This window comes from Schistocerca nitens, chromosome 4, assembly GCF_023898315.1.
Source record: "Schistocerca nitens isolate TAMUIC-IGC-003100 chromosome 4, iqSchNite1.1, whole genome shotgun sequence".
NCBI classification, from domain to species: domain Eukaryota; kingdom Metazoa; phylum Arthropoda; class Insecta; order Orthoptera; family Acrididae; genus Schistocerca; species Schistocerca nitens.
The window spans coordinates 937902620-937974708 of NC_064617.1; positions in this window are offsets into that span (position 1 = coordinate 937902620).

Here is a 72089-nt window from a genome sequence, read left to right on the forward strand (position 1 = left end):
AATGTGATCCACCTGATGTGAAAACATTAAGGAATGGTATAGGAAGTTTCTGGCCACAGAAAGTGTTCTGAAACATTCTGGCGGTGCACGTTACGGAATTTCAGAAGAGACAGTGGAGGACATCAGACAAACGTTTCTCAGAAGCCCACGTTAAGTCAGTTCGTCAAGCATCTAGGCAACTTGATGTACTTCCATCAACACTGCATCGCGTAGTTCACCAGCGTCTTCGTATGTGTGCTTAAAAAGTGCAAATTCTGAAAGATCTGATGCCGAACGACAAACCACGCCGACAACAATATGCTGCGGATATGCTCAGCGTATTGATATGGATGCCAGCTTCCTGGAAAGATGTTTATTATCAGCTGAGGCAACCTTTAATCTATCAGGAAGGTTTAATAGGCATAATGTTCGGATTTGGGTTTCGCAAAATCCGCACGTTGTCATTGAACATGCTCGTGATAGCCCCAAACTAACTGGTGTGGGCTAATGCACGCCAGGATTGTAGGACCGTTCTTCTTTGCGGAGCAAATGGTGAATGGGTCAGTGTTTCTGGACATGTTGGAGCAGTTTGTGTACCCTCAGACACAAGACTTGCAACCCAACATAATTTTTCAACAAGATGGACCTCCACCGCATTGGTCAAGGCTGTTCGAAAGTTCCTGGATAGGAAATTTCCCAAGCGTTGGATCGGACGCGGATGACCCATTTCCTGGCCTCCACTTTCACCCGACATTACGCCGCTTGATTTCTTCATGTGGGGATTCGTGAAGGACCGCCGCGTGTATGCGACCAAAGTGAACGATATTCCTACGTTGCGACATCGTATCACAAATGTGATTGCAACAGTAACAGAGGAAATGTTACACAGATCTTGACAAGAAATTGAATATAGACTCGATATTCTTCGTGCTACAAATGGTTCACATGTAGCGGTGTATTGATGATAAATAAATAAATTCTTTGAGATGCTCTACAATGTGGTGCATTTTTCATTGTCGTATATGTTGTGTTTTTTTTTTTTTTTTTTTCCTGGGTCTTTGAAATCAGGGGGGTTTGAATGGGACACCTGTATATTGGCTGGTAAAAATGTGCAGATACCTTGAGAAATAAATACTTAAACATAAATGCAGATTCCAACCAACCGTGCAAGCTGCACTGTTGTATTTGACCACGAGAGGCACCTCTGGGATGTCCTCAGTACGTTAAGTATCAGTCGTAGTAAGTATAGCGTTCTGTGTAGCTGTGGGTGCATTATGTCGGAACCAAGTGACTGCGAACGCTGGCGAATTACTGGTACCCGTATGATGGTTGCTTGCGTAACTATGGGAGCCGAAGCATTTGGTATTGCAAGACGCACAGTATCGAATATTTATACCGCATACAGGGAAAGCGGGAAAACATCGTCCGTAAGTCAGAACGGGTTTTCCATGATTTCCCTACATTGCTTAAGGTAAATGCAGGTATGATTCCTTTGGAAGGACAAGGCTGATTTCCTTCCGCATCCGTCCTCAATCCGATGGGAGCGATGGTCTCGCTGTTTTGTCCTCGTCGCTAAACCAACCTACCAACCACAATGCGGACGAAAATATGTGTTGAGTGAAGAGGACTGTGACGAAAATTAAGAGGACAGCAGTTGTAAAAGTCACAGCAGACATGGATGTCGCACTAACGAACCCTCTCAGCACATCATTCATTAGTGATGCAAGTGCGTGTAACAGGAAAACGTGGCGCAGAAACCTGGACTAAGGAGGAATGAAAGAAAGTCGTTTCAGTCTTCACACTATTTCCAATTTCTGGACGAGTTTACATTCCAAAAGTGAAACTTGGCCTGGGTTCGCTGATGATTTGGGCAGCCGTATCGCGGTTTTCCCTGGGCCTCGCGGTTACTTTCCGAAGTCGCATTACTGGCAAGGATTATGTGACCGTTACTGGCTGATCGGGTCCACCCCGTGATACAATCTTTCTTTGTCTCCCAACGGTGATGCGGTGTTCTAACACGACACGACCCCTTGTAGCGACTGGTCAATCACTTCTGCGTAAATCGTATTCGTCAAAATATGGATTTTCTTAATACATCTCCATCGGATAGTAACCAAAAGGTCTCAAAATAACAGTTTTGCATCAATATATGCCATGAAAAGAAAAACAGATTGAATTATTTCAAATGGTTCAAATGGCTCTGAGCTCTATGGGACTTAACATCTGTGGTCATCAGTCCCCTAGAACTTAGAACTACGTAAACCTAACTAACCTAAGGACATCACACACATCCATGCCCGAGGCAGGATTCGAACCTGCGACCGTAGCAGCCGCGTGAATTAGTTACAAAACTTCTTTACAATATTGTTGTATAATCATTTGCTTAGGTACAATAAAGTCGGTATTTTAGTTGCCCTTCAAACTTCAGGACTTTTGGTTGTTCTCTGTTGGGAAAAAAATACAAATTAAAGTTTCAAATTTGCTCAAAAACGACACATCCGAAGATTGCGTTCTGTAGCGGGAGCCAGTTGTAGTGGTTAATAAAAAATAAAAAGAGAAGAAAACAAAAGGTTGAAAATGTGGGAAGAACTGGTGAATAAAAAGGGTTTTTAAAATCGTTAATGACTGTGAAAAAGGGAAAGAATGAAATGCAAATCGGACTTCGTATTACATAAAAGCTATCGGACTCCGTGATTCGAAAAAGCTATTGTTGGGGTTTCTGAGCAGAAGTCAAACCAATTTCTACTACGAAAATTATTTGAAAGAGAACAGAGAATAACAAAATGTGATTAACAGGGGGAAATGGCGTAGATAAGAGTTTATTCATTACCAAGTTAATACGTCTTCTCTTGTGCGGCGTCCAGGTCTCGTTCTCCAACAATCTCCTGCTTCATTTCTGCATGAAGAAGTCGTAGCTGTAAATTTCATCGTCCAGGAATTACTAATGTCTACGAATTAAAACCATCTTGATATTGAATGCAATGTATTTTACGGCTGCTTCCATCCTCCAAATTTCATTCAAGCTTCCACAATACAATATGTCTGCACATCAATAAATTTTTGCGTGTTAATCAGACTAAGACCAAAGAATGCGTTTTTACCTCTGAATCATACCAAGACTAGCGAATAATTGAAGTTAAGCTTCCGCTCTCAAGAGACAAGAGCGGGTAGAAAAAAAAAGAGTTACAATGTTTTGTACCTTCATTTTCTTATAAATTTTTTCTCTGCCGTCGAGCGCTCATACAGCTGCGACGGTATAATTTATATCTGAGGGATCGAGTGCAGCGCGGCGAAATTCAAAGTCCCGCTACAACCTCTCCACACAGCTCGCGTTCTCCAGGATTGGTTTTGGTATTATTGAGCCTCTGTGGTCTATTTTGAAAGGCAGGATCCTTGATCGTTATCCATCTCACATCATCGCTACCTGAACTTGCCACTATTTCGTTGGAACAACGATATAAAATACTTTAGAAAACCATACAGGGGCTGTATTTATCCATTCATAGACGACTGGAAGCTGTTCTGAAGGCCAAGAAGTTTCCTTCATCCCAATCATATACAACCGCTCACTTGACGAAAGGTCTGTTCCTAAAGACTGGGAAGTAGCACAGGTCACAACAATATTCAAAAAAGGAAATAGGATTAACCAATTGAATTGCAGACCCGTATCACTGACCTCAATTTGCAGTAGGATTCTGGAGCATACACTGTACTCGAACATTACGAATTACCTTGAAGAAAATGACTTATTGATACATAACCAACACGGATTCAGCAAATATCGTTCTTGTGCAACACAGCTAGCTCTTTATTCCCACGAAGTAATGAGTGCTGTCGACAAGGGATCTCAGATTGATTCCTTATTCCTAGATTTCCAGAAGGCTTTTGATACCGTTCCTCACAAGCGACTATTAATCAAATTGCATGCATATGGAGTATCGTCTCAGTTGTGTGACTGGCATCGTGATTTCCTCTCAGAGAGGTCACAGTTCGTAGTGATAGACGGTAAACCATCGAGTAGAACGGAAGTGATATCTGGCATTCCGCAAGGTAGTGTCATAGGTTCTCTGCTGTTACTGATTTACATAAATGATCTAGGTGATAATCTGAGCAGCCCCCTTCGACTGTTTGCAGATGACGCTGTAATTTACCGTCCAGTAAAATTATCAGACGATCAATTCTAATTACAAAATGATCTAGAGAGAATTTCGGTATGGTGGGAAAAGTGTCAATTGCCACTAAACAAAGAATAGCGCGAGGTCATCCACATGGGTACTAAAAGAAATCCGATAAATTTTGGGTCTACATTAAATCGCACAAATCTAAGGGCTGCCAATTCGACTAAATAACTAGGAATTACAATTACGAGCAACTTAAATTGGAAAGACCACATTGATAATATTGTGGGGAAGGCGAATCAAAGACTGCGCTTTGTTGGCAGAACACTTAGAAGTGTTGAGTGGTACTTAAGTAAATAAATTAGTGAAATCAAAGTGAACTAGAAATTAGGATATAAATGAAAAACTTGGTTTAGTTTAGAGAGTTACATACTCGCAAACAGCGGGCAGAACAGCAGAACAGAAGAGACAATGACCGTGAAGTCAGCAAGTTCCACATAAGCGGGCGCTGTCGATTCAGCCGTCAGGGCATCGCCCGACCGGCTCACGTGTTTCTCAGTTGTCGTATGTGGCCAAAGGCCCTCGCCTACATCCCAAGAGCCAATGACCGACGTTAAAAAGATTCTTCGAGAAGCTTTTCAACGTGACAGAAGAGGCAATGACCGGCTCACGTGTTTCTCAGTCGTCACATGGGATCAAAGGCCCTCGCCTACATTCCAAGAGCCAATGACCGACGTTAAGAAGATTCTTCGAGAAGCTTTTCAACGTGACAGAAGAGGCAATGACCGTGAAGTCGTTCACCTCCAGTAAATTGAAGTGAATAAATACGCGAGACGCAGTGGGCCAGACAGATGAAGACGGAGACGGAGACGGAGTCGAAGACGAAGACGGAGACGGGGACGGAGACGAAGACGAGAGACGAAGGTAGAGAAGAAGAGTAGCAGTAGTTTTCAGTCAGTTTTGGTGCTGAAGACTGTCATGCAAGAAGAGTCTGCATCATGCACAGACGAAGCAAGTCCGCCGCTGTAATGGAATAGCAAGCAGCAGCCGCGGCGCCAGAAGACAGAAGTTGAAAGGTATTTGAAGTCTGGTTTTTACATACCCGGGTGACTCGTGAGAACGGGAAGGAGACGGCCTCACATCAGTAGTCACCTGTGAGCTGGGATGAAGACCTGACAGCCGAAGACTGGCAAGCGGGAGTCCGTGGTTCGAGTCCGCCACACTGGCCTTCCCCCGCCGCGCCGCTCCGCTGGCCGACGCAGAACACACGCGGCCGCTTAGAGAAGAGAAACACTGGGACGCCACACCCAAGGTATCATCCGATGCACGATTTCGCTCGCAATAATTAAACGGGCCACCTCGCGCTGCGCGTCTCCAGTCAACTGGGCGAGACGGCGACACGAGATACACACCGCTACGCGTAATCAGACGCCGCCGCCGCCGCCGCCGCCGCCGCCGCTGCCGCAGCAGAAGACTTCACAAACGACACAGCTGCCGCTCTCCGAACCAGAACATCCCGTAAGATACAGTTGTACAAATCTTCAATAAAAGTTATCTTATGTAAAAATGATGTTTCATTCGACCTCATACTCGAGCCAAGGAAGAACCCACCCTGCTCACATGTTGTTAAGAGAGAAAAGTTAATTTATTTAATATTTTCACCCTGACAGAATGCTTTAGAATGCTCATCCTGACAATTGACTTGCATCAAAAGAGAAAACCCAGTTACATTTAGTGACAGAAGTGTCACATTTAGTAACACAACTGTTACAGAAGATGTGACAAACTCACTAAAGAGACAGCCGACATTACACTTGTCTGTCCTCTGCTGGAATATTTTTTGCTGCGCGGTGTGGCATCCTTACCATGTAAAATTGACGGAGGACATTGAAAAAGTACAAAGAAGATCAGCTCATGTCGTGTTATCTCACAATAGGGCTGAGAGTGATATGATACGCGAGTTGGGGTGACAGTCACTGAAACAAAGGCGGTTTTCATTGCGGCGAGATCTATTTACGAAATTTCAATCACCAACTTTCTCTTCCGAATGTGAAAATATTTTGTTGACACCCACCCACGTAGGGAGAAATGATCATCATAATAAAATAAGAGAAATCAGAGCTCGAACGGAAAGATTTAGGTGTTGCTTTTTCCCACGCGCCATTCGAGAGTGGAATGGTAGAGAAGTACTATGAAAATGGTTCGATGAACCCTCTGCCAGGCACTTAAGTGTGAAGTGCAGAGTAACCATGTAGATGTAGATTATGCATGGTAATATACTGTTCTTTGGGGGTTTCCGTATTTTTGCCCATACCGTGTGAATCCATTTCTAGCAAACGCGCGGCTTCTGTTAAGCTACATCGGACAGCGTTGCAAAAGCTCTAAGGTTCACAAGTATTTTAGACTTTGTAGTGCCAAAATTACGGGCTGTCAGAAAGTTTCTTCCAAGAGGACTTCGTTGACATGACATGTCCGGACATTGCTCATGTAGTAACAATATAAAAGCGTCGCAAACCACTGTCATGCCGTCAGGAGAAGAGGACCCACAACGTATACCCTACTGCATAAACGTAAGCAAATATGTAACGCAGTTTGGTTCGTGTGTTTTTCGTTAGCACTGTCAAACCAAATGCTCAAAATATTGACCTTGAGCATTGATATATATGTTATGAAGCGATTCAGAACAGACAAAAAGTGGATGTTGAATTTCGTCTGAACTTATCATAAGGCTTGTCTTAGCGCAGATAGGTAGGTGTATGTGTCATTCCATTTCTTCGGAAGGAATTGCTGTTTTAATTTTGTCCATAGATGAAAGACAAAAAGTGTTAACTCTGGTGACTGTGGTTGTCATTTTGTGATTCCCCAAACCATCATCCAGATGTTTTGTTGGCCAAATCGATAACAATGAGTGTGAAACTGATGGGACGTCCGTGATGATGCTACCGCATGAATGGCCTTATGTCAAGTCAGATGTCTTGCAAGGACTGAGGCAGTATTTCTGTTAGGATCTGTAGATACGTGTAACTATTTAGGGTCCCAACAATAAAACAGGGACTAATATTGTGATTCTTAAATAACCCACACAACAGACTGACAGGTCAAGTTCATTGTTTCTCCATTATTCTCAGCTAACGTGGATTTTCACCTGACCAGTACTACATATTTCAAGTATTTATTTGAGCGTTGTTCGTAAACTACGTCTGATCCGTAAACAAAGTACTGTATAGAAGATCAACGTCACTTTATAGTTTTTGTAGACATTGTACTGAGAAATATAACAGTTTTTAAAAATCGTTTCCATAAAGCTGTTGACGAAGCAAAATGTAAAAAGGATTAGGTGCACTGGAATGTAATATTCTCAGAACATTCCATTGATTCCATTTACACACACAAGCTGCCTCATGGTGACACGTGGATAGTGTATTACCGCTGCTAATATGTTACTTGCGTTTCTCTCATCAGTTGCTTTTCTTTTACCGTGGGGTATGTTGTTCTACACACTACCAATTTCTTAGATTTTTGTTTTGGTAGTGTTTCCAAAGACAAATCGCGGGAGCATTGCTAGATCGGAATACATTTCAGCACACACTGTGAGGATAAGAACAGTTTCACTAAGAACTAACGTGATGGCTACAACACACTTTGATGCTTACAAGATATGGCTGCTCAACACGCAGAGCTGTAATAAGAATGGAACATTTCAAGAATTTCGACTGGGCATTATAGTTGTGCTACGCATAGCCGAATACCATTTTTGGACCCAGATATGGTCGACTGATGATCGAAATTGATCGACTTCAGTAACAATAAATTTACGCTAGGTGACCAAAATTGGATCTAATTTTTTTCCAGTTAGAAGGCTTCCATATTAGTGCATTACCATATCTACCATGTTTCGCCGCCATACGAATATTGTAACACACACTGGACCTCGAGACGAAGAAAGCTGAGTGTCCAGTCTCATCTTCTATTATTTTGGCCTATCAAAATCATCTAAATATTTTCCTAAACTTCGACAGTGGCAATATGATAGTGTATCCAGTACCCAACGAGTGCATGGTAATTTCAGATCATACATAAGTTTAGTCTCATTGAATTTCATTGCTCGTTACATACAATTTGCTAATAAAGTTGCAATGATCCAATTAGTTAACTCAGAAACTTTGTTAATTATGAAATATTGTTAATTGAGAAGGTTCATGCAATACGGCCTTACACACTTGTGAGCGGTAGGAAACATATTTTGGCATATTAACACCTATCATCTGAAAGTACATAACTCCAACTTTTGCGTAAAATATCTAAAACTGTTTGAAAATAATTATCTTCCGAATTAACATTCAAGCTTTACACCACTGCTAAATTCAGTTACAAATTATGTCAAAATTACTGTTAGATTCTGAACTTCAGCATTATAATTTTATTGATGTATTTTTTTGTGTTCCATTTGATGTGAAGCATTTGTTAATTAACTCACTAATTAGATAATGCAATGTTTTGAAGGTCATAAAATACTTTATTTAAGATGGCTGCCGTCAATAATGAGTAGTGTGAAACACACTGTTAACAGGCGAAACTATATGTAGATGTAGCACATCTAGCACATCTGCGCCTGAGAGTAAAGTGAGCAACACCATGTCTCTTGTCATGAACAGTGTCTTGCAGTCCGATAACTAATAGTGTGAAATACTCGCATGTATTGCGTGCAGTTTGTTTTCCTCACTCGTGGGTTTAATTCAAGTAATTACTAATTAATTCGGAGAGAGTACTTACTAGAGGAACACGGTGATTACCGACTCCTCTGAACAATGAGTGATTAGCAGAACAGTGTTGACGGACTTACTGATTATTGTTGTGCACTTAATTGTTTCGAGTTCCTGAAATGTGTATGAGGACAGTGATATGGTGAACTCAGGTTACCTGCCATTCGGAAAGTGGGTGCACTCAGCGACTCTTATGTGGCTTATAAATGATAGAGTGCAGCAATCATTCCTCCTTTTTTAGATTTTATTACGCAAATCCAGATTTCGGCTAGTGGCTAGCCATTCTCACTGCACTATTTTCTGTTCTCGATGCATGTAAGTCCCTGTTGTTCGGGGTCAGTCACATTTCTTTGAATACTCAATATGCCCGGAGAAAAGGGACTTACGAGTACATGCATCGAGAATAGAAAATAGTGCACTGAGAATAGCTAGCCACTAGCCGAAATCTGGATTTGCGTAATTTATATGGTGAGCTGGTACGTTAAATTTTTCCCAGACCTGAATCGTTTTGAACAACTGGACTTTGTTACGTGATTACTGCACTGGGACAGTCTAACAATTTATGAACTAGCACTGACGGTAACAGTCTGCTTTCGTTTAATTCGAACTACATCTACAAATACATCTACATGATTACTCTGCAATTCACATTTAAGTGCTTGGCAGAGGGTTCATCGAACCACAATCATACTATCTCTCTACCATTCCACTCCCGAGCAGCGCGCGGGAAAAACGAACACCTAAACCTTTCTGTTCGAGCTCTGATTTCTCTTATTTTATTTTGATGATCATTCCTACCTATGTAGGTTGGGATCAACAAAATATTTTCGCATTCTGAAGAGAAAGTTGGTGACTGAAATTTCGTAAATAGATCTCGCCGCGACAAAAAACGTCTTTGCTTTAATGACTTTCATCCCAACTCGCGTATCATATCTGCCACACTCTCTCCCCTATTACGTGATAATACAAAACGAGCTGACCTTTTTTGCACCATTTCGATGTCCTCCGTCAATCCCACCTGGTAAGGATCCCACACCGCGCAGCAATATTCTAACAGAGGACGAACGAGTGTAGTGTAAGCTGTCTCTTTAGTGGACTTGTTGCATCTTCCAAGTGTCCTGCCAATGAAACGCAACCTTTGGCTCGCCTTCCCCACAATATTATCTATGTGGTTTTTCCAACTGAAGTTGTTCGTAATTTTTAACACCCAGGTACTTAGTTGAATTGACAGCCTTGAGAATTGTACTATTTATCGAGTAATGGAATTCCAATGGATTTCTTTTGGAACTCATGTGGATCACCTCATACTTTTCGTTATTTAGCGTCAACTGCCACCTGCCACACCATACAGCAATCTTTTCTAAATCGCTTTGCAACTGATACTGGTCTTCAGATGACCTTACTAGACGGTAAATTACAGCATCATCTGCGAACAACCTAAGAGAACTGCTCAGATACCCGAAACTGGCCATATCACTGAATACTTTACACCAAGAGTGTAATTAAAGTCTTTTAAAACTACCTCTGGTGTCGACCACAATACTGCTGTAGACTATTAGTAGAACTACCTTAGCGTGTTTCACCCAGTTTTGAAACCAGAGCAGCCACCGAGGAGAAAGGGAGAGGTTTATCAGAAGAAAGTATGTTTGTTAAAACCTCCGTGAATAGCTGCACTTTAATTACAACTTCCCGTTATAATATATAATAGGGCTGCAGACGATTTTCTGCAAAGAAAGAAACCATTAGTTACTGATTACTTTAATATTTAGAGGCTTTAATTATAACCTCTAAATATTAAAGTAATAATTAAAACTCTACTACTACCTCTAGTATTTGGGTAACAGTAAAACCTTTGGTGTGTGTTACAGTCGGGACAGTCAGCGTCCTCAAATATAAGACCGTGATACGACAAAGATGCTTATCAATCAACGAGTAAGCTGTCGTTACGTGCGTCGGCAATGTCTGCCAGGTTAGTAGAACAATCGTTTACCTTGTATTTTTACTACTCCGAGCAGCAGGTAAATTACACAATTACGCTTTCCCTTCGTTTACGGCCGCTCCGGACGGTGTGTCGACGGTATCTGACGTCGCGTCGCGGGGCTGTTAGGGGAAGTGTAGTCCATAAAGCGCGCCGGGTTAACGAGGGGCGGCCGCCCCGGGGCCGCAGCGTGGTCGTGGTCGCGGCCGTGGCCGTGGTCGTGTGGTCGTGCGACTGCCGGCGCGGGGTTGGGCACGGCTAATGAACGCCGCTGTAATAGACACCGCGCCCGGGCCGGCCGTGCAGATGCTATCGGCCGTGCGACGTCTCCATCCGCGGTCGCAACCGCCTTCCAGAGGGGCCTCTGGAATGCAGGCCTGCAGGGAGCAGGTGTTCCAGGGGACAGACCGGCGTCCCGGGAACCCGTGGCCATCAAAGTGGAGGTTTAACTGTGCTGCCTGCTGTTGACTGAGAGGAGGCTGTATGTTCACAAACCTTTCATCACTCATCATGCGGTGCGTTTGCCTCCTCGCAGTCCCGGTAGATATGCGTTCCGGACGCATTATAGACCGCCGAATCGTCTGCATGGCCCTGCGGAGGCGATGTGACACCCCGCCGGCAAATGCTTGCGTTCTTCAACAACTGATTCTTATACAGGACGATCCATATATACCTGAGCTACTTCAATGATGTAATTTCCCACCGAAAGCTCTTAGAAGCGGGAAAATTGTTTTCATGGTCTCGGCAGCTCCCAGGAGACAGGCATTTCATATGGCACTTGTCAGGGAGCTGCGAAGAAATCGGTACTGCGACCATACTGTGTGTACAAGATGCAAGCATCGCAAGAAATAGATCAGGAGAAAAGAATGTGCCACTGTTGATGGTTTCAGGGGTTTCTTATTCAATGTTCAGACATCCTCTCCATAACCTGGTTTACAGATGAGGAATGGTTCCATCTGTCACATTACACCAACACACAAAACAGCAGATACTGAGCTGGTGTAAACCTCCATATCATCCACGAAATACCATTGCACGAGGAAAAGGTTGGAGTGTAGGGTGCGATGTCAGCTTCCAGGATTGTTGGCCCCATTTTCTTCGACACAGCCGTAGACATTTCATTTATACCCGGTACCTTCAATACATTTGTGGAGCAGATGGATGACGACCGACCAGCTCACAAAAAGTTATGTCCAACGTGTCACACGCCTAACACTTCCATGCAACTTGTAACCTCAAACAATTTGTGGCTTCCCCCTAAACACCTGACCTACACCCCCGCTCGCTCGCCGCCCCCCCCCCCCTCGGATTTTTATCTCGTGGAGGTGTACAAGAATAGACCACGGACAACACTGCAGAACTCCGTGGGGCCAGAACACACGAAATAGGCAACATTGGCGAGAATACAATTCACGGAACGTTGCGGAATATGGTGAAACGAGAGCAGTCGTACGTAAGTGCTCTACACTGTCTGATCAGAAGTATCCGGACACCACGATGTTTGTGGAACCGACCTGTAGCTGTCACGAGAAACTGACCCGACAGTAGAGAGTTGGGTAATATTGTGCTGTTAGTAGAGATGCGAGATTGGTCGGTCATGAGAGCTCAGCGACTTCGAACATGGGCTAGTCATTGGATGCCTCCTGAGTAACAAATCCATCAGCGAGTCCTCAATCCTTTCGAAACCGCCCAGTTGGACTGTTGGTGAAGCGGCTGTGAAGTGGAAACGCGAAGGAATAATCTCAGACCTCATGTACTGACGAACGGGATCGTCCAAATTGTGGAAAGTGGTTCTAAAAAATAGCACGAAATCAGCGGAAGGAATCATTCGTGAGTTCTAAACTGCTACCAGCAGTCCGGATGGACTGTGTGTAGGGAATCGCAAGCCACTTCTAAGCCACACTTGAGGTGGATGACTGGCAACCGGTGTGGCCGAGCGGTTCTAGGCGCTTCAGTCTGGAGCCGCGCGACCGCTACGGTCGCAGGTTCGAATGGTTCAGATGGCTCTGAGCACTATGCGACTTAACTTCTGAGGTCATCAGTCGCCTAGAATGTAGAACTAATGAAACCTAACTAACCTAAGGACATCACACACATCCAGACAAAGCAGGATTCGAACCTGCGACCGTAGCGGTCGCTCGGTTCCAGACTGTAGCGCCTAGAACCTCACGGCCACTCCGGCCGCCCGCAGGTTCGAATCCTGCCTCGGGCATGGATGTGTGTGGTCTCCTTAGGTTAGTTAGTTTTAAGTAGTTCTAAGTTCTAGGGGACCGATGACTTCCGATATTAAGTCCCATAGTGCTCAGAGCCATTTGAACGAAACGGTGGATATGGAGTGATCAATTTCGCTATCCTCTGTGGCAATTAAACTGAAGGGTTTGGATTTCGCGAATACCTGGAGAATCTTGCATGACATCATTTGTAGTGCCAACAGTGAAGTACGTAGTAGGTGGTGTTACGGTAACGGATTGTTTTACGTGGTTGGGGTGTGGTCCCCTTATTATGCTAAGAAAACGCTAAATAAGGATGGGTGTTAACACATGGTGGGTCTACTGCTTTGTCTACTGTGTTCAATGGAGCAACAATTGGGAGACGATGATTTGTGCCAGCATGACAGTGCGCCTTGCCGTAAAGCAGCATTTGTGACGCAGTAGTATGTGGACAATTACGTTACTGAAATGGACTGCACTGCCCAGAACCTGACCTGAACCTAATGTAACATCTTTGGGATGAGTTAGAACGTTGACTTCACTCCATACCCTAATGCCTGACGTCACTACCTTCTCTGGTTTCACGGAGCGAGGTGGCACAGCGGCTAGCACACTGGACTCGCATTCGGGAGGACGACGGTTCAAATCCGCTTGCGTTCATACTGATTCAGGTTTTCCGTGATTTCCGTAAATCACTTCAGGCCAGTGCCGGGACGATTCCTTTCAAAGGGCACGGCCGATTTCCATCCCCTGCGTTCCCCAATCCGAGCTTGTGCTCCGTCTCTAATGACCTCACTGTCGACGGGACGTTAAACACTAATCTCCGCCTCCTCCTCCTTTTCTGGTTTCTGCTGTTGAGGAAGAATGGGCTGGAGTGTCCCCAGCGGAGTGCAAGCCGTCATAAAGGCGAAAAATGAACACACCTCAAATTAATACCCATTAGTACGTGCCCAGCTACTTTGAATCAGTATATATGGAAACGTAGTTGCTCTATCGCGTTTATCAAATCAATGTGAACATTTCAATAGACCTCTGCGTCTTCCATCATCGATCTCGTAGAATCAAAAATATATTTGAGGCGTGTATTTACGGATTTAGGACAGTCAACGACATGATTATTAGCAGCCTTGAAAGAGTAGTATGACACAAATATTTCTGAATGAGATAAAACCAAAAGTGTCTAAAATACAGTATTATTAAAAATACAATCAATTTTCGCCATTTTTTCCCACATTCACCTAACCAGTCACACATAATGGATAAGAATGGAAGTTATGTAACTACAACAAAGTTAAAATATGTTACTGAAAACTTAATTGCGCTACACGAAAAAATTGCAGGAATAGCTCTGTAAAGTGTGGCCTGATGATCATTTACAAGAAATCAGGGCGATCCAGTGACCGTGATAATACATTAAAATCAGTTTTGTAACGATTTGGAGGACAAATTGCACATCTCACAAAATCATAAAAACCAGCCACTCTTCTTTCCAGTACTGAATGATTCTGTATCTCAACAACGAGGATACTGCGTGTAAAAGGACACCACAGCGAGTCTTGTGAATGAGAGTATACGCTTACTTCGCTGCCACATCTGACAATTCATTCCCTTGAATTCCCTTCTGCCATGGTACCTAGTAGAATTCCACCTCCCTACTCAATCTTGGCAGGTGACAAAGAAAGTATTGTATGGTCTGGGTAACTGCATTAGTCTGCTGGGTACATTCGTTTACTATGTTTAAGGGCTTTTGGAAGGTCGGAGCAGATAAAGAACTTTACAGTACAAATACGTCCCATGTGCTTCATTGCCCTCAGGACTGCATGCCCTCTTAAGTAATACAACCCAGTACGTTGTCCTCGATGGTGAGTGTTCGTCGGAGGTGAGGGTATCATCTGGAGTGCCCCAGGGAAGTTTGGTAGGTCCGCTGATGTTTTCTATCTACATAAATGATCTTTTGGATAGGGTGGATAGCAATGTGCGGCTGTTTGCTGATGATGCTGTGGTGTACGGGAAGGTGTCGTCGTTGAGTGACTGTAGGAGAATACAAGATGACTTGGATAGGATTCGTGATTGGTGTAAAGAATGGCAGCTAACTCTAAATATAGATAAATGTAAATTAATGCAGATTAATAGGAAAAAGAATCCTGTAATGTTTGAATACTCCATTAGCAGTGTAGCGCTTGACAAAGTCACGTCGATTAAATATTTGGGCGTAACACTGCAGAGTGATATGAAGTGGGACAAGCATGTAACCGCAGTTTTGGGGAAGGCGGATAGTCGTCTTCGGTTCATTGGTAGAATTTTGGGAAGATGTGGTTCATCTGTAAAGGAGACCGCTTATAAAACACTAATACGACCTATTCTTGAGTACTGCTCGAGCGTTTGGGATCCCTATCAGGTCGGATTGAGGCAGGACACAGAAGCAATTGAGAGGCGGGCTGCTAGATTTGTTACTGGTAGGTTTGAAAATCACACGAGTGTTACGGAAATGCTTCAGGAAATCGGGTGCGAGTCTCTAGAGGAAAGGAGGCGTTCTTTTCGTGAATCGCTACTGAGGAAATTTAGAGAACCAGCATTTGAGGCTGACTGCAGTACAATTTTACTGCCGCCAACTTACTTTTCGCAGAAAGACCACAAAGATAAGATAAGAGAGATTAGGGCTCGTACAGAGGCATATAGGCAGTCATTTTTCCCTCGTTCTGTTTGGGAGTGGAACAGGAAGAGAAGATGCTAGGTGTCCGCCACGCACCGTATGGTGGATTGTGGAGTATGTATGTAGATGTAGATGTAGAATTGTGCATCATAAAGAGTAAAGTTATTTGGTAAAGGAAATTTGGTGACACGTCTAGGTGAAATCAATGGACAGCAAAGAGTATCATTGCTTAGACGCTGTCCCTTCTGTGCCGTAGAAGGGCTGTAATTATTATTGGCCTCTTTACTAGCCAAGGTAGCCGTGGGCATCATTCCTGGGCCAGTGTTGGTATTTAACCCGTACCAAATGTATCTCAGCGTTCGCCAAGTGTGCATTCGATTTAATTTTGCCTGTGAGGGTGGCCCGAGTGGTGAGAGATCGAAAATGTTGTGTTATTAATTAATGCATCTACGCACTGTAGCAAACAGTTGAGGTGGTTATAAAGGGCTAGCGAACTCGCCAACGTTTCGGAATTGATAAATACGTATGGGAATTGGATATACATCCTAAACTTCTTCCACTCTCTCTTTCTACCAATCTCTTTCTCTTCCCTCTCTTCATCCATCTCCTCCTCCTTTCGTCCCTCTCTCTGTGCATCCCCTCCTGCCCCCTCTCTCGGTCCATCTCCTTCTCCCTCCTCTTCTATTTTCTCCCTGACCCCCCACTCTGTACTCTTACACCTGTCTCTTACCTTGACTCCTGTTTATTGCAAATGAAATCTTCCCTGGGAATTGAAGTCGCTTAAAACGAGTGGATAAATCGGTTGGAGGCATTGGTATACTCGCTGTGAAAGATGTCTCTCCAGCTCTTGGATCTGTGAGGGTAGTAGCCCCATTGCAAGTATTTCGCCAAGTTTTAATCTGCAAATGGGTCGGATTAGAAAGCTTTGGACAATTCAGATTCCGTAGTAGTATTCTAATCATAAGCCGATAAACCATGAATACACCTTTGCTGTTTCCTGTAGAACCGACGGCAAGGAAGAAAATATACATGAGAAAAAATTTGTGTAATTACTTACATGCTTTGTTATCGTAGCTGAAACTGATTACAAGAGAGATAAAAAACGACACGACACATTTTCACAGCACACAATTTACTTTCTCACAGTCACTTTTAACAAACAAAACCTGTTCACTGACCTTTAAAAAAAATAGTCCATGTCCGTCGAAATGTTCATTAGAGTAACCTCCCCATTATTCACGTATTGCTTCCCCGCGCAGTGTATCCTTCATTGTGCCACACAGATGAAAAAGCGGGTGTGACATCCGGGCTGTAGGTTGTATGGGGAAGCACTGTCCATTGAAGTTTTTTGAGCTGCTCTCTGGTGCGCAGACTTCTGTGAGGCTTAGCGTTGTGAAGGGAAGGAGACGTTCGTCTGCATTTTTGTGGCGACGAACACGCTGTAGTCGCTTCTTCGATTTGCTGAAGGTAGCACAATGCACTTCAGAGTTGATCGTTGCATCGTGAGGGAGGATATCAAACAGAATAACCCCTTCATAGTCTCAGAAGAACGTCGGAATTTTATCGGCTGAGATGAGGCTTTGACGTTTTTCTTCGGAGAAGAGGTTGTGAGACGCCACTCCATGGATTGCCGTTTTGTTCCCGGTTCGAAATGTTGATGCCATGCTTCATCCCCTGTGACCATGTTCGACAAAAAATTGACACGGTCAGTCTCGTAGCGTACAAGCAATCCTGCACAGATGCTGCTTCGTTGCTCTTTATGGTCCTCTGTTAGGCGATGAGGAACCCAGAGGACGCACTCACCTTTGAGTACCCCAACTGGGGGGGGGGGGGGGGGAGGGGGCCGAGTATGTCAGCACTACCAACGGAGACGTCCAGTTGAGCAGCGAGGTGTTTCATTGCGATGCGTCGATCACCTCGAATGAATGTCCGCACGTCCCAACATTGTAGGAATCACAGCCGTGTGCGGCCGACTGGCATCTTGGAGATGAGACCGGTTTGCCGACCATGTTGCGCTCATGACAGACGCCTCGCCCAACAACTCAGAGTGCTTTTGTTCACCGCCAGGTCTCAGCAGACATTCTCCAAGCACCTATTAATATTTGCGATGCTCTGCTTAGAACGCATCTCCGTTACAGACTCCATCTATCGGAATTTCATGAAACTATAGAGGTTGGTGTGGGAATATTCCACTATGTCCGAAAACAAATCCAATTTTTTGCAACCGAGAAAAATGGGTTGCATTATTTATTGAACATCCTTTGTATTACTACACTAATACTGCTTTTTTCTCTAAATTTATCTCACTTCAGGATTGGTCCGTTATTTTTTTGCTCACGGCGTTGGAGTTTGTGTGTGGGCTCTCAAAGTGTTCCGAACAACTGTATACACCTGGCAACTATGCCAAACTAGAGTTAAGACTGACTGGAGCGTAGCTGCATTCTTGTTACTTGCGTAAGGTACTCGGTAGTGGAATAATCACTGGGCTAGTAAAGGGTCGAGAATTCGGTCAGGTAGACAGCAGAATAGCGTCGGGAACAGTGCCTAATGTAGCGACGAGTGAGTGCGGAGGTGTTGCACTCATGAATTGCTTGGAATGACACTGTTCTAGGGCCAAGTGGTGTTTGGGTTTTTACTAACGACCTCTATAGTAGGACGCGAACATACACGAGTGGCACATTGTTGTAGGTTTTGGTCACTAAACTGACCGAGGGAGATGTTCTGCAGCCATTTCCAAACTGCCAGGAGAGTGAATCAACAGCTTAAATTAGCCACAACACTCACGTTGACATTTACATGGTATGCTAAATTGAGCCGGTTGTTGTGGCCGAGCGGTTCTAGGCGCTTCAGTCCGGAACCGCGCTGCTGCTACGGTCGCAGGTTCGAATCCTGCCACGGGCATGGCTGTTTGTTATGTCCTTAGGTTAGTTAGGTTTAATTAGTTCAGAGTCTAGGGGACTGATGACCTCAGATGTTAAGTCTCATAGTGCTGAGAGCCATTTCAACCATTTGTATGCTAAATTACTAACACAATACCCTGCCCCCACACCACCCTGCAGTAGCTCTGGATTAGCAGTAAGCGAAAACGCCGAACAGCGTAATTGAACAGCAGTACAAGATCGGGGGCATCTACGAAATACCACATGTTGGGGAATATTTTCTTAGAATTTAGATATGATGGGTGTCTGGTCTCCGGTGGTACATTACTGAGTAATAATGTAAATGTGATTCATTCGGGTTATTATTATAATTAAATTTATTTTCTGTGAAAATATCTTCATAAACTTGCAAAAGCCTGAGCAACTCGCCTACATAAATACGCAAATTGGCAGTGACGCGATTGTCACCGCTGCTGGAACATCTCAGTTTAGCATTCTTGTCCCACTGCTCCATTCCATTTGATGAACCCGTACAGAAGGTACAAATCTTCAGCAGTAAACTCTGTGGCTGTTACTTTGTATCAATGTTAACGTTCAAGTAACATTGACAGTAAAATAAACCCGATCTAGAATCGAGCGCAGGGCGAGCGTCAAGTGGGGCATTATTGTCGTCAAGAGTCAGTGCTGTGAGTTAATAGAACTAATTTGTTTTCAAACAAGGCATGCGGTGGATGTGGTCATTCGCAGCGTTGAAGAGAAATTTCCAGGACAGTACTGATACAAAGACAAATGGGCGTAAGAAGTCAGACGTAATGTAAATCTCCATAACGTGCCACCGGAAACCACGTATCCCTCATACCAAAATAGAAAATATCCCTGTACAAGGTGCGAAATTTTGTCATTGGAGTTCGGAATTGGCATATACACTGACGAGCCAAAACATTATGGCCACTTTTATATGTCCATGCTTTTGACAGGAGGTCACTGGGACGACAGTCGTTTACTATCGTGATAAAATAAAAACACCTCAGCCGTCCTTATGATTTGATTTTATTTTGTCGCTACCAGTTTCAACGCTTCAGTGCGTCATCTTCAGGCTGTTTTTGATGCGGTATAGGTTGATATAATCCCCATGCATAACACATCAGTTGTCAGCATTACTGAATACGTAGATAATGTGTCAGCACTCCAACCATCAACTGCAGTTGACCACTGGTCACTGCGACGTTGGATGCCGCATGGTGGAGTTTCGGGCACGTGACGCGGTAACAGAAGTATGTAAGCGGAGCAGACGCGAACTGAGGATCAAACTAGCGAAGGTATGGGCTGAAAATGGAGAAATCCGTTGAGATAAGTGACTGTGACAAAAGGAAGATTATTATTACGCAGAGTATCTCAGGAGCGCATAGTAGCCACGTGGTCTGTGGTCTTAGGTGCTTTGCCATGGTTCGCGTGGCTCCCCCCGTCGGAGGTTCCTGGGGTGTGTGTGTGTGTATAGTCCTTAGCGTAAGTTGGTTTAAGTTAGATTAACTAGTGTGTAAGCCTAGGAACCGACGATCTCCGCAGTTTGGTCCCATAGGAACTTACCACAGAAAACGAATATCTCGAAAACGGCGAAGCTGGTCGAATGTTCACGTGCTACCGTCGTGAGCGTCTACGGAAAGAGGTACAAAGGCAGTGAAACTAACACTACGCGCTAAATGGTTGGACGTCCACGGCTGTTCACAGAACATGGAGTTCGGAGGCTTGTCTTCTCTGTGAAGTAGGGCAGATGGTGATCTCTGGCATCTCTGCCGAAAGAGCACAGTGCTGGTGTACGCACAAGTGTTTCGGAGCACACCGTTCATCATACATTGTTGACCATGGAGCTTCGCAGAAGACCACCCCTACATGTTCACATGTGGATTGAACGACATCGTCAATTACGGTTACAGGGGGTACGGGACGCCGAGCCAAGTGGACGCGCTAACGGTTGTGGCAGGAACAGCAGTTATCTAATACACAGTAATTTAATTTAGTTTCCGCTTTTTCTTTCACGTGCTTCTGCAAAGAAGTGCACTATACCTGCGTATTTTACTGTGTAGACTAGTGGTTGGCAAATTACTATAAGTTTTCGTTGTTGCGTAAATCTTGGTGCAATTTTCCCGCTGCCGGAAGTCTCCCCTGACGCCACTACGTTTAAATCTCGTACTGGTACATAACATATAGTTTATATCCGTGCATTCTAGTTTGCAAGACCGGCCCGATTGGCCGAGCGTTTCTAGGCGCTCAAGTCTGGAACCACGCGACCGTTACGGTCGCAGGTTCGAATCGTGCTTCCGGCATGGATGTGTGTGATGTCCTTAGGTTAGTTAGGTTTAAGTAGTTCTAAATTCTACGGGACTGATGACCTCAGATGTTGAGTCCCATAGTGCTCAGAGCCATTTCTAGTTTGCATGCTTATCTCGTGCAGTAGCTTTGGGTAAGCAGAGGTTCTAGTAACATACGTCCACATCAGTAGAGAAATTTATTTTTGTTAAGAAATCTGCAGAGCAGTTTTTAGGTTTCCTTTATTCTCCTCATTGTATTTTAGGTTCACTCTAAACTCGGTAGCGCAATTTCCGATCTTACATCTATTTTTTACACGCTACGAGATGGCTAGGGACTCTGCTTCTTGTGATCGGCCATGAGAAGAACTGGCTGCTGTCCGTAATCAGCTGGAGGCTGCGGTGGCTACCGTCTTCAAGCTTCTGGCTAATGCTCAAAGTTGCGGCGACGTCGGTGAGCTGCTGAAGAGTCCAGCGACACTTTTGGTGCCGTTGGTGACCGGCGTGTCGCTGCATCTCGTGATACGCAACATCTTACCGGTCCGTCCTCATTCGAGAGCGGAAGACAGTGTCGGGTCCACGTGTCATTGGACGGAAGGCGAATGGAGCAGGTCGCGCGGCTGGCTCCCTGCGCCTTAACAGGTGCTACCCAGTGTTAACAATAACTCTGAGCCAGCACGGACTGCCCGTCCAGTTGAGCCAGCAGCCGATTTTCCTGTCCAGGCGGACAAGTGCAGAGGGTGGGTATGCTTGTCACTGGGAGCTCCAATGTTAGGCGAATGATGGAGCCCCTCAGGGACATAACAGGCATGGAGGGAAAAAATGCCTGTGCGCACTCGGTATATTTGTCGTGGAGGGGGGGAGGGAGGGGGGTGCAACCGGCTGCATCTATAGTGGCACATGTCCTGCCGGTTGGGTTCTGAGGGCATCCTCGGCTCCTTTCTGAGGATGCCTGATTTGGTGAAGCCAACTAGCATCCCCACACGGGGTCCAGGCTAAGTTATCTATTTGTAACATCGTATCCTGGGTTGATAGCGGTCCTCTAGTTGAGAGCAGAGTGGAAGGTGTAAACCAGAGACTCACGCGACTCTGCTACAGTATCGGATGAGAATTTCTCGACCTCCGCTGCCGGGTACTGAATAGCAGGGCTCCGCTTAATAGGTCCGGCGTATAATGCATACAGGAAGTGGCCACTAGGGTAACGGAGTACGTGTGGCGTGCACATGGAGCTTTCTTAATTTAGAGGAATCCTCCCTTGGGATCAAAGACGATCTGCCTGATAAATTGGCAACAATGCCCTCAGAGAATGATGGTCGTCTCGTCGTAGATCAGAGACAGAAAATGTTAGTATGATTTTAGTAAACTGCAGGAGCATGCAAGCAAACGTTTCAGAACTAGAATCGCTTACTGAAGGTTAAAATATACAGTTAGTATTAGGAACAGAAATTTGGTTGACATCGGACGTAGTTGTTGTTGTTGTCTTCAGTCCTGACACTGGTTTGATGCAGCTCTCCATGCTACTCTATCCTGTGCAAGCTTCTTCATCTCCCAGTACTTACTGCAACCTACATCCTTCTGAATCTGCTTAGTGTATTCAACTCTTGTTCTCCCTCTACGATTTTTACCCTCCACGCTGCTCTCCAATACTAAATTGGTGATTCCTTGATACCTCAGAACATGTTCTATCAACCGATCCCTTCTTCTAGTCAAGTTGTGCCACAAACTCCTCTTCTCCCCAATTCTATTCAATACCTCCCCATTACTTATGTGATCTACCCATCTAATCTTCAGCATTCTTCTGTAGCACCACATTTCGAAAGCTTCTATTCTCTTCTTGTCCAAACTAGTTATCGTCCATGTTTCACTTCCATACATGGCTACGCTCCATATAAATACTTTCAGAAACGATTTCCTGACACTTAAATCTATACTCGATGTTAACAAATTTCTCTTCTTCAGAAACGCTTTCCTTGCCATTGCCAGTCTACATTTTATATCCTCTCTACTTCGACCATCATCAGTTATTTTGCTCCCCAAATAGCAAAACTCCTTTACTACTTTAAGTGTCTCATTTCCTAATCTAATTCCCTCAGCATCACCCGACTTAATTCGACTACATTCCATTACCCTTGTTTTGCTTTTGTTGATGTTCATCTTATACCCTCCTTTCAAGACACTGTCCATTCCGTTCAACTGCTCTTCCAAGTCCTTTGCTGTCTCTGAAAGAAGTACAATGTCATCGGCGAACCTCAAAGTTTTTATTTCTTCTCCATGGATTTTAATACCTACTCCGAATTTTTCTTTTGTTTCCTTTACTGCTTGCTCAATATACAAATTGAATAACATCGGGGACAGGCTACAACCCTGTCTCACTCCCTTCCCAACCGCTGCTTCCCTTTCATGCCCCTCGACTCTTATAACTGCCATCTAGTTTCTGTACAAATTGTAAATAGCCTTTCGCTCCCTGTATTTTACCCCTGCCACCTTCAGAATTTGAAAGAGAGTATTCCAGTCAACATTGTCAAAAGCTTTCTCTAAGTCTACAAATGCTAGAAACGTAGGTTTGCCTTTTCTTAATCTAGCTTCTAAAATAAGTCGTAGGGTCAGTATTGCCTCACGTGTTCCAACATTTCTGCGGAATCCAAACTGATCTTCCCCGAGGTCGGTTTCTGTCGGTTTTTCCATTCGTCTGTAAAGAATTCGTGTTAGTATTTTGCAGCTGTGACTTATTAAACTGATGGTTCGGTAATTTTCACATCTGTCAACACCTGCTTTCTTTGGGATTGGAATTATTATATTCTTCTTGAAGTCAGAGGGTATTTCGCCTGTCTCATACATCTTGCTCACCAGATGGTGTCAGGACTGGCTCTCCCAAGGCCATCAGTAGTTCTAATGGAATGTTGTCTACTCCCGGGGCCTTGTTTCGACTCAGGTCTTCCAGTGCTCTGTCAAACTCTTCACGCAGTATCGTATCCCCCATTTCATCTTCATCTACATCCTCTTCCATTTCCATAATATTGTCCTCAAGAACATCGCCCTTGTATAGACCCTCTATATACTCCTTCCACCTTTCTGCTTTGCCTTCTTTGCTCAGAACTGGGTTTCCATCTGAGCTTTTGATATTCATACAAGTGGTTCTCTTATCTCCAAAGGTCTCTTTAATTTTCCTGTAGGCAGTATCTATCTTACCCCTAGTGAGACAAGCCTCTACATCCTTGCATTTGTCCTCTAGCCATCCCTGCTTAGCCATTTTGCACTTCCTATCGATCTCATTTTTTAGACGTTTGTATTCCTTTTTGCCTGCTTCATTTAGTGCACTTTTATATTTTCTCCTTTCATCAATTAAAGTCAATATTTCTTCTGTTACCCAAGGATTTCTACTAGCCCTTGGCTTTTTACCTACTTGATCCTCTGCTGCCTTCACTACTTCATCCCTCAGAGTTACCCATTCTTCTTATACTGTATTTCTTTCTCCCATTCCTGGCAGTTGTTCCCTTACGCTCTCCCTGAAACTCTGTACAACCTCTGGTTCTTTCAGTTTATCCAGGTCCCATCTCCTTAAATTCCCACCTTTTTGCAGTTTCTTCAGTTTTAATCTACAGGTCATAACCAATAGATTGTGTTCAGAGTCCACATCTGCCCCCGGAAATGTCTTACAATTTAAAACCTGGTTCTTAAATCTCTGTCTTACCATTATATAATCTATCTGATACCTTCTAGTATCTCCAGGATTCTTCCATGAATACAACCTTCTTTTATGAGTCTTGAACCAAGTGTTAGCTATGATTAAGTTATGCTCTGTGCAAAATTCTACCAGACGGTTTCGTCTTTCATTTCTCTCCCCCAATCCATATTCACCCACTATGTTTCCTTCTCTCCCTTTTCCTATTCTCGAAATCCAGTCACCCATGACTATTAAATTTTCGTCTCCCTTCACTACCTGAATAATTTCTTTTATCTCATCATACATTTCTTCAATTTCTTCGTCATCTGCAGAGCTAGTCGGCATATAAAGTTGTACTACTGTGGTAGGCGTGGGTTTCGTATCTATCTTGGCCATAATAATGCGTTCACTATGCTGTTTGTAGTCGCTTACCCGCATTCCTATTTTCCTATTCATTATTAAACGTACTCCTGCATTACCCCTATTTGACTTTATGTTTATAACCCTGTAGTCACCTGAGCAGAAGTCTTGTTCCTCCTGCCACCGAACTTCACTAATTCCCACTATATCTAATTTTAACCTATTCATTTCCCATTTTAAATTTTCTAACCAACCTGCCCGATTAAGGGATCTGACATTCCACGCTCCGATCCGTAGAACGCCAGTTTTCTTTCTCCTCATAATGACGTCCTCTTGAGTAGTCCCCGCCCGGAGATCCGAATGGGGGACTATTTTACCTCCGGAATATTTTACCCAAGAAGACGCCATCATCATTTAACCATACAGTAAAGCTGCATTCCCACGGTAAAAATTACGGCTGTAGTTTCCCCTTGCTTTCAGCCTTTCGCAGTACCAGCACAGCAAGGCCGTTTTGGTTAGTGTTACAAGGCCAGATCAGTCAATCATCCAGAGTGTTGCCCCTGCAACTACTGGAAAGGCTGCTGCCCCTCTTCAGGAACCCCACGTTTGTCTGGCCTCTCAACAGATACCCCTCCGTTGTGGTTGCACCTACGGTACGGCCATCTGTATCGCTGAGGCACGCAAGCCTCCCCACCAACGTCAAGGTCCATGGTTCATGGGGATAGGCATCGGACGTTAATGACCACGAAATTCTAAGTTCAGGATAAAATATTTGTCATAATGATAGGGTAGCCACCAATGGTGGCGGCATTGTTGTTGCAGGAAATAATTCGGTAAATTCTGGCGAGGTTATCACGGATTTCTATTGTGAATTAATCTGCTGTAAGTTAAGCATCAAAGGTCGGTAAAAATGGCAATCGGATGCTTTTACAGACCGACTGGGTCAGGAGCTCTAGTGGGGGAGCGCTTCAGGCAGTATTTGCAGAATATCGTTAACAATTTTGCTGATCATGCCGTTGTGATAGGGGATGACTTCAACTTGTATAGATTCGGAATGGCATGCTATCAAAACTGGTGACAGAGACATGGATTCGTGTGACATTGTTCTGGATGTCTTGTCCGAAAATCACTTTGAGCAGATAGAGAACCAACTCGTGACGGTAGCGTCTTAGACCTCATGGAAACAAAAAGACCAGAACTTATCTAATGAGTTACTACAGAGGAAGGCATCACTGATCATAAGACAGTGATAGCGTCTTTGACATCGGGTCTGACAAAGAACGTTAAGAAAGATAGGAAGAAATATTTACTTAGTAAAAGTATCACGATACAGATTTCAGAGTACCTGAGCAGTCAGCATCGAATATTCGGTGACGAAGACGATGTGAAAAACAAATGAAAAAAATTCAGATAAATTATGCAATATGCCCTAGACAAATAAGTTCCGAGTACGGTCTTATGAGATGGGAAACACATACCATGATATAATAGCGCCGGCCGGAGTGGCCGAACGGTTCTAGGAGCTACAGTCTGGAACCGCGCGGCCGCTACGGTCGCAGGTTCAAATCCTGCCTCGGGCATTGATGTGTGTGATGTCCTTAGGTTAATTAGGTGTAAGTAGTTCTAAGTTCTATGGGACTGATGACCTCAGAACTTAGGTCGCATAGTTCTCAGAGCCATTTGAACCATTTTTTGTTATAATAACCGCGTTACAAAACTAGTACGTAAACAAAGAGAACTTCACCTCAGATTCAAGAGAATTAAAAACCTAGCTGTCAAACAAAAGCTGAACGAAGCGGAAATGCGCGTAAGGACAGCAATGAGAGAAGAGTTCAATTGCTTTGAAGGTAAAACTTTGTCTTTAGATCTAAGTAAAAACCCTAAGAGATTTTGGTCGTATGTAAAATCGATAAGCTGTTCAAAATAATCTGTTCATTCAATCAGTGGCCATACTGGCACCGAAATGTAAAATAACAGAGAGAAGGCCGAAGTACTGAATTCGGTCTTTCAAAATTGTTTCACCACGGAAGATTATTACATGGTCCACCATTTCAATTGTCGTACAAACGTCGTTATGGCAAACATTGAGATAACCGATCGCGGAATAGAAAAACAACTACAATCGCTTAGTAGTGAAAAGGTGTCGGAGCTAGATGAGATACCTATAGGATTCTACAGGGACTGTGCGAAGGAACTTGCTACCCTTCTAGCAGTAAATTATGGTACATCGCTTGAGCAACGAAGGGTACCTAGCCACTGGAAAAAAACACGAGTCATTCTCGTTTTTCAGAAGAGCCCTATGACAGATGCACACGATTATAGATCTATGTCGTTGACGTCAATCTGTTGTAGAATTATGGAATATGTTTTATGCTCAAGAGTTCTGACTTTTTGGAGAATGAAAATCTCCTCCATGAAGAACAACATGGATTCCGCAAATAGAGGTCCTGCGAAACTCAGCGCGCTCTGTCCCTCCATGAGATCCACAGCACCGTAGACAACGGCGCTCATATTGATTCCGTGTTAGCCGGCAGCTGTGGCCGAGCGGTTCTAGGCGCTTCAGTCCAGAACCGCGCGACTGCTACGGTCGCAATTTCGAATCCTGCCTCGGGCATGGATGTGTGTGACGTCCTTAGGTTGGTTAAGTTTAAGTAGTTCTAAGTTCTACGGGACTGATGACCTCAGAAGTTAAGTCCCATAGTGCTTAGAGCCATTTGAACCATTTGATGCCGTGTTCCTTGACTTCAGGAAGGCATTAAACACCGTCCCGCACGACCGTTTCGTGAAAAAAGTGCGAGCTTATCGAGTATCGGAGCAGATATTCGACTCGACTCAGGACTTTCTTGCAGACAGAACTCAACACGTCGCTCTTAACGGATCAAAATCGACAGACTTAAAGGTAATTTCCGGAGTACCCCAAGGAAGTGTGATAGCACCGATAAAGTCAACAATTTGTATAAATGATCTAGTAGAAAGCGTCGGATGCTCTTTAAGGCGGTTCCTAGAAGACGGGGTTGTCCTGAACAAAGTAGTAACGCTGGAATATACTAACAATTTGCAGAATGACCTGCAGAGAATTGATGAATGCTGCAGGCTCTGGCATGAAACGTACTGCGCATACACAGGGAAAGGAACGCACGATTGTACAGCTACGTTACTGATGACTAACCGGTGAAAACAGTATCTAACGTAAAATATCTAGGAGTAAGAATCCAGAGCGACCTTAAGTGGAATGATCACTTAAAACAAATTGTGGGAAAAGCTGATTGAGTTTCATAGGAAGGATGTTAAGGAAATGCGACTCCTCCACGACGGAAGTGGCATATAAGGCGCTTGATCGACCGATTGCTGAGTATTGTTCACCAATCTGAGATCCCTACCAGGTAGGACTGATAGAAGAGATAGACAAGATCCAACGAAGAGCGGCGCATTTCGTCACGTGATCGTTTAGCCGGCGCAAGAGCGTCACGGAGAGGCTCGCCAACCTCCACTGGCAGACCTTAAGAAAAGAAGCTTTGTGCATCACGGAGTGGTTTGCTATTGAAATTTCGAGAGAGTACTTTTCGGGAAGAGTACTTCCCCCTCATACGTCTCTCGTAATGACCACGAGAGAGAATTCGAGAAATTAGAGCCAATACAGAGGCTTACCGACAATCATTCTTCCCACGCGCTATTCGCGAGTGAAACCTGGTTGAAGGGCTCAGTTAGTGGTACAAAACGTATCTTCTGCCACACACCATCAGGTCGCTTGGGGAGTGTGGCGTAGACGATGTAGATCACCAATCGACCGTCGATCAATGGAAACGCGTCGGCTCTTCCCGTGAATCAAATTTCTGTTGCACTAGGTCAATGGTCGTCTCCGCAAACGTCATCATCGAGCGGAGCGGCTGCTTGATACGTGGAGCGTGCCACGGTCGCATGATGGTGGTCGCAGTATTATGCTATGGAAGATATTTTCCTGCACTTGCATGGGACCTGTGATAGTAATCGAAGAAACGCTGACACCAGCGAACCACCTGCATCCCGTCATGCTTGATGTATTCTCCGACGGCGATGTCATTTTTCAGCAGTATAACTGTCCGTGTCTGGGAGCCAGAACCGGGCTACAGTGATTTAAGGGGCATTATAGTGAACTCACGCTAATGTCTCGGCGACCAAATTCTCCTGACGTAAATCCTATCGAACCCATACGGGTAGCTATCGGGCGCTGTCACCGCTTACGCAGATCAGTGGCCCGTTATTTATGTGAATTACAGGACCTGTGCATATCTAATGCCCCATACCTCCACAAACCTACCAACAAACTGTCGGATACTAATACGCGGAATCAGTGACGTATTTGGTTCGTATTTCGTTCTGAAGATGGACAAACAAGCTATTAACCAGGTGGTCATAATGTTTTGACTCATCAGAGTATATCATTAACATAATAATGGGGGAGGTGGTGGTTGTAGTAAGAGGTGTCAAATTCTGAAAAGTTCCTTCCGTCCACCCTCGGAGCTTCGGTGGCGTCACGCGAATTCCAACTCGTGGACACAGCCAGAATCCATGTTTCAAATGGCTCTGAGCACTATGGGACTTAACATCTGAGGTCATCAGTTCCCTAGACTTAGAACTATTTAAACCTAACTAACCTAAGGACATCACACACATCCATGCCCAAGGCAGGATTCGAACCTGCGACCGCAGCAGCAGCCGGTTCCAGGCTGAAGCGTCTAGAACCGCTCGGCCACAGCTGCCGGAATCCGTCCTTGTTGAGATGTCCAGAGCGCGACACGAATTACGCGTCAAACTGTCCCGTAAATGTGCTCGGAAATCTTTATTGCAGGCCCCGGATTCAATCTTTGCCATACTATTCTACTAAATCAGCGCAAATAAACTTGGAGAGATTGCAAAAAACAGCCAATCTGCTGCAAATAAAGTTTTACTGGATACCCTGGCCCCGGTTTCGACAATTTTAAACTGTCGTCTTCAGAAGGTATAATGGACCTTGCTACATCATATGCTGATATAACAAGGTCCATTACTCCTTCTGCAGAAGGTGGTTTTAAAATTGTCGAAATCTTAGTCAATGGTACTGATAAATCCTTAATTGGGCCTGGTTGGCTGATTTTTTTCAACCTCTCCAAATTCACTGTCGAACAGTTGCTCAGGTTACAGTCATCTTGAAGATTTTACTGTATAAATTCGAGACTTCTTTTTTTCAGTTTTCCAATGTCATTAATCAGGGTCCTGTAGCTGTCTAACTACTTATAGAAATATTAGAGATTCGACCATTGGACTGAAATGTTGCAACGCTAAAAAGTTCATGTACCACATCTTCCTGGTCCCGAAAAACTACCGCAAATGACTTCTTCGAAGACAAAATAGGATAACGGTTTGAAGTCAACAGGGAAAAAATCATCCAAAAAACACAGTTCTCAAATCTCCACGGAAACAAACGGACCTTTTTAGTTTTGTATGTAACCATGCCAAGTTCGCTTCGTCCAGTGAACACAGCCTGCAGCTAGCTTCTGGATTCCCGGTCTAGTGTGAGGTCTCTGCCTACCTCAGAACGTTCAGTTCTCAGTCAGGTGCTCGGAAACGAATCAACCAGAATTCCACAACCGCGTTAGGGATTCCACTTGCTGGCTCTTTCGAGGGTTTCAGTACTAGCAGAACAAGTTTATTTATCACTAAGGGTCGCTTACTCCCTAAATTGTGCACGCAACACTTAAAAGGCCATTGCTGCCACAGAGTACCCAAGGCTCATTTCTTACAACCTGAGGACAACCGGTCAACTCATAATATTTCGCGAGCTCTAGCAGCTCCGTGAAATATTTGTTTAAAATTAAGCCCTTTTAGCTTCAGTATCAGAAAATAGAAATTTCTACTAGCCATTCACTGCTCCCACGGAAAGCATTCCCCAAGAAGGTGTTGCTTCCTGCCAGGACTTTGACAAGTTCATTTCCAGCACGTGCTGCACAACACCGGCTGTCGTAAGAAAATTACTCATTTCTTGTAATCAGCCTAGTCAGCCCTGACCACAGTCCAAAATGCTCAAATGTGTGTGAATTCCTAAGGGACCAAACTGCTTGGTCATCGGTCCCTAGACTTAACACGCCACTTAAACTAACTTACACTGAGAACCACACACACACACCCGAGGGAGGATTCGAATCTCCGGCGGGAGGGGCTTCGCAGTCCGTGACATGATGCCTCAAACCGCGCGGCCACTTCGCGCGGCTGACCACAATCGACTTAGGAGGTTTACTGAAAGTCTGGCCCATCATCTGCAGGGTGAAAAATTCTCACATCCCCAGGTACCAGAAATCAATACTGCCATCAATAACATATATTTTCTAGGCCACACCCTTCGGTTACTATTGATTGCTTTGCGAATGCCACTGCCGTTTTCTGGGGATAAGGGCTGTTCATCAAACGAAAGAGATAATGGTCTTACCTTACCTTAACTTGACTAAATGGTGGTGGTCTGCTCCGAGCTGGCTGTTTTCAAAGGCTAGTGCGTTAAACAGGATGATCAATGTTCCCAGATACTCTCGGGAAAAAAATCTCAGAGGGTTGGCCTGAAGCAATACCTCACAACATGTATTATGAACGCTAGCTGGCAAAGTCCAATTGAAAAGCCTGCAGTCTATTCTGGAGGCTGTTTGGAAGAAAAATCTGCATTTTAAAGTAATTTGGTGGATACGTTTGCTAAATTGCGTAATTACCATTTGGCTGGCAGTCCACGGGATTTGCACCAAGATTTTTGCGCCCTCTCGGGCGGAGGTAGTGTTGTGCAGTCTAGTTTGGAAGATGGTAATGACGAATAAAGTGGTTCGAAAGAATTGGCGAGTACACTCTCGTGTGTTGGTTTAGGTACGGCTTAGTCGTGTTGAGTCTAGTCTAACTCTGTAGGAAGGGGCTGCATAATGCAGCATGAAATTATGAGCTAGTTGGACATGTTGTTTAACGAAGGAAGTTGACTAAGCAAATTCTTCTTCTTCTTCTTCTTCTTTCGCTACTGCCTTGATCTCACATTGTGCGCAGGGTCGGCAGGGTTAAGTACGGATTTGGCATGGTTAATTGCAAGGGGTGGCCGGATGCCCTTCCTGCCGCCACTCTATACCCCCCGGTCCGGAAGTAGTGTACCCCAGCTGTCTGAGGCTAGTGTAAATCGTGAAAAAGTGTGAATGTGTTGTTGCAAATGTCTGCGAGTCGTGTAAGTGAGGCGGGACGTGGGGACCAGCCCGGTATTCACCTAGTAGGATGCGGAAAACCGCCTAAAAACCACATCCGGGCTGGCCGACACACCGGCCGTCGTCGTTAATACGCCGGGCGGATTCGATCCGGCGCCGGCGCTCTTACCCCAGTCCATGAAGCAGCGCGTTAGCGCTCTCGGCTATCCTTGCGGGTACTAATGGGGATTATCAGAGGATAATAAATTCTATTTTGCTCCATTGTAAATTAGAAGAGTGGAGATGTTATGCGTGTGTGTTTTACCTTTTCACTTTGGACTGATCCTTTGTTGTGTGTATAGAGAACATGGTGGAAACTGGGCGATGTCTGGGTCTGTCCGGGTGCTATTTTTTTTTTCGAATATGAAAGATTTTCTGAAAGTATTTGTATTGTTACAGGGCTTTGATTATTGGCACTGAAGTTGTCACGAGTTCTACACCGTCTTGCGGATCAAAGCAAGGCTGGTGATCCTAATTTAGTCTACTTTTGTAGTATAACAGAGCAGATAATTAACCGAGGGCTGCCAATAAACGTTTCCAGTTAAATTCGTGGAGGAGTATGTCTCGTAAGTTATTTCTCGCGTAGCACATGGGCAAGAGAGCGTGGTTTTTACTTCTACATCTACATACATACTCCGCAATCCACCATGCGGTGCGTGGCGGAGGGTACCTCGTACAAAAGCTAGTATCTTCCCTCCCTGTTCCACTCCCAAACAGTACGAGTGAAAGATGACTGCCTATATGCCTCTGTACGAGCCCTAATCTCTCTTATCTTATCTTCGTGGTCTTTCTGCGAAATATAAGTTGGCGGCACTAAAATTGTACTGCAGTCAGCCTCAAATGCTGGTTCTCTAAATTTCCTCAGTAGCAATTCACGAAAAGAACGCCTCCTTTCCTCTAGGGACTCCCAACCGAGTTCCTGAAGCATTTCCGTAACACTCGCGTGATGATCAGACCTACCAGTAACAAATCTAGCAGCCCGCCTCTGAATTGCTTCTATGTCCTGCCTCAATCCGACCTGATAGTGATCTCAAACGCTCGAGCAGTCCTCAAGAATAGGTCGTATTAGTGTTTCATAAGCGGTTTCCTTTTCAGATGAACCACATCTTCCCAAAATTCTACCAATGAACCGAAGACGACTATCCGCCTTCCCCACAACTGCCATTACATGCTTGTCCCACTTCATATCGCTCTGCAATATTACGCCCAAATATTTAATCGACGTGACTGTGTCAAGCGCTACTCTACTAATGGAGTATTCAAACATTACAGGATTCTTTTTCCTATTAATCTGCATTAATTTACATTTATCTATATTTAGAGTTAGCTTCCATTCTATACACCAATCACAAATCCTGTCCAAGTCATCTTGTATCCTCCTCCAGTCACTCAACGACGACACCTTCCCGTACACCACAGCATCATCAGCAAACAGCCGCACATTGGTATCCACCCTATCCAAAAGATCATTTATGTAGATAGAAAACAACAGCGGTCCTACCACACTTCCCTGGGGCACTCCAGATGATACCCACACCTCCGATGAACACTCACCATCGAGGAAAACGTACTGGGTTCTATTACTTAAGAAGTCTTCGAGCCACTCACATACTTGGGAACAAATCCCATACGCTCGTACTTTAGTTAGGAGTCTGCAGTGGGGCACCGCTTTCCGGAAGTCAAGGAATATGGCATCCGTCTGATACCCTTCATCCACGGTTCGCAAGACATCATGTGAAAAAAGGGCGAGTTGCGTTCCGCAGGAGCGATGCTTTCTAAAGCCGTGCTGATGCATGGACCGCAACTTCTCTGTTTCAAGGAAATTCATTATATTCGAACTGAGAAAATGTTCGAGAATCCTTCAACAAACCGATGTTAAGGGTATTGGTCTGTTATTTTGAGGATCCGTCCTTCTACCCATCTTATATACAGGCGTCACCTGTGCTTTTTTCCAGTCGCTCGGGACTTTACGTTGGGCAAGAGATTCGCGATAAATGCAAGCTAAGTAAGGAGCCAATGCAGTAGAGTACTCTCTGTAAAACCGAATTGGAATCCCATCAGGACCTGGCGATTTATGTATTTTCAACCCATTCAGCTGTTTCACAACTCCGGGGATGTCTATCACTGTGTCCTCCATACGGGAATCTGTACGAGACTCGAACGGCGGTATGTTTGTACGATTTCTCAAATGCTAAATTTAAAATTTCAGGTTTCGTTTTGCTGTCTTCCGTTGCCAGGCCAGACTGGTCCCGGCCGCCATTGTGACTCCGCCTGACGCCGAGGAAGCCCCGAGACGAGAGACAAGCTGGAACGTTCCCCGTCAGCAACAGCGCGCTTAGGAGCACACGAACGTAGCAAGAAAATGATACGTCACAACATTATGCGCCCAGACGTCTCGTTACCCTTAAGCGATCCGAAAGTTAACGGGCTGGAGGAGCAGCAGCCTCGGCGCAAAGTGCCGCGGCTCACAAATTGTGAAATAGAGGGGGCCCGACGGAGATCGGAATTAATGTATTCCTGCGGAGGACCTGTCAGGAGCGAGAAAAAGTGTCGAACGGCGGACGATTTGTACATGCGGTATGAGTGCGCGGCCGGAGAAAAACGGCAGCTGCCAGCGACGGCGGTCGTCATCGGCGGGGCGGCGTTGTACTTCTCGCCCGGGGCTTGTCGGCGGGGGCGCGGGCCTCCATGCCGATGAGCGGCGGCGATGCCTAAGCGATGGTCCGCCGCCGACGGCCGCGATCCATCAGCTCGGCAACAGACGTCGCCGTGGCGACGCCGCCGCCGCCGCCGCCGCCGCCCTCTGCCCGGGCCGGCCGGCCGCCGACATAATCGTCCGTCTCGTCGCGGCCACAATACGTCAGGCCAGCGTCAATGGCGCATTGTGCTGTCCGGCGCGCCGCTGTCAGCCCAGCCCCGCTCTGGGCCTCTGCGACCGCTCTCACCGGCCGCGGCTTTCCGCTGCTAACGGATCTGGCCTACTAATTGATTCGTGTACAATGTCGTAATTTCCAAAAACGATACATTGCCTTCATCCAGTGGCGTGACCTGGATATCGGACACAAAACGCGATCCCTGGAGTGGGGAGAGAAAGAAGAAGAACATGAGGAATGCGAAAGAGAGAGTGTGGAGTATTAAGTGGAATATGAAGACGAAGAAGAAGTAGAAAAAGAAAGAATTAGTGGGCAATAAAATGGAAATGGGGTTGGTATGTACACTAAGTGATCAAAAGTATCTGGACACCTGGCTGAAAATGACTTACAAGTTCGTGGCGCCCTCCATCGGTAATGCTGGAATTCAGTACGGTCTTGGCTCATCCTTAGCCTTGATGACAGCTTCCACTCTCGCAGGCATACGTTCAGTCAGGTGCTGAAAGATTTCTTGGGGAATGGCAGCCCATTCTTCACGGAGTGCTGCACTGAGGAGAGGTATCGATGTCGGTCGGTGAGGCCTGGCACGAAGTCGGCGTTCCAAAATATCCAAAGGTGTTCTACGGGATTTAGGTCAGGACTCTGCCCAGGCCAGTCCATTGCGGGGACGTTATTGTCCTGTAATCACTCCGCCACAGGCCGTGCATTATGAATAGGTGCTCGGTCGTGTTGAAATATGCAGTCGCCTTCCCAGAATTGCTCTTCAACAGCGTGGAACAAGAAGGTGCTTAAAACATCGATGTAGGCCTGTGCTATGATAATGCTACGCAATAAAGCAACGGGTACAAGCCCCTCCATGAAAACACGACCACACCATAACACCACCGCCTGCGTCGCACTACACACGCTAGTAGATTATGTTCACCGGGTATTCGCACATGGCCACACCCTGCCATCGGATCGCCACATTGTGTACCGTGTTTCGTCACTCGACACAACGTTTTTCCAGTGTTCAATTGTCAGATGTTTACGCTCCTTACACCAAGCGAGGCGTCAAATGGCTCTGAGCACTATGGGACTTAACATCTGAGGTCATCAGTCCCCTAGAATGTAGAACTACTTAAACCTAACTAACCTAAGGCCATCACACAAATCCATGCCCGAGGCAGGATTCGAACCTGCGACCGTAGCAGTCGCGCGGTTCCGGGCTGAAGCGCCTAGAACCGCTCGGCCACCGCGGCCGGCAAGCGAGGCGTCGTTTGGCATTCACGGGCGCGATGTGTGGCTTATCTACATCTACATCTACATCTACATTTATACTCCGCAAGCCACCCAACGGTGTGTGGCGGAGGGCACTTTACGTGCCACTGTCATTACCTCCCTTTTCTGTTCCAGTCGCGTATGGTTCGCGGGAAGAACGACTGTCTGAAAGCCTCCGTGCGCGCTCTAATCTCTCTAATTTTACATTCGTGATCTCCTCGGGAGCTATAAGTAGGGGGAAGCAATATATTCGATACCTCATCCAGAAACGCACCCTCTCGAAACCTGGACAGCAAGTTACACCGCGATGTAGAGCGCCTCTCTTGCAGAGTCTGCCACTTGAGTTTAATAAACATCTCCGTAACGCTGTCACGGTTACCAAATAACCCTGTGACGAAACGCGCCGCTCTTCTTTGAATCTTCTCTATCTCCTCCGTCAACCCGATCTGGTACGGATCCCACACTGATGAGCAATACTCAAGTCTAGGTCGAACGAGTGTTTTGTAAGCCACCTCCTTTGTTGATGGACTACATTTTCTAAGCACTCTCCCAATGAATCTCAACCTGGTACCCGCCTTACCAGCAATTAATTTTATATGATCATTCCACTTCAAATCGTTCCGCACGCATACTCCCAGATATTTTACAGAAGTAACTGCTACCAGCGTTTGTTCCGCTATCATATAATCATACAATAAAGGATCCTTCTTTCTATGTATTCGCAATACATTACATTTGTCTGTGTTAAGGGACAGTTGCCACTCCCTGCACCAAGTGCCTATCCGCTGCAGATCTTCCTGCATTTCGCTACAATTTTCTAATGCTGCAACTTCTCTGTATACTACAGCATCATCCGCTAAAAGCCGCATGGACTTCCGACACTATCTACTAGGTCATTTATATATATTGTGAAAATCAATGGTCCCATAACACTCCCCTGTGGCACGCCAGAGGTTACTTTAACGTCTGTAGACGTCTCTCCATTGATAACAACATGCTGTGTTCTGTTTGCTAAAAACTCTTCAATCCAGCCACACAGCTGGTCTGATATTCCGTAGGCTCTTACTTTGTTTATCAGGCGACAGTGCGGAACTGTATCGAACGCCTTCCGGAAGTCAAGAAAAATAGCATCTACCTGGGAGCCTGTATCTAATATTTTCTGGGTCTCATGAACAAATAAAGCGAGTTGGGTCTCACACGATCGCTGTTTCCGGAATCCATGTTGATTCCTACATAGTAGATTCTGGGTTTCCAAAAACGACATGATACTCGAGCAAAAAACATGTTCTAAAATTCTAAAACAGATCGACGTCAGAGATATAGGTCTATAGTTTTGCGCATCTGCTCGACGACCCTTCTTGAAGACTGGGACTGCCTGTTCTCTTTTCCAATCATTTGGAACCCTCCGTTCCTCTAGAGACTTGCGGTACACGGCTGTTAGAAGGAGAAGGGGGGGGGGGGGCAAGTTCTTTCGCGTAGTCTGTGTAGAATCGAATTGGTATCCCGTCAGGTCCAGTGGACTTTCCTCTGTTGAGTGATTCCAGTTGCTTTTCTATTCACTGGACACTTATTTCGATGTCAGCCATTTTTTCGTTTGTGCGAGGATTTAGAGAAGGAACTGCAGTGCGGTCTTCCTCTGTGAAACAGCTTTGGAAAAAGGTGTTTAGTATTTCAGCTTTACGCGTGTCATCCTCTGTTTCAATGCCATCATCATCCCAGAGTGTCTGGATATGCTGTTTCGATACACTTACTGATTTAACGTAAGACCAGAACTTCCTAGGATATACAAATCTTTAACATATTGCAGCGTGTCAGCAACTGGTCCCATTGTTTAATTGTTGTACTTCCTAGGATTTTCTGTCAAGTCGGTACATAGAATTTTACTTTCGAATTCACTGAACGCTTCACGCATAGCCCTCCTTACGCTAACTTTGACATCGCTTAGCTTCTGTTTGTCTGAGAGGTTTTGGCTGCGTTTAAACTTGGAGTGAAGCTCTCTTTGCTTTCGCAGTAGTTTCCTAATTTTGTTGTTGTACCACGGTGGGTTTTTCCCGTCCCTCACAGTTTTACTCGGCAAGTACCTGTCTAAAACGCATTTTACGATTGCCTTGAACTTTTTTCATTAACACTCAACATTGTCAGTGTCGGAACAAAAATTTTCGTTTTGATCTGTTAGGTAGTCTGAAATCTGCTTTCTATTACTCTTGCTAAACAGATAAACCTTCCTCCCTTTTCTTGTATTCCTATTAACTTCCATATTCAGGGATGCTGCAACGGCCTTATGATCACTGATTCCCTTTTCTGCACATACAGAGTCGAAAAGTTCGGGTCTGTTTGTTATCAGTAGGTCCAAGATGTTATCTCCACGAGTCGGTTCTCTGTTTAATTGCTCGAGGTAATTTTCGGATAGTGCACTCAGTATAATGTCACTCGATGCTCTGTCCCTACCACCCGTCCTAAACATCTGAGTGTCCCAGTCTATATCTGGTAAATTGAAATCTCCACCTAAGACTATAACATGCTGAGAAAATTTATGTGAAATGTATTCCAAATTTTCTCTCAGTTGTTCTGCCACTAATGCTGCTGAGTCGGGAGGTCGGTAAAAGGAGCCAATTATTAACCTAGCTCGGTTGTTGAGTGTAACCTCCACCCATAATAATTCACAGGAACTATCCACTTCTACTTCACTACAGGATAAACTACTACTAACAGCGACAAACACTCCACCACCGGTTGCATGCAATCTATCCTTTCTAAACACCGTCTGTACCTTTGTAAAAATTTCGGCAGAATTTATCTCTGGCTTCAGTCAGCTTTCTGTACCTATAACGATTTCAGCTTCGGTGCTTTCTATCAGCGCTTGAAGTTCCGGTACTTTACCAACGCAGCTTCGACAGTTGACAATTACAATACCGATTGCTGCTTGGTCCCCGCATGTCCTGACTTTGCCCTGCACCCGTTGAGGCTGTTGCCCTTTCTGTATGAGCAGCTGCTTGGCCATAAAACCCAAGTTTTCAGTTTTCTCACCTCCCGCCTAACTGACATAGTACTTTCAGTGGATCCTGATGCAGTTTTGAATTCCTGTGTGATAGCCTGGATAGATGTCTGCGTATTATGCATTACGACCCTCTTCAACTGTCGGCGGTCTCTGTCAGTCAAGAGACGAGGTCGGCCTGTACGCTTTTGTGCTGCACGTGTTCCTTGACGTTTCCACTAACCTAGGGTCGTTTAGGAGTACGGAAATCTCGCGTACAGACTTATGACGCAAGTGACACCCAATCACCTGACCAAGTTCGAAGTCCGTGAGTTCGGCAGAGCGCCCCATTCTGCTCTCTCACGACGTCTAATGACTACTGAGGTCGCTGATATGGAGTACCTGGCAGTACGTGGCAGCACAATGCACCTAATATGAAGAACGTATGTTTTTGTGGATTTACGGGTACTTTTCAAAAAAATGGTTCAAATGGCTCTGAGCACTATGGGACTTAGCATCGGATGCAATCAGTCCCCTAGAACTTAAAACTACTTAAACCTAACACATAAGGACATCACACACATCCATGCCCGAGGCAGGATTCGAATCTGCGACCGTAGCGGTCGCTCGGTTCCAGACTGAAGCGCCTAGAACCGCTCGGCCACACCGGCCGGCACGGATACTTTTAATCACATAGTGTACGTAAGGGAATCATAAGCAGATACGCAATGGAATCTGTTGACCAACGGTTTGTGGCATTACCTGTCCTCAGGGTCGAGAAAAAAAAAGTCTGATCCCGCATTCAGTATAGTACTAGTCCTCCACCAACCTTGCTTATAGTTTACATCAGTGTGGTGTGATAAATTTGGTACCTGCAGTCGATTACAGGTCTTTGCTTCCCACGTTCACTTGTGGTTTCACGTTTTACAACTATGTGCAATGTAAATATTTTTCAATCGAAAAATGTCTTCAGAACTCAGTATTTATTTTGTAAACAACTCTCACAATTCTCTCATGAGTCACATTGGGCACGTTTTTACAGTGCTGCCAAACATATTTCGTTGGCATTCACAAATATAAAAGACCAGCCGAAGAATTCTTCTGTTAGATGACAAATTAAGCGAATATGCTTCTTTTTATTAAAAGACTCTGACTGAAAAGAAGGGTACCAGCCGCCTCATTCTACCTTAACACTTTTAAAAAAATTTCCAAAACTTTTGGGGTACGACCACATTCGTACTGTTTTTTAAAACGAAATTCTCCTCTCCTCCCACTATAACTCGCCCACACCCACTAGTCCATCGATGTTATTTCTTGCATCGCCATCCATTCCCACTCGCCCTTTCTCATTGACTCATTCAGCCTATCTCACTGTCGTTATCTCTTTGTGTTTGTCAAACCGTCACTGTCTCCCTTCTCACAACCATGGCGTCCTTCGTTCTGCCCTGTTACTTCTGGCGCCTCTCACTGTCACTCTCTCTTTCATGTTCTCTCTTACTGCCAACATCTCACTCCTTCCTTCCCACTATTCTTGTCGCCTCTCACTATTTCTCTCATCTTCGTTGTCACTGTCATATCCTCTGTCTCTCATTATCACTGGCTCTCAGGCACTTCCACTTTCCCTACTCCTCCCCCCCCCCCCCCCCACTGGATCTATCTCCTTCATTCTTGTCCTAGCACTGTCCTGTCACTGTCAACTACGTTCCGTTGTCACTGTGCCCCTCTCTTTCTCAGACACTGCCATTGTCTCCTTCGTTTTGATGTAACACAAGCAGTGTCTACTATGTTCCAGTATTTGTTACTTCTCCATCCCTCTGCCACTGCCACTGTTTTCTTCTCTCTCATACAAAAAAGGGCAAATAAGTGCCCAAGCCAAATTTTTTGGGAAAATTTTTAAAGGTCCTGTGGAAGGTAGAATAAGGCAGTTGGTACTCCACTTTTTAGTCAGACTCTTAAAAAACAGGAGCGTATTCCCCTTTTTTGTGCTCGTAGAAACACTTTTCCGCTAGTTTCCTTGTATGTCACTCGTATGAAAATAAATCTGTGGGTCAGTAAAATTTTGATTGTTTACGTATGTGCAACTAATTTTACAGTTCAGCCCGGATTTTTTATAGACACAAAAATTATGGATGTGCTTCGTTAGTACAACATGGGGTTCCTGTAAAGATTCTCATACCAATGAAGCCTCTTTAGAACACGTATTCCCATACTACGTCGCTTTGTAAACAATGTTTTCGCCTGGCACCGGATTTTATGTGTGCATTTTATGTGTACAAATAAAGTCATTTTGAGCCTCGGAAACGGCTAAAGACATGAAGAAAATTTTCAGGGTTTTCCGAGCTCGGGATCTCAGGGGGAGTATACCACAAAAAATATATTAAAGCAATTTTCTGTGCGTAGCAGTCTTGTACTCCACGGCTCGGTTTTGGTAGCGAAAAACCACGTTCTTCGGGTTTTTCTCGAGAAGAGCGTATTTATAGATTAATGCTAAGAGAATATACTGTTAACATTTGAGTAATTTACTGCTGTTAATTATTCAGATATCCGCTGCTGACGGCGGAAAATAGTGAAAACCACTTTTTTCAGGGTTTCTCAGGAACCGCCTATGAACTAAATAGTGCAACCATAATCCCTTTGAGGTACACTGTAGATCACATCAAATGCAAAAACGACCAGCCGATTTGCTTTATTTGCATATGTGTGTAAGATTTAAATTTTCACGCTGTACTTTATAGTAAGACGATCCTTATGTTACGTAGAGTCATGGTCCCTAGCCAAAAGGCTATCCAGAACTTTTTACCGTACCTTTCTATCACCAATATAACCCAACGCATGGGTTCTGGAAAAATCTCATTTTTATGATTTTTATGCGTGACGTTTCGGAACATATTGGTAAGTATGCCGTTTCTTGCGTACAGATTTCTTACGGAATCCTAAAATACAATTTCGTGAGGATTGAATCGTATCAATGGAACCAGCCAGCAATCACCACTATTTTTCTGTTGTCATAAATACGTCCAGTCCAGACGACAAACTGAAATTCATATGGTACAATTTTTGTTAGGCTCAAACAGTTTGTTGTTAGGCGTCGTGGTCGACTTTGCTTCGACTATCGATTATGAAATTATAACACAAGTTGCGAAAGACTTACCTAATACGGAGGTGCTTGTTTCTTTTTCAGCTAGTGCCCTGTCGCATACATCATAATCTTCAGCTAGGAAATTAGACGTAGGACTATCGCACACATTGTAGAATCAAGCAACAATCGCTGTTCTCATTTTCAGCCTAGTGTTGGTTACGAACATTTCTAGAATCACTTTTTCCTTCGAACGTTTTGCCACTGGGTTGAGTGCCACCACACCAGAGATAGAACACAGAGGTAATGGGAACGGCTAATAATACTACCCCCACCCCTCCCCTCTTAGTGAGCACTACTCCTTAATGGTGTCTTGTGAAGCGCGCAGGATGAACCCGAACTCCACCAACGGACGTTGTTCGGGGTGTTTTATGAGTAATTTGACGTACGAGTGGCTCCTTACAGAGTAATAGAATTTCGTTTGATTTCCCAAACTTCCACTTATCTTCTTGTGAGTGTTGCTGGAAAAGAGACTTGTTCCATTCAATATCGGTACCTGCTGCTGACATCAGTAAAACCCACTTTACTCTTCTCTATCAAGCACTGAGTCACTACTGCTCTCTTATGCCCCCAGTGAGGTTTGTAGGGACTGTTAGTTGTACATCAACAGTGATATACGTCAGTATGGTTCACTGCATGCAGTGGTAGCATGGAACAACTACGCTACGCCGAAGACTGTTCAAAAAATTGTTCAAATGGCTCTGAGCACTATGGGACTTAACTTCTGAGGTCATCAGTCCCCTAAAACTTAGAACTACTTAAACCTAACTAACCTAAGGACATCACATACATCCATGCCCGAGGCAGGATCCGAACCTGCGACCATAGAGGTCGCGCAGTTCCAAAATACTCAGAAAGTATTCCTGAACAACCTACAGAGTTTTCCAGGAATAGAAAACGGTCTCTACTGCAAGGAGCTGAGTGGAGTAATGTACTATGAAATTTTCTCGGTGAATTTCAGGTTCATCAAATATGCAATGTGATCTAAGAGTCATGTCCGACAGGAAAAAGTCTTATTCAGGGATATGGCAGGAAACATCATTCGAAACGTCTGGCAAACTTCGACTCTAAAATGCGTACCTTATGATCTATCAGAACTTTTTTATCTTTGATACTGTGAAACAAATATCTTCTACTGGAAGCCCTTCGCTTTCCGTATTATGAGAAGTGGTAGTATGGACCAAGATAAAGAAATAATATTGAGTAAACATGGGCTCTGAAGTGGATATCTTAGAAGGTATGAGCACTTGTTCATTTTCGCTACTGCGAAACACCTGTCTTCTGGTGTACAAGTGCTCATAGCATCTAAGGTATGCGTTTTAGAGCTCATGTTTACAAAACAATTTTTCTCTTGCTTTGATAAATACTTTCTCTTCCTGAAATACGGAAAGCAAAGAGCATACGGTGGAAGAGATTTCTTTCACAGTATTGAAGATGAGTAAGTGCTCATGGCTCTTAAGGTGTGCATTATACAGCCGGCCGCGGTGGTCTAGCGGTTCTAGGCGCGCAGTCTGGAACTGCGCGACTGCTACGGTCGCAGGTTCGAATCCTGCCTCGGGCATGGATGTGTGTGATGTCCTTAGGTTGGTTAGGTTTAAGTAGTTCTAAGTTCTAGGGGACTGATGACCACAGTAGTTAAGTCCCATAGTGCTCTGAGCCATTTTGTGCATTATAGAGCCGATGTTTACTAGACTCCTTGTTTTGAATAATCATTTCTGTCATGACCCTGAATAGGAGTTTATCTTCTGGGCCAAGACTGAAGAATCACCAATGTAGATTTTGTCCCATGGGACACGACTTGTGAAATGTAGCAACGGACACTGGCCAACAGTGACAGCTCAGGAGATATTGTCATTCCTCCATAAGTGCTTCCAGGAATATGCAGGAATTAAATGTGGCGACCCCGACAGGACATCTCACGCCAGGACTGCTGCTGCTGCTACTGGCTTAGCACGAACACCTTCACTCATTCTAACACCTCAGCTGTTAATGCTACAACAAGAAATACCGAGACAAGCACGAGCGTTCCTAAAAGTTCCAGGTTGCTCGGTGTGTGATAATCGCCGCTTTACCGCAGGAGGAGGGGCAGGGAGAGAGAGGCCCTTGACGGACGACGACGCCAGCTAGCGGCGCGATGCGGCGCGCGATACCGGCGGCCGCGACTGCGGCTGGAGGCTCCGGGCAGGTGCCCGCTATCAGCCCGGGGCTATCTTGCCGGCGGCATTCCGTTCCCAGGATCCATATTAAGTGATTCCGTTGCCCCAAATCGCGGTCGGCGCGGGAGAGCCACCTTTTGTGAAGAAACCTCTTAATGCAATGATATGTGGCCGCGGCGTGCGGAATGCCGGCGGCGCGACCGCGGTATGCCCATTACGTTCGCAAATTAATTCGTGAGTGAGCGGCGCGGATGGCGGAGCAGCGTCGGGCAGCGGATAGCAGGAAGCAGGGGAGGAGAGAAAGGGACGGACTGCAGCCGGGCAGATAGAGGCCTCGGAATGTTTTATTTATCGGCTTTTTGTGTCGAGTAGCGCGAAAAGCAGAGTTTTTAGGGGTCGGCGGTGCTGCGACGCCGTCCGACGGGGAAAACAAACGACGCCGCTCCTCGGAATGCGCGTACCTGGTGCCCCGGCGTCGTATTAATAAATATGGGGCCAGGGCCCCGTGGAATGGCCTGAGGGTTGGGGGAGGGGGGGGACACGCCTGGGGGGGGGGGGTACCGGCGGCAGGGAGGTGATGGTCCTGACAGGCGTACAACGCCGGCCGTGTTAGCGCCCTGTCGCTGCCGGTGTCCGGCGTCTTCATCTCGCTGCTTCCGGACTGCGGGACTCTCCAGGTACTCCTCCTGCTTATCACTGTCCAGGGCCCTTGCTGCTCCGTGCCGTACGCTGATCAGGCGTGCTGCCGACCTCTTTTCACATTATACAGCTTACTGGGCGACTCTTAATTTCAATACTGCAGTACGGTATCTTAACCATTCTTCCCATCACTCTGGCAGTCAACTTCCCGGAAAAGGTAACACGTTTCGTGAATCGTGGCGCAGCATTTATCTAGGAACGAGAATAGATGAGGACCTCTTGTCGAAGGTACATGTTTACGGCCTCCTTCTACATCTACACTTACCCTCCGAAAGCCTCCTAAAGGTGTGTGGCAGAGTGTACATATAGTAATACAGTAGAGCGTCGATTATCCGAACGTCGGTCAACCGAACGACCGCTTAACCGAACTGTGTACTCGCTCGCACCTGTTACTCTCCCACCCTACCGTCCATCATCCCCCTCACTCCCAAACCAAGGTTCTTACAGTAGTCGCCGCACTGGGCCACCGTTGGCGGTGATTGAAAATGACGAACAGAATGATATGTCCGAAATTCTTGGTATGCTAAAAGAAATAGATTGCCACGAATGTGATGAAGAAGACGTTCATGAATGGATGAATATTGATGATGCAGATCCAGGACACCAAATCATGCAGGACAGCGAGATTGTAAACGTCGTCACTGATAAAGATGACGCCGCCAGCATCTCATCAATCAGTGCTCCAGAAAGTGAAGATGAAAGTAGACCAACAGCTTCTGAGGCGTTCACTTGTTTAGATACTGCCTTGCGCTGGTTTGAAGCCCAAGATATATGAATCTGTAATGAAAAAAGTACGTGACTTAGCTGCTCATAAGCATGTAAGCTTGCATAGACAGACCAAAATAACGGATTTTTTTAAACGTTAATTTTGTATACTGTGCGTATTGTTCATGCAAAATGCATATGTAATATGTATATGTTTCTGTTTAATAAACTGTGCCACATACTATATATTCCTACTGAAGTTGCCTTAGTATGTTACTTTGTAATACTAAAAGAGAAGCCTATTTTTACGAATAAATTTACTGTACAGTACTTCTTTTTGGCAAATAAACATGTACACTTCGATTATCCGAACAAACCAGTTTTCCTAACACCCATGTCCCCCAGTTACTTCGGATAATCGACGCTCTACTGTAATATCTTTATTTTATTTATTTATTTATTTATTGTTCCGTGGGACCAAATTAAGGAGAAGTCTCCATTGTCATGGAACGAGTCAATATATGAAATTATAACACGATAGTAAAAACAGATAAAATGAAATATAAGAAACATATTCAGACGACAAGCCGTAAGTTTAAATAAGGAAAATCAACAATGTAACACTGGAATTTGCTTAATTTTTCAGCTCTTCCAGGAGCTGCTCGACAGAATAGAAGCAGTGAGCCATGAGGAAAATCTTCAGTTTACACTTAAAAGTGTTTGGGATACTGGTAAGATTTTTGAGTTCTTGTGGTAGCTTATTAAAAATGGATGCAGCAGAATACTGCACTCCTCTCTGCACAAGAGTCAAGGAAGTGCATTCTACATGCAGATTGATTTTTGCCTAGTATTAACTGAGTGAAAGCTGCTAACTCTTGGGAATAAGCTAATATTGCTAACAACAAACGACATTAAAGAAAATATATACTGTGAGGGCAATATCCGAATTCCGAGATTATTGAATAGGGGTCGACAAGAGGTTCTCGAACTAACACCACATATAATTCGAACATCCCGTTTTTGAGCCAAAAATACCCTTTTTGAATCAGAAGAATTACCCGAAAAAATAATACCATACGACATATGCGTATGAAAATATGCGAAGTAGACTATCAGTCCTCCCTTTCAAGGATTCCGTACATGAATCGGTAAAACCAGAACCCTTATAGGATCACTTTGTTACCTGTGTCTCTCTCCGCCTGTTAAGACCCCGTTGTTTTAGGAACGGGAAGACGCATCAACTGGAAATTAATATCAAACACCAAGCTCTACGTTCACTTGGCGGAGCAAGAAATTTAAGCTTCCAAAGTCAGTGCAATCACCGATATTGTCATCTATGCCACATATTTTAATGACTTCAAAGTCAATCATTAAAACCTATAGTACACAGTATACAGGGAGGTCTATTGAAAGTGACCGGGCCAAATATATCACGAAATAAGAATCAAACGGAAAAAACTACAAAGAACGAGACTCGTCTAGCATGAAGGGGTAAACCAGATGGCGCTATGATTGGCCTGCTAGATGGCGCTGCCATAGTTCAAACGGATATCAACTGCGTTTCTTTCAATAGGAACCCCCATTTTTTATTACATATTCGTGTACCACGTAAAGAAATATGAATGTTTTAGTTGGACCACTTTTTTCGCTTTGTGATAGATGGCATATAAGTACGTAGTATCACGTAACATTTCGCCAGAGCCCGCATCTCGTGGTCGTGCGGTAGCGTTCTCGCTTCCCACGCCCGGGTTCCCGGGTTCTATTCCCGGCGGGGTCAGAGATTTTCTCTGCCTCGTGATGGCTGGGTGTTGTGTGATGTCCTTAGGTTAGTTAGGTTTAAGTAGTTCTAAGTTCTAGGGGACTGATGACCATAGATGTTAAGTCCCATAGTGCTCAGAGCCATTTGAACCATTTGAACCATTTCGCCAGTGTGGACGGTATTTGCTTCGTGATACATTACCCATGTTAAAATGGACCGTTTACCAATTGCGCAAAGGTCGATATCGTGTTGATGTATGGCTATTGTGATCAAAATGCCCAACGGTCGTGTGCTATGTATGCTGCTCAGTATCCTGGACGACATCATCCAAGTGTCCGGACCGTTCGCCGGAGAGTTACGTTATTTAAAGAAACAAGAAGTGTTCAGCCACATGTGAAACGTCAATCAGGACCTTCAACAAAGGATGATGTCCAAGTAGGTGTTTTAGCTGCTGTCACGGCTAATACGCACATTAGCAGCAGACAAATTGCGCGAGAATCGGGAATCTCAAAAACGTCGATGTTGAGAATGCTACATCAACATCGATTGCTGCCGTACCACATTTCTATGCACCAGGAATTGCATGGCGACGAGTTTGAACGACGTGTACAGTTCTGCCACTGGACACAAAAGAAATTACGGGACGATGGCAGATTTTTTGCATGCGTTCTGTTTAGCGACGAAGCGTCGTTCACCAACAGCGGTAACGTAAACAGGCATAATATGCACTAATGGACAACAGAAAATTCACGATGGCTGCGAGAAGCGGAACATCAGCGATCTTGGCAGGTTAATGTATGGTGCGGCATTATGGGAGGAAGGATAAATGGCCTCTATTTTATCGAAGGCAATCTAAATGGTGCAAAGTATGTTTATATCCTACGTAATGTTCTACCGATGTTACTACAAGATGTTTCACTGCATGACAGAATGGCGATGTACTTCCAATATGATGGATGTCCGGCACATAGCTCGCGTGCGGTTGAAGCGGTATTGAATAGCATACTGTATTTCACGACAGGTGTATTGGTCGCCGAAGCACCATACCGTGGCCCGCACGTTCACCGGATCTGACGTCCCCGGATTTCTTTCTGTGGGGAAAGTTGAAGGATATTTGCTATCGTGATCCACCGACAACGCCTGACAACATGCGTCAGCGCATTGTCAATGCATGTGGGAACATTACGGAAGGCGAACTACTCGCTGTTGAGAGGAATGTCGTTACACGTATTGCCAAATGTATTGAGGTTGACGGAAGTCATTTTGAACATTTATTGCATTAATGTGGTATTTACAGGTAGTCACGCTGCAACAGCATGCGTTCTCAGAAATTATAGGTTCACAAAGGTACATGTATCACACCGGAACAACCGAAATAAAATGTTTGAACGTACCTACGTTCTGTATTTTAATTTAAAAAAAACCTACATGTTACCAACTGTTCGTCTAAAATTGTGAGCCATATGTTTGTGACTATTACAACGGCGTCTATCACAAAGCGAAAAAAGTGGTCCAACTAAAACATTCATATTTCTTTACCTACTACACAAATAAGTAATACAAAATGGGGGTTCCTATTTTAAAAAACACAGTTGATATCCGTTTGTGCTATGGCAGCGCCATCTAGCGGGCCAGCCGGCCGCTGGTGGCCGAGCGGTTCTGGCGCTACAGTCTGGAACCGCGCGACCACTACGGTCGCAGGTTCGAATCCTGCCTCGGGCATGGATGTGTGTGTTGTCCTTAGGTTAGTTAGGTTTAAGTAGTTCTAAGTTCTAGGGGACTTATGACCTCAGCAGTTGAGTCCCATAGTACTCAGAGCCATTTGAACCATTTCTAGCGGGCCAACCATAGCGCCATCTGGTTTCCCCCTTCAAGGTAGACAAGTTTCGTTCTTTGTAGTTTTTTCGTTTGACGCTTATTACGTGAGATATTTGGCCCGGTCACGATCAATGGACCACCCTGTATACAATTCTGTACAGTAAATGGCATAACACCATTGATAAATGTAGACTTTGAACAGGAGTCTGTTACTTAAAGCAGAATGTTCAAATATACAGGGTGTGTGTGTTGATGAGAAATTGAATTGAAAGAAACACATTGATGGTCCGCTGAAGCGGTTAGGTACAACTATCTATACTATTAGAGGTATTGTAAATTTTTTGTGATAAACATATCAGTAAATTAACTTACCATTCCTGTTTTCATTCACTGCTTTTATATGACATATTTTGCGGTAATTCATCGTTAAGGGAAAAAGTATTGATTCCATAAAAGTGTGTAACCAGAACAATAGCTGGACCCACCCGAGTTCACTTTGCAGACCTTTATTTAAGGAACTTGGGATATTCACAGTACCTTCGCAAAACATATATTCAATTATGAAATTTGTTATTAATAACTCATCCCAATTCAAAAATAACAGTGAGGTATATAGCGTACATAGCTACAACACCAGAAGATAGGATGATCGTCGCTACTCTGGGTTAAATCTGACTTTGGCACAGAAAGGGGAGAATTATGCTGCCACAAAAATCTTTGGTCATTCGCAAAATAGCATTAAAATGGGACAGATAGCCAACCAACGTTTAAAAACAAATTAAAAGAATTGCTGAATGACAACTCCTTATGCTCAGTAGATGAATCTTTAAATATGAAGTAGTAACGAAAAAAAACTTATGTTTAACTGGCACGTACCACGTCATTACGAAATGTATTCATGATCTATGGAACAAGTATTAATGTAATGTAATTAATACACGGTGCTTTCCGTTGACCCAAAATCACGAAGTTTGGCAAGAAGCAGGGTTTTATAGGACGAGTAAAGGAGAAATCCGAAAATTGTTGTTTTCAAATTATATCACGTAAAGAAATATTATTTTAGGCATTTACAGTTCGTCTGTCAGTCTGTCCGTCCATCTGTTAACATCGGGATTTCTCAGAAACCGACAGCCGGCCGCGGTGGTCTCGCGGTTCTAGGCGCGCAGTCCGGAACCGTGCGACTGCTACGGTCGCAGGTTCGAATCCTGCCTCGGGCATGGATGTGTGTGATGTCCTTAGGTTAGTTAGGTTTAAGTAGTTCTAAGTTCTAGGGGACTTATGACCACAGCAGTTGAGTCCCATAGTGCTCAGAGCCATTTGAACCAGAAACCGACAGACGTAGGAAGTTGAACCTTTTTCGATTACTACCGGTTACGGACCCTTGGAACTGTAAAACATTCGATCTTGTTAGTCAATACAGTCAAAAGGCGTACGGCCGTATGTTAAGATCCCTTTCTCTCAGGAATTGGTGGAGATACTAAGCATAAATTTATAAACATTAAGGTTTACGGTTCTTTGGCGAGGTAAGAAATTTTAATTTCTAAGTCAACGCAGCGAAAAGATACGACCATTTATGCCGCATATTTTGATACTCGCAAACTCACTCATCAAAATCTCTTTTTTTAATTAAGTTTGTACGCAATCCTTAGAGCGCGAGTCCTATTCGTATTTTTCTCCCGCCCCCCCGCCCCCCTCTCTTTCCCACTCCATTTTCCTTTCTTTTTCTTGGATTTTACTGAGGTTTAGTCACCTTGTAAACAATTTAAACAGCGAGTTGAGCTTGTTTTACTGTGCCCACACAGGCGCGATACTGGAAAATAAAGAATCTTGACGTAATAACTAAGGGTAAAATAGAAATAAACAAGGACTCAGTAGAGATTCGGGAGCTTCCATCTTGAGGTCAGTCTTTATGTAGTCAACTTTCACAGACACAAGTTATTGCCGGGTACTAACTCAAACAGGGTTTGGCATATTTGAATTCTTTCTTGAAATAATTCAGCAGGAGCGCCTCCTGGAAGGGGCACCTACAATTTTACATGATTTTGCAGTAAGCAGCTTTGCCGTGCTTCGATGAAACAGCAGTAAGTAGTTTACATCTCCTTTTTGTTTCTTCTGACAGTCGTAGAAAGTGAAACCCATGCTGCCACCTATGTAAGTGGGAAGGAATTGAGCAATTGTTAATACGCGTTAGTACCGGGTTAGTTACTGGCTTTCTGTTTATCTGAAATTGGCGAAGCCACGTGGAGATTCTCATTGCCGTTTTAATAGCAGCATAGTATAGACTTTTAGAGTAGCTTGAAAGACGTCAAGTAATAGTTTATTCTTCCTCGTCCAGTTTCTGTGTGCGTAACCTGAAATCGTAGGGCGACAGAAAGACGTTCATTATCGGGACAGAAGCACTGGTCTTCTTCGCCACCTGGCCGGCCTTCTCATTTTGGACCTGTGTTATACGAGCTGGGGCCACTGCAGTCTTGATTCCCAAGCCGTTTCGTTGATTTACAATGGTTCTCGTACAGTTTTCAGTATTTCATTATTTCACTGCCCCTCTTCGGATTTTCAATAGACTGCAATGCGGCTTTTCATTCGGATACTATAGTTGGATTATAAGTACCGAATGGTGGCAAATTCTTAAACCCTCCACAACTGCTGCCACTTCCGCAGTAAAAATAGAACTATGTAATGGCATACGGCATTTTTTTTAAATATCTCTGTCAGAGGACCAGAACTCTACTGCTGAAGTCTCTTGATTTAGAGAGTCTTCAGTATATACATGAAATGAACTGTGGCCAATACGGATGACCGTAAGTAGTGAACCTTCAATTCATTGTACTGAAGCAATTTTTCATAATACTGGTGTAAATGAATAGCTAGGTTTTCCAGCTGATATCCACATAGAATCCCAAATGGGACTATGCAGTATCCGATTTGAGGGGTCCGCACCGTGGTTCAGTTTGAAAAAAAATCGATTTTCGGTTTTTATCGTATTTAAATAGATAAAGGTTTTATTTAAGTACTCTGAAAAGGATTTTGCTGAAAAAAATTTTTTTCAAGCATTTAAAGAGCATCTTCGTGCCACGTGTGTTTATGTGCCACGCCCACTTTTCTGTCACCCACTGCCAACCCATCCACTGTCAACTCTAAGCCATATGGAGATGCCATAACTAGCAAAATAGAATGTGTAGGCCATGTTCAAAAACGTTTGGGAACAAGGCTGAGAAGACAAACTGTTGATATGAGAGGAAAAAAATTAGAAGATAGAAAATTGTTGACTGGACTGGGTCGGTTAACTAAAACGGAAATAGGAAACTTGCAGGTATACTATGGGCAGGCAATTAGGAGAAATGAAGAAAATCTGGAGGCAATGAAGAGAGGTGTTTGGGCCATATTCTTCCATAAGTCCTCTACTGATGATAAGCCATGTCATGGATTGTGTCCATTAGGAAAAATTCGTGGTGCAAATACAATAGGGCTCAGGCAACTGGAGAATCTTATTCTCACCAGCATTCTCTTCCTGCTGCTGTTATTACAGCAATTAAACCTATTTTCAGAGATTTGGCTCATCCTGACCTTTTAAGGAAATGTCTGCATGGGCAGACACATAACTCAAATGAATGTTTCAACAGCATAATTTGGAACCGCCGTCCTAAAACTGTATTTGTAGGCATGCATACAATGAAAGTAGGAGTTCATGATGCTGTAATTACATTCAATTGTGGTAATATTGGAAAGTGTTGGGTACTGAAAAAGCTGGGAATTAATACTGGTGAAAATATGATCACTGGGCTGCAACATTGTGATAAAATGAGGATAGCCGATTCAGACAGGTCTGCATCTAATATGGCCAATAAAGCAAGGCAAACATCCAGGAAGGTGAAAAAGGAGCTGGAAGACCCGCTAGAGGCCAAAGAAGGGCCATCGTATGCAGGAGGACAGTTTTAATTAACTGGAAGTAACAAATTTCAAAAGTTTTTTCTTCAAAGTCAATTTCCGCAAACTAAAATTTTCAGTACATATGCCCCATTATATCAGAAACAGATACAGAAACTAAAATTTTCAGTACATATGCCCCATTATATCAGAAACAGAAACAGAAACTACAACAGATAAATGAATGAAATTTTCAGAGACTCTGCATAACATAAAAAGCCACATCCGGTACTACATTGATTAATATTCCCCCATTAGGAAGTTCCCAAAAAATATTTTCTGCAGAAAAAACTTAATATTTTCGTTAATAAATTTTAAAGAGTATTTCTTAAAAACTATAAAATGGATAAAGTGGTGTTTAGTACAGTTGACTCTATCAGCATCATGTAACATACCCGTGGTCTAGGGGTAGCGTCTTTGATTCATAATCAAAACGTCTTCGGTCCCGCCTTCGATCCCCGCCAGTGCCTAAATTTTGATAAATAATCAGCATTGGCGGCCGAAGACTTCCGGCATAAGAAGTCAGCCTCATTCTGCCAACGGCCTTGTCAAAGAGGGCGGAGGAGCGGATAGAGGTTCAGGGCACTCTCTTGTCCTAGGGGTGGGAAATTGCCCCTAAAGGCGGAAGAATCATCAATGATCAACGACATGAGGATGCAGAAGGCAAAGGAAACCACTGCATTAAAGACACGTAACGTGTATCCACATGACATGTGGCCTGTATTTGAAGAAGTGTCATGATGATCTCTCCATTGAAGAAAGATTCCGGAATAGTCCCCCATTCGGATCTCCGGGAGGGGACTGCCGAGGGGGAGGTTGCCATGAGAAAAAGATTGAATAATTAACGAAAGGATAACGTTCTACGAGTCGGGGCGTGGAATGTCAGAAGCCTGAACGTGGTAGGGAAACTAGAAAATCTGAAAAGGGAAATACAAACTCTCAATCTAGATATAATAGGGGCCAGTGAAGTGAAGTGGAAGGAAGACAAGGATTTCTGGTCAGATGAGTATCGGGTAATATCAACAGCAGCAGAAAATGGTATAACAGGTGTAGGATTCGTTATGAATAGGAAGGTAGGGCAGAGGGAGTGTTACTGTGAACAGTTCAGTGACCGGGTTGTTCTAATCAGAATCGACAGGAGACCAACACCGACAACGATAGTTCAGGTATACATGCCGACGTCGCAAGCTGAAGATGAACAGATAGAGAAAGTGTATGAGGATACTGAAAGGGTAATGCAGTATGTAAAGGGGGACGAAAATCTAATAGTCATGGGCGACTGGAATGCAGTTGTAGGGGAAGGAGTAGAAGAAAAGGTTACAGGAGAATATGGGCTTGGGACAAGGAATGAAAGAGGAGAAAGACTAATTGAGTTCTGTAACAAGTTTCAATAGCGAACAAGTTTCAATAGCGAATACCCTGTTCAAGAACCACAAGAGGAGGAGGTATACTTGGAAAAGGCCGGGAGATACGGGAAGATTTCAATTAGATTACATCATGGTCAGACAGAGATTCCGAAATCAGATACTGGATTGTAAGGCGTACCCAGGAGCAGATATAGACTCAGATCACAAAAAAATGGTTCAAATGGCTCTGAGCACTATGGGACTCAACATCTTAGGTCATAAGTCCCCTAGAACTTAGAACTACTTAAACCTAACTAACCTAAGGACATCACACACACCCATGACCGAGGCAGGAGTCGAACCTGCGACCGTAGCAGTCCCGCGGTTCCGGACTGCAGCGCCAGAACCGCTAGACCACCGCGGCCGGCTCAGATCACAATATAGTAGTGATGAAGAGTAGGCTGAAGTTCAAGACATTAGTCAGGAAGAATCAATACGCAAAGAAGTGGGATACGGAAGTACTAAGGAATGACGAGATACGTTTGAAGTTCTCTAACGCTATAGATACAGCATTAAGGAATAGCGCAGCAGGTAGTACAGTTGAAGAGGAATGGACATCTCTAAAAAGGGCCATCACAGAAGTTGGGAAGGAAAACATAGGTACAAAGAAGGTAGCTGCGAAGAAACCATGTGTAACAGAAGAAATACTTCTGTTGATTGATGAAAGGAGGAAGTACAAACATGTACAGGGAAAATCAGGAATACAGAAATACAAGTCGCTGAGGAATGAAATAAATAGGAAGTGCAGGGAAGCTAAGACGAAATGGCTGCAGGAAAAATGTGAAGACATCGAAAAAGATATGATTGTCGGAAGGACAGACTCAGCATACAGAAAAGTCAAAACAACCTTTGGTGACATTAAAAGCAACGGTGGTAACATTAAGAGTGCAACGAGAATTCCACTGTTAAATGCAGAGGAGAGAGCAGATAGGTGGAAAGAATACATTGAAAGCCTCTATGAGGGTGAAGATTTGTCTGATGTGATAGAAGAAGAAACAGGAGTCGATTTAGAAGAGATAGGGGATCCAGTATTAGAATCGGAATTTAAAAGAGCTTTGGAGGACTTAAGGTCAAATAAGGCAGAAGGGATAGATAACATTCCATCAGAATTTCTAAAATCATTGGGGGAAGTGGCAACAAAACGACTATTCACGTTGGTGTGTAGAATATATGAGTCTGGCAATATACCATCAGATTTTCGGAAAAGCATCATCCACACAATTCCGAAGACGGCAAGAGTTGACAAGTGCGAGAATTATCGCACAATCAGCTTAAGAGCTCATGCATAGAAGTTACTTACAAGAATAATATACAGAAGAAAGGAAAAGAAAATTGAGAATGCGCTAGGTGACGATCAGTTTGGCTTTAGGAAAAGTAAAGCGACGAGAGAGGCAATTCTGACGTTACGGCTAATAATGGAAGCAAGGCTAAAGAAAGATCAAGACACTTTCATAGGATTTGTCGACCTGGAAAAAGCGTTCGACAATATAAAATAGTGCAAGCTGTTCGAGATTTTGAAAAAAGTAGGGGTAAGCTATAGGGAGAGACGGGTCATATACAATATGTACAACAACCAAGAGGGAATAATAAGAGTGGACGATCAAGAACGAAGTGCTCGTATTAAGAAGGGTGTAAGACAAGGCTGTAGCCTTTCGCCCCTACTCTTCAATCTGTACATCGAGGAAGCAATGATGGAAATAAAAGAAAGGTTCAGGAGTGGAATTAAAATACAAGGTGAAAGGACATCAATGATACGATTCGCTGATGACATTGCTATCCTGAGTGAAAGTGAAGAAGAATTAAATGATATGCTGAACGGAATGAACAGTCTAATGAGTACACAGTATGGTTTGAGAGTAAATCGGAGAAATACGAAGGTAATGAGAAGTATTAGAAACGAGAACAGCGAGAAACTTAACATCAGGATTGATGGTCACGAAGTCAATGAAGTTAAGGAATTCTGCTACCTAGGCAGTAAAATAACCAATGACGGACGGAGCAAGGAGGACATCAAAAGCAGACTCGCTATGGCAAAAAAGGCATTTCTGGCCAAGAGAAGTCTACTAATATCAAATACCGGCCTAAATTTGAGGAAGAAATTTCTGAGGATGTACGTCTGGAGTACAGCATTGTATGGTAGTGAAATATGGACTGTGGAAAAACCGGAACAGAAGAGAATCGAAGCATTTGAGATGTGGTGCTATAGACGAATGTTGAAAATTAGGTGGACTGATAAGGTAAGGAATGAGGCGGTTCTACGCAGAATCGGAGAGGAAAGGAATATGTGGAAAACACTGATAAGGAGAAGGGACAGGATGATAGGACATCTGCTAAGACATGAGGGAATGACTTCCATGGTACTAGAGGGAGATGTAGAGGGCAAAAACTGTAGAGGCAGACAGAGATTGGAGTACGTCAAGCAAATAATTGAGGACGTAGGTTGCAAGTGCTACTCTGAGATGAAGAGGTTATCACAGGAAAGGAATTCGTGGCGGGCCGCATTAAACCAGTCAGTAAGCAGATGACAAAAAAAAAAAAAAAAAAAAAAAAAAAAAAAAAAAGTCCTGCGTCAAACAGTTTTTTCAGAAATGTGTCAAATACTTGCCTAAATTAACATGGGTTCCTGGACTCGGGTATGCACGCCGTCCCCGGATCGAATACGCCCGGCGGATTAACGACGAGGGCTGGTGTGCCGGCCAGTCTGGATGTGGATTTTAGGCGGTTTTCCACATCTCACTGGGTGAATACCGGGCTGGAACCCACGTCCCGCCTCAGTTACACGGCTCGCAGACATCTGAACACTTTCGTACTATTCCATGGATTCCACTAGTCAGAGACAGCTGGGGTACACTAGTTCCTTCCCGGGGGGTACGGGTCGGCGGCAGGAAGGGCATCCGGCCACCCCTTCAACTAAAATTCCCACATCCGATTAACCATGCCGACTCTGCGTATCTGCAGGAAAAACAGCACAAGCGAAAGAAAGAAGAAAGGAAGAAAGGTGCTAAGGGACTGAGCTTGGGTCAGTCCTCTTGACACTGTACTAGGCCAGAGTGATTTGTTCTGCGTTGTACGCATACAGTTCTGTGCTCTAGGAATTTTTAAATGTCAAACAACAAGTATTTTGGAAGTCCAATATTTTTCAAATGCCACTATAGTTTTTTTGTAGCAGAATCTGGATTCGAGAGGTACCATATGCAGACTCAATAAATGCTGATATAAGGTGCTGCCGATTCTTCAGTCCCCGAAGACCATTTAGGGACCATTTAGCCTTTGGAAAATCAATCTGACTTTCAGAAAGCGAATTCGCGGATTCCAGCAACTGGCGCTGTTCATTAAGTATCGATATGTCGATACTTTCCAAAGAATAACGATAAATATCGACAGTATTAGCTTTCTTGACATACTGATTTATCTATATCGATGTGACAACACTGACAGCCGATATTTTTATATTATATTGTATTTCTTCGCAATTTTTGGTAAATATTTGAAACAGTTCTCTTGAAATTGTAGTAGAACATAATTTTACTTTCTTACTACTTTTTGAGCTTTCATCACGTCCTCCCCCCATGAACCATGGACCTTGCCGTTGGTGGGGAGGCTTGCGTGCCTCAGCGATACAGATGGCCGTACCGTAGGTGCAACCACAACGGAGGGGTATCTGTTGAGGGGCCAGACAAACGTGTGGTTCCTGAAGAGGGGCAGCAGCCTTTTCAGTAGTTGCAAGGGCAACAGTCTGGATGATTGACTGATCTGGCCTTGTAACATTAACCAAAACGGCCTTGCTGTGCTGGTAGTGCGAACGGCTGAAAGCAAGGGGAAACTACGGCCGTAAATTTTCCCGAGGGCATGCAGCTTTACTCTATGATTACATGATGATGGCGTCCTCTTGGGTAAAATATTCCGGAGGTAAAATAGTCCCCCATTCGGATCTCCGGGTGGGGACTACTCAAGAGGACGTCGTTATCAGGAGAAAGAAAACTGGCGTTCTACGGATCGGAGCGTGGAATGTCAGATCACTTAATCGGGCAGGTAGGATAGAAAATGTAAAAAGGGAAATGGATAGGTTAAAGTTAGATATAGTGGGAATTAGTGAAGTTCGGTGGCAGGAGGAACAAGACTTCTGGTCAGGTGACTACAGGGTTATAAACACAAAATCAAATAGGGGTAATGCAGGAGTAGGTTCAATAATGAATAGGAAAATAGGAATGCGGGTAAGCTACTATAAACAGCATAGTGAACGCATTATTGTGGCCAAGATAGATACGAAGCCCGCACCTACTACAGTAGTACAAGTTTATATGCCAACTAGCTCTGCAGATGACGAAGAAATTGAAGAAATGTATGATGAGATAATAGAAATTATTCAGATAGTGAAGGGTGACGAAAATTTAATAGTCATAGGTGACTTGAATTCGAGAGTAGGTAAAGGGAGAGAAGGAAACGTAGTGGGTGAATATGGATTGGGGGAGAGAAATGAAAGAGGAAGCCGTCTGGTAGAATTTTGCACAGAGCATAAATTAATCATAGCTAACACTTGGTATAAGAATCATGAAACAAGGTTGTATACATGGTAGAACCCTGGAGATACTAAAAGGCATCAGATAGATTATATAATGGTAAGACAGAGATTTAGGAACCAGGTTTTAAATTGTAAGACATTTCCAGGGGCAGATGTGGACTCTGAACACAATCTATTGGTTATGAACTGCAGATTAAAACTGAAGAAACTGCAAAAAAGGTGGGAACTTAAGGAGATGGGACCTGGATAAGCTGAAAGAACCAGAGGTTGTACACAGTTTCAGGGAGAGCATAAGGGAACAATTGACAGGAATGGGGGAAAGAAATACAGTAGAAGAAGAATGGGTAGCTTTGAGGGATGAAGTAGTGAAGGCAGCAGAGGATCAAATAGGTAAAAAGACGAGGGCTAGTAGAAACCCTTGGGTAACAGAAGAAACACTGAATTCAATTGATGAAAGGAGAAAATATAAAAATGCAGTAAATGAAGCAGGCAAAAAGGAATACAAACGTCTCAAAAATGAGATCGACAGGAAGTGCAAAATGGCTAAGCAGGGATGGCTAGAGGACAAATGTAAGGATGTAGAGGCTTATCTCACTAGGGGTAAGATAGATACTGCCTACAGGAAAGTTAAAGAGACCTTTGGAGATAAGAGAACCACTTGTATGAACATCAAGAGCTCAGATGGAAACCCAGTTCTAAGCAAAGAAGGGAAAGCAGAAAGGTGTAAGGAGTATATAGAGGGTCTATACAAGGGCGATGTGCTTGAGGACAATATTATGGAAACGGAAGATGATGTAGATGAAGATAAAATGGGAGATACGACACTGAGTGAAGAGTTTGACAGAGCACTGGAAGACCTGAGTCGAAAGAAGGCACCCGGAGTAGACAACATTCCATTGGAACTACTGATGGCCTTGGGAGAGTCAGTCCTGACAAAACTCTACCATCTGGTGAGCAAGATGTATGAAACAGGCGAAATACCCTCAGACTTCAACAAGAATATAATAATTCGAATCCCAAAGAAAGCAGGTGTTGACAGATGTGAAAATTACCGAACTATCAGTTTAATAAGCCACAGCTGCAAAATACTAACACGAATTCTTTACAGACGAATGGAAAAACTAGTAGAAGCCGACCTCTGGGAAGATCAGTTTGGATTCCGTAGAAATACTGGAACACGTGAGGCAATACTGACCTTACGACTTATCTTAGGAGAAAGATTAAGGAAAGGCAAACCTACGTTTCTAGCATTTGTAGACTTAGAGAAAGCTTTTGACAATGTTGACTGGAATACTCTCTTTCAGATTCTGAAGGTGGGAGGGGTAAAATACAGGGAGGGAAAGGCTATTTACAATTTGTACAGAAACCAGTTAGCAGTTATAAGAGTCGAGGGACATGAAAGGGAAGCAGTTGTTGGGAAGGGAGTAAGACAGGGTTGTAGCCTCTCCCCGATGTTATTCAATCTGTATATTGAGCAAGCAGTGAAGGAAACAAAAGAAAAATTCTGAGTAGGTATTAAAATCCATGGAGAAGAAATAAAAACTTTGAGGTTCGCCGATGACATTGTAATTCTGTCAGAGACAGCAAAGGACTTGGAAGAGCAGTTGAACGGAATGGATAGCGTCTTTCAAGGAGGATATAAGATGAACATCAACAAAAGCAAAACGATGATAATGGAATGTAGTCGAATTAAGTCGGGTGATGCTGAGGGGATTAGATTAGGAAATGAGACACTTAAAGTAGTAAAGGAGTTTTGCTATTTTGGGAACAAAATAACTGATGATGGTCGAAGTAGAGAGGATATAAAATGTAGACTGGCAATGGCAAGGAAAGCGTTTCTGAAGAAGAGAAATTTGTTAACATCGAGTATAGAGTTAAGTGTCAGGAAGTCTTTCTGAAAGTATTTGTATGGAGTGTAGCCATGTATGGAAGTGAAACATGGACGATAAATAGTTTGGACAAGAAGAGAATAGAAGCTTTCGAAATGTGGTGCTACAGAAGAATGCTGAAGATTAGATGGATAGATCACATAACTAATGAGGAAGTATTGAATAGGATTGGGGAGAAGAGAAGTTTGTGGCACAACTTGACCAGAAGAAGGGATCGGTTGGTAGGACATGTTCTGAGGCATCAAGGGATCACCAATTTAGTATTGGAGGGCAGCGTGGAGGGTAAAAATCGTAGAGGGAGACCAAGAGATGAATACACTAAGCAGATTCAGAAGGATGTAGGTTGCAGTAGGTACTGGGAGATGAAGAAGCTTGCACAGGAAAGAGTAGCATGGAGAGCTGCGTCAAACCAGTCTCAGGACTGAAGACCACAACAACAACAACATCACGTCCAGACCATTTTTTTGACTGTGTGAAGCAAGTACGAGTGGCACAAAAAAGAAGCCTGATTGCACTGGGGGATGGCGGTGTGAGGGGAATAACAAGATTCCGACGTGAAGAAGCAACAATTTTTAACGCTACTAGTGTGCTAGTTCTTCACATCGGCATCCTTCAAAAGCAGATGCTGAAAATGATGAACGAAAATCGTAATTACATGATTGGCCTTTGCGTTGGTCGGAGACGTGTAAATAGGGAAATGCTGACGTAATCGCCGTTGGGCGTTACCAACAGAAACTGCAAAGTTTAACTTCGCCACGCAATTTTGACACTACAACTGCTCGGTCGCTGGCGTTTGCAGAAATGAGAAAAACAGGGAAGTCGACGTGAAATGTTTCGGACAGATCCGATGTGTGACGAAATCGGACGAAGAACCAGTCGGTCACCTTTTATTGCGCCAGTTACAGGCAGTTACCATTGTTAGCAAACTGGTTATCGCCTAGCGTTAACGTACGTCCTTTTCCGTTCAGTTCTTGCTCTAAGGGTGATAAGCAGGCCGCTAGCTTGTTGATGTACGCCGGCCGAAGTGGCCGCGCGGTTCTGGCGCTGCAGTCTGGAACCGCGAGACCGCTACGGTCGCAGGTTCGAATCCTGCCTCGGGCATGGATGTGTGTGATGTCCTTAGGTTAGTTAGGTTTAACTAGTTCTAAGTTCTAGGGGATTAATGACCTCAGCAGTTGAGTCCCATAGTGCTCAGAGCCATTTGAACCATTTTGTTGATGTACAGAATGTCTAGTAATACATCAATCCTTAAGTATACGGCTCTAAAACCGATAGTATATTAACAACGTGCACCCTATATTTTTATAAGTTGATACGTCGATGTTTTTTCGTCGATATATCAGTATACTAACGTTTTTCCGATGTATCGAGAGCCGACAAGGATATTTCTTAAATATCGATATATCGGGTACCCGATATTTTTAATAATATCAGCAGTTCTACTAGCATCTTTTCTAAACGAGTTTTAATGACCCACTCAAGGCAATTCCCGAGAGATGAGGATAATGCGATAGGCGTCTGCGGAATTGTTTCCGGACGTTGCTTTGTTTCCCACCATTCCTGTTCCATTCGTGAATGTTGTGTAGGACGAGCGACTTTCGGTAAGCCTCCGTAATGAAATAAGTGTCCAAGGAATAGAAAAGCAACTGGAATCACTCAACAGAGGAAAGTCCACTGGACCTGACGGGATACCAATTCGATTCTACACAGAGTACGCGAAAGAACTTGCCCCCCTTCTAACAGCCGTGTACCGCAAGTCTCTAGAGGAGCGGAGGGTTCCAAATGATTGGAAAAGAGCACAGGTAGTCCCAGTCTTCAAGAAGGGTCGTCGAGCAGATGCGCAAAACTATAGACCTATATCTCTGACGTCGATCTGTTTTAGAATTTTAGAACATGTTTTTTGCTCGAGTATCATGTCGTTTTTGGAAACCCAGAATCTACTATGTAGGAATCAACATGGATTCCGGAAACAGCGATCGTGTGAGACCCAACTCGCTTTATTTGTTCATGAGACCCAGAAAATATTAGATACCGGCTCCCAGGTAGATGCTATTTTTCTTGACTTCCGGAAGGCGTTCGACACAGTTCCGCACTGTCGCCTGATAAACAAAGTAAGAGCCTACGGAATATCAGACCAGCTTTGTGGCTGGATTGAAGAGTTTTTAGCAAACAGAACACAGCATGTTGTTATCAATGGAGAGACGTCTACAGACGTTAAAGTAACCTCTGGCGTGCCACAGGGGAGTGTTATCGGACCATTGCTTTTCACAATATATATAAATGACCTAGTAGATAGTGTCGGAAGTTCCATGCGGCTTTTCGTGGATGATGCTGTAGTATACAGAGAAGTTGCAGCGTTAGAAAATTGTAGCGAAATGCAGGAAGATCTGCAGCGGATAGGCACTTGGTGCAGGGAGTGGCAACTGTCCCATAACATAGACAAATGTAATGTATTGCGAATACATAGAAAGAAGGATCCTTTATTGTATGATTATATGATAGCGGAACAAACACTGGTAGCAGTTACTTCTGTAAAATATCCGGGAGTATGCGTGCGGAACGATTTGAAGTGGAATGATCATATAAAATTAATTGTTGGTAAGGCGGGTACCAGGTTGAGATTCATTGGGAGAGTGCTTAGAAAATGTAGTCCATCAACAAAGGAGGTGGCTTACAAAACACTCGTTCGACCTAGACTTGAGTATTGCTCATCAATGTGGGATCCGTACCAGATCGGGTTGACGGAGGAGATAGAGAAGATCCAAAGAAGACCGGCGCGTTTCGTCACAGTGTTATTTGGTAACCGTGATAGCGGTACGGAGATGTTTAATACACTCAAGTGGCAGACTCTGCAAGAGAGGCGCTCTGCATCGCGGTGTAGCTTGCTCGCCAGGTTTCGAGAGGGTGCGTTTCTGGATGAGGTATCGAATATATTGCTTCCCCCCTACTTATACCTCCCGAGGAGATCACGAATGTAAAATTAGAGAGATTAGAGCGCGCACGGAGGCTTTCAGACAGCCGTTCTTCCCGCGAACCATACGCGACTGGAACAGGAAAGGGAGGTAATGACAGTGGCACGTAAAGTGCCCTCCGCCACACACCGTTGGATGGCTTGCGGAGTATAAATGTAGATGTAGATGTAGATGAATGAGATCTGATTGTTTTCTCGTCCTGGTCATTTCGCCAGTTGTACCAGGAAGCGAGTATCTTGCCCGATTCTTCTTGAAACGCACGCTCTCTGAATATAGGCAGTAAAGCACTAAGTGAAGCGCAACGCCTCTCTTGTAGCGTCCGCCGCTGTAATTTGTTTATCATCTCTGTAACGAACACGCGCTTACTAAGTGGTACCGTAAAGAAGCGCTCGGCTCTTCGTTGGATCTTGACTGTCTCTTTCGTTACTCCAACCTGGTAATGATCCGAGACTGATGAACACTCGAGAATCGGTTGAACGAATTTTGTGAGCCAGTTGATTTGCTGATGAATTATATTTCCTTAAGATTCTTTCAGTGCATCTCGACCTGCCATCTACTCTTCGTGCAAATATAGGACGATCCATATAAAGCTGAGCTACTTCAATGGTCTATGATTTCCCTCCGAAAGCTTGTAAAAACGTGAGAGTTCTTTTAATGATCTCAGCATTGCTGGGATTGTTGGCAAGTTGATTGTTGTTTCTGCACCTGAGGTCCTTTGTCCGGTATAATGCTGCACTTGTTCGGCTAGTGTTAGTTCGTTCGGTTTGGAAGTCTGTGAGGGTGCAGTTCGGGCTGGGGACAACTGGTGTGCTAAACAGCGACAGTGGCAAACATTGACCGTCACCGAGTGCAGAGGTTATTGATGATGTTCGAAGACGCTTGGAGAACTCTCCAAGGAAATAACTGAGTCGACTGAGCCAAGAGACAGGCATTTCATATGGAACATTTCAGAGAGCTGCGTAGAAATGGGCTTTGCGACCATATAAGCGCGCGTGGTGCAAGCACCCCAGGGATCAGATCATGAGAAAAGAATGCGTTACCTCCGTCGTTTTCAGGGATTTATTATTCAACGTTCAGATTTCCTCTGCGTAACATGGTCTGCACATGACGCATGGTTCCATCTGCCAGGTTACATCAACACGCGACACAGCAGATACTGGGCTGGAGTAAGCCTCCATATCACCTACGGAACACCACTGCGTGGTGAAAATGTTGGAGAGTGTTGCGCCGTCTCAGCTTCCACCATTGTTGGCCCCATTTTCTTTGATACGACCGTAAACACTACCGTTCATACGGGCACCTTCAGTATTTTTGTGGAGCAGCTGGATGATGTCGAATTTACAGAAGGTTATCTCCAACAAGACGGAGCACCGTGTCACACGTCTAATGCTTCCATACGCCTTGTGACCAGCTCCATTAGTGACTGATTGATTTCAAAAAATTTGTGCCCCAACCGGCCGACAACACAACCTAACCCATCCCCCGAATTTTCCTTGTGGTGGATATCTTAAAAGCCGACTGGACAAGAACAGACCCTGAACAACTGCAGATCTTCGTGAAACCATTACACACGAAATTAGCAACATCGTTGATAATACACTTCACAGAACGTCGTGTAATATGGCGAAACGAGTATAGTTGGGCATCAATGCTGTTGGAGGGCACTTCCAACATTTGCTGTGCGGACTTTGTATATATGCATGTACGAATGTATCTATGTAATCACATTCTATATTATTATCATCCAGAATTTCAAATGTTTCCCATTATCGATTGAGATGTTGTGACTCATTAAAGTAGTTAAAGTTTATATGGATCGCACTGTACTTTTATATTATCGTTCCACATTGAGGTCCCTCTCCACGGTTGGTTAAACTTAGATCTTATACGGTTGTTTCAGTTTCGAGTGATTTCTTGTCAATAGTTTAACGTACCAATAACTGATAATTTTTCCTACTTACATGCAACGCGCTAGGCGCTTCAGTCTGGAACTGCGCGACCGCTAGGGACGCAGGTTCGAATCCTGCCTCGGGCATGGATGTGTGTGATGTTGTTAGGTTAGTTAGGTTTAAGTAGTTCTAAGTTCTAAGGGACTGAAGACGTATATGTTAAGTCCCATAGTGCTCAGAGCCATTTGAACCATTTTGCAACGCGCTACATTTACATTTAGCGTCAACTGCCAATACTTGCACAACTCATGGACCCTTACTACATTTCAACTCAGTCTTCTAGCGTTGCAACGCCTCTACAGAAAACTGGAGCGTCCACGAACAGCCCCACGAAATTATATATAGATACTGTCAACATGCCCCTATAACATTATCTTGGGATTCCCTAAAAACAATCTTTCATCTGTCGGGTTTCTCCCGTTAACAACGTCATATCGAGTGCTCTCTCTGCAAGAGGATTCTCAATACAATTACAAATATGGTCCGATAGTCAACTGCAGTGCAGAAATGTACTGAATGCCTCCAGAAAGTCAAAAACACACCACCAACCTGAGATGTGTCTGTGCTAATTTTTGCCATAAAATTCAAGCCCCAACGAAAGAGAATCTGATTTACAACCTCCATTACAGACTTACTTGAATGACGATAAGGTGTGTCCCTTACGCCTATTTTATGCAAGTCTGCGGGAGAAAGATGGGTGACTGATACACATCCACACATTGAACGCTCATATTTTAATCGAATGTTTATGCTCTGCCCGGCTATTTTAGTATTAACGGCAACAAATCAGCGCACCTTCTTTTATGTTTCCGCACTCCCTGCCATGAAGATGTTTCTTGCTTGAATTTCAGGAGATAATTTAAATATGAGATCTTTTATATTCATAAACCTGGCGCCCTTAATTGCATCTTTGGTTGGTTGGTTGATACGGGCGAGGAGACCAAACAGCGAGGTCACCAGTGCCATCGTATTAGGGAAGGATGGGGAAGGAAGTCAGCCTTGCTCTTTCAAAGGAATTATCACGGCATTTTCCCAAAGCGGTTTAGGGAAATCGCGGGAAACACAAATCAGGATGGCCAGGCGCTTGTTTGAACCGCCGTCCTTCCGAACGCAAGTCCAGGGTGCTAACCACTGCGCCACCTCACTCCCTAGTTGCATCTTTCCGTAGTTAATACCATTGCAGTTAATACTGAGACGGCATCTGCTGCAGGCGATTCTTAGTTGCACGTTTCGCTGTTTAGCACCATTGTAGTTAATGCTGATATCGCATCTGCTGCAGACGATCCCATAATTTGACTGTTAGCTTCACTTGCTTATATTGCATTGCAGGATCTTTGCCGTATTTACTTGGTCCTAAAAGTAACAGCATATTTAGTTGGTTCTAAGAAACAATCTCTGCAGAAGGCACATTACAGAATGTTTTGCGAGTCGTTGATTATACTACTCATGAGATTTTGAGGAAGATTATATGACTAATGGCTTACACAAGTGCGAATTATTCGGTAAAACAGCCCGTCGGCCTAAAAAGTTTAGAGACTGTGAAACGTCCCCTTAGAATAATTATGAATGACTGTGCTGGTAAACTATTACGTTATTTGACTTTCAAACAGCTGAGCAAAACTCATCGTACTCAAACAGTTTTCTCTTTACTTATTCTCATCATCACTAAACTGACACACAATATTTTTAGCGCAACGCAATTTGACTTTCAAAAATCCCTACAAAAGAATGGCCCTGACTAACAAACTACACCTTTCATGAATCACTTACCTCACAAAAATCTTAATTACTCGAACTACTGCAATACAGCGAGCGCCAATACTGCCAGCTAAATAAAAGATTCTAACTACTGAAGGCACTAACTACTGATAGGCATAGTTAGGAAATGAAAGATTTTGATAGAAAACAAACAATGTATTTACCTTAATAGTGTTCAACAGTCATATATATATATATATATATATATATATATATATATATATATATATATATATAAAATCCAACTGCCAAACACTACACAAGCGAATATTCAAACAATGAGTACAACCAGCCACAGACTGCGCACAGCACAGTCAGTGATTTTCATACAGAGCGCTTCGTTGCGTTACCAACATAAAAACCTAAACAGCCTACTTGCAAATGGATTAATCAAAAGTACAAGAAATTTAAGATGATGCGTTTATTGCTTAAGGTTTTCTACGTGGGTTATTCGGAAACTGAGGTTCGATAGGTCGTGCAGTGGAAACTACAGTAAAAATCTGACGGAACTTTGCACAATATGTTGGGCAGTGTCTCTAGTATGCTTGTCGCTAGCGTCACGTCGGTGTTTTCAGTTTGAGCGGACAGTGAACATGTAAAGACGCATAGAACAATAGTGTCTCCCGTCAAGTATGGATGCCCGCAGCAGGGTTTCGCTGATTTCACGTAATTCGACATCAAGTACCTGTCATGCATTTCCTTCTTCACGACAATCTTCGGCGGCACACTGCAGGGCAATGTGGACGCCCCTGCAGCGTTATCGTCGGGAAATGTTTGATAACTCGCCATACAGTCCGGACTTGACTCCCTCTGATGTTGGTTTCTACTCACATGAACCGCTGACTATGAAGATATTTTGGCACAGACAGCGAACAGCAGACTAGAGTAGAGCAGTGACGGAAAGCACAAGCGGCTATCTTCTAAGACGAGAGCGTTGGAAAGTTGGTACAAAGCTAAGACAAATGTCTAAATGGGAGAGGCGATTATGTAGAGAAGCAGCTGGAAGATGTGGCAAACTGTTGCAAATAAAATTTTTTTTTTATTTTCCAGTGGTTTCCATTTCGCGACCAATTGGAACTTTTATTTCTGAGTGGTTCTCGTACATAGTCTTCCTCCACTTCAGTGCAGCGCACAGTACGTTCATACACTACGTGAAACAGGAAACTCCTTCTTTGGGAAACTGATCACCTCGCGCTCCAGATTCGCACTTCCTTCGTCCTTGGCGGACCGTCAGGGACGCGCTGTGCACTTTGTAGTTTTGTGGTAATTTCATATTGATAACACAACGTCTCGTTATACAAGATGATTTTTTCTCAAAAGAATCGCCGGCGTTTGCATACCAATCTTGGAGCAGCAAACGTCCACGCATCATTGTTTTTGTCGGGAGTCAAGGACTGCGACACAAACTTTACACACTTCTCTTCTTCAAAATATTATGGAGAGTGTGTTGAACACTTGATTTAGAAAAGTTCGGTTCGTTGCTCCGTTCCGACTTTTAACACAATAGCTTTGACACTTTACGGCCCTACATTCAATACGTAACACTGCCTGAACACAACTGAATGATCGAATGCACATCTATAATTCAACAGTTGTTAGTTACAGCTGCCACGGTAGTTACTGCGCTGACCTCACTTCTGGAATAAAATCAGTGTCGGAAATTTATTCGACGACGGTGTATATTGAAGCGTCTGCTGCTGGTTGAAACTCCATTTCTTCCACAGTTTGCGAAAGGGTGTATAAAGCTATTTCTGTATCTATTTTTGACCAGCTACGTTTATTTCAACATAATCCACCAGCTCTAAATATGTCGATGGATTACGGGGTGGTTATAATTAAACTTTTGCTACACCAGCCATTGTAGTAACGTTTCCTCCTTTCCTCAACACTTGTAATATCCCCCTCGTCTGTCTGAACGTCCTTCGTGTCTTTACAAAATTCATCCTCATCGCTCTCTTGTGGATCGTCACCATCACTGTAGCATCCCCTTTCCCCCTTATCAGTATTCTCCTAACCCACACTCTCCTGATGTCTTATGAAGGAATTAATTAGCATCTTCCGTGCTTCTTCCGGCGCTATGATTTCGTCTGTCTCGACATCATCCCCTCCATTGTCTACGCCTCCTGTTCCTATGGTACGCCTCCACTTCTTACTTACACCTTCTTCAGCACCAACTTCTACCCCTGCCAGTTCTTCTAAGGCTTCGATCTCTAACGACTCTGCCTCCAATGAAATATATTGTTTATTGGCGTATCTGTCTACCTCCATTTGTTCCAAATTTTGTTCCAGGTTGGGTCGGGTGACTTCAACTACCTTACTCAAAGTGGCTCTCATTTCAGTGGTTGTTTGACTAGACTGTTTCGGTATCATAACAAATCCTCATTCTTGCATTACCTCTCGAACTTTAATAATCCCTGCCGAATATTAGCTAATTTCTTCTTCATTTCAATACAAGTTAGTCTCTTGATGGAACCTGTTTTATACTATGGATCCTAGCTTCGTTGGAGGGGGCGCCTTTGCTACTTATTTCTACGTCCTCCTCGAGCCGTTGACTTCACACGGTCGGTACTCATTGTCGCCGCCCGCCATGATATGCACTTCGCTTCGTACCATCGTAAATGTTAGTAAACAACCCCTTTTATTCCAGTCTTGTACCCGTGTCTAACTCCGCTTTTGATTTCGTATTTCTTGTGGCGTGTCCTCTGCCTGCTGCCTCGACTAATTGGCCCTGTCTGCTGTCTCGCGTGTGTGCGGACGTCCACATTCGCGTTCCTTGGTTTTTCTGCCGGTTCTGATTCTGAGCTCTCCTTCTTTCTTGTCCTCCGCCTGCTCTTCCATCGTTTCCTCAGCTACTGTGTCATCCTCGATCATTTCCACCCCACGATACTTAAGTAACCTCGCGAATCGATCCACTCATGTGGTTCAAATGCTGCTAAGGTGCTGTGTAATTATTGAACTGTAGTTCTGTCCACTGCTCCTTTCTCGGGAAACTTACTTCATACGCCCAAATACTGCGTCCCATTACTTCCTGTACCGCCTTTGGCAACTTACTCCAAGACGCCATATGTTTTAGTGCGTCATCTTCAAATTGATTTGTGTAGCGCAGTTTTCGGAGTATCTTTACATAGTACGAGTATAAGCTTCTCCACTACATCCTTGTCTTCAAAAAGCCACATTCTTTTAAAATTTCTCATCGACTCCTTGCGCTATATAAGACCAGCACAAAGCATCTTCCTTCATTAGGCTACATGCCACATCTGTTTTCTTATCCTCATTCCAGTGAGCTGGTATGTTCTTCCTCAATCCATCTATAGAATCTTGAGGATGTCTTAACCCTACTCTTTAGAATCTTGTGGATGTCTTAACCCTACTCTTTTAAATTCTAAGTTCTTGGTTTTCGATTTTTCGAACTCTCGATCGAATCACTCTCCTGGCACGCCATACGAGCCAACATGTCTCGACACTTCTCGCAATTGGTGATGTGTCTGGATTATTTTATGTACAATGGCATTAGCAGTCTCAGCATATTTCATAGCAATCTCAAGCACGATATCCTCTAAGGGTTTCACTTTTTCAGTAACCTTAGCTGTCATCCATTCAGTAACATCGGTCTCTACCTGCCCAGCCATTTTTGCAATTCTCCCCTCGATTATCTTCCTTGTATGCTCCCTATGCCCTTGATCTTTTTATCGACATATGATCGTATTGTTTTGAGTTCTTTATTTAATTATGATTCTGCGCTGGCGGTAGTTCCTTCTTACTAGGCCTGAACATCTCGTGTTTCTTTACATCTGTTTCTGTTTTGTCTATTTCTGTCCTATAAGTTTTCCAATAAGTTATAAAGCAGTCTGAGCATACGATCAGCATTCATATCTTCCAATGGCTTGCTTCTACTGTTGTGTTGGTAGCTGCTGGTCGAACCTCTAATCTTGTTGTTTCCTATTACTTTCTCCCTCCCCTGTATAGCAATAGTTCTTTCAACTTCAACAGCTTCTTCAACAGACGCTACCTTATTAACCTTTAATCTAGCTTCGGCACGAGTAAACATAAACAATCATTTAAACTCTTCTCAAAGTCACTATTTCTCATCTGAAGATTGTCGAACTGGTCAGCCAGCTGGTGTTACAAATGACAATCACGCAGTTCACCCCACGATCGC